The sequence below is a fragment of the Amphibalanus amphitrite genome, unplaced genomic scaffold, assembly GCF_019059575.1.
Source record: "Amphibalanus amphitrite isolate SeventyFive unplaced genomic scaffold, NRLGWU_Aamphi_draft 000700F_arrow, whole genome shotgun sequence".
Taxonomy (NCBI): domain Eukaryota; kingdom Metazoa; phylum Arthropoda; class Thecostraca; order Balanomorpha; family Balanidae; genus Amphibalanus; species Amphibalanus amphitrite.
The window spans coordinates 318,525-379,835 of record NW_024882194.1 but is presented as its reverse complement, the minus strand read 5'-3'; the positions used below and the strand labels follow the sequence as shown (position 1 = coordinate 379,835).

The window sequence follows — 61,311 nt, the reverse complement described above, 5'->3', positions numbered from 1 at the left end:
TTCTCAGAAAATTACCTTCTCTGCAATACGTTTTTGTTAGGAGTCTTACATGGATTTCACGAGAAACATTAAATTACACTATGCAACAGTCATATTGTTCCTGAGTAACGACCGATTTTTTGGACTCATTGGGTCTCATTATAACCGAAACGGGCATTTGCTTTGATCTGAAAATGCTTTTCCGGTTTTCAGAGACGATTTTCGATTTTTGGCCCCGAAATTTGTTTTTTGGCCCACCGTGTCCGGTGTAATTAAGTAATCGACTCGCGGTAACTTTCATCGCCTTTCCTAGGCCACAAGCTTTCGAATGATATCCGGTTTTGCATATTTGCGTGTAAAGATAACGTCATAAATCTATGTTAAAGTTAGAAAATGTTGAAATTTTGTAAAGATTTGACATTTTTTCGATTTCGTTTCAAAATAGAGAAAAAACTAAAGGCCCTATCCAAATTCTGAGCCCAGTTCCCTGAAGAGCATTCAATTTCCGTTCGGAGGGTACTATTTTAGTGCATTTTATCGGTTTACTGTGGCGTCCAGATTGAATCACTTGAAAAACGGGCCCCCAGCCATTTCCATGACAATATGTGTTCAGTGCATGAAGAATCATTCTAACAAATGGAGGTACAGATCAAGATTCTGAGCGACAGGACTACTCAAAAGTAAGTTCCTGCGTGTGACCCGAGGTCAAGAGGGGTCAACAACATGACCTCAGTTCACCCCTCGTTGACCCTATGGCGTTAACATACGTTATCAGGTTAATGCTATGTGATATGACCTAGGGTATGTGTTTAGGTTAATTCAATCTGGACGCCACAGGAATCCGATAAAATGCACTAAAAAAGTACCTTCCGAACGGAAATTGAATGCTCTTTAAGGAACTGGACTCAGAATTTGGATAGGGCCTTTAGTTTTTCCTCTATTTTGAAATGAAATGGGAAAAAAGTGTAAAAAAAATCCAAGTTTTAACATTTTCTAACTTTAACATAGATTTATGACGTCATTTTTAGGCGCAAGTATGCAAAACCAGGTATCATTCGAAAGCACGTGGCATAGGAAAGACGATGAAAGTTACCGTGAATTGATTGCTCAATTACATCGGACACGGTGGGCCAAAAGCCGAATTTCGGGGCCAAAAATCCAAAATCGGCCCTGAAAACCGGAAACACATTTTCAGATCACTGATGTTAGTTGTCGGACTTTCGTCCCCGTCTTGAGTTGAGATGTTAGTTTCACAACGTTTCGGCCAGTTACTTCTCCGGCCGTCGTCAGGTGTTCTTTGGCCCTTGGGTTCTTTGTCTGCCTCGATAGTGGAGTGGTTAGAACCGTGGACTATCACCGGGGAAACCCGAGTTCGATTCCCGCTGACTACAGGAGCTTTCGAACGGTATGACGCGTACGGCGCAACGCCACCAACATCCAGGTCCTTCTAAGGGCCAAAGAACACCTGACGACGGCCGGAGTAACTGGCCGAAACGTTGTGAAACTAACATCTCAACTCAAGACGGGGACGAAAGTCCGACAACTAACATCAGTGATACTAACACCTCGTCTCAAGCATTCAGAAGAACTACATTTTCAGATCAAAACTAATGCCCATTTCGGTTATGATAGGACCCAATGAACGAGAAAAATTTGGTCGCTTTCCAGGAACAGAAAATCTTTCATTTTTTGTTGCATAGTGTTATTTGTTTAAAAACTGTTCATACTCCATCACTACGGGAAAAGCCAGAGTTTTGTGATTTATAGAGCTGAGTACCCACTGTGATTCTGTGATTTTGCTACTGTGATTCAAGTAGCAAATTGTCAAATGGCTGGTGACCAGTGACCCAACTCGTGTTTGCGCCCCCCCCCCCCGCACTCAAACGCCCAACACGGATAAGTATGTTTATCACTGTCTGGTGGGACAATGTGAGGGAGTAACACATTAATCTTAACTCTCGCCCGTATTGGTGTTTTTCCAGCCGCGAACTTATAGGGGGGGGGGGGGGCGTTGGACCTTGCCCCTTGCCGTTTTGCCGCTGATCGAGCTAGAGCTTCGCGGAGAAAGCCACCGTGTTGCCCGTCACGAGAGGAAGCCAATGCCCGATACCTCATTTTAAGGTCTTAAGTCATCGGTTGACCTTCCAGGTACCAGGTCAATGAGCCAAAAGTCGGGAAAATCGCGGTACCTGTTACAGCGTCGAAAAGGGTGGCTGTTGTTTATTTTCGGGGTGCTTATCACGAATATCATGTTAGTTATGATCATAGATACATTTTGAAAGACAAAGTTGAACACAGCGATGAGATACAACACAGCAGTGCTGCAATGAAATCCACCATGGATATTGCTCAATTCTCAGGACTTCTTACAACACGGAATGTGTGCCCCAACTATCAGTTGATACCTATAGCTTTTGAAAGCACGTTACACACAATGCGGAATCAGAAAGCTCTCAGACAGTCACAACATGGTAGGTACCTATGTGACAATGTTCACCCATGTGCATTCTCAAAAGTGCAAACCATCTTGACTAGCTCTGGGCTTGGCACTAACAAACTGGCTACCTTACTTTACACAAACTAACTTGGCACACCCTCTTGAGATTGCTGTCCAATCCCATGCTTATTCACAGTGTTTGTTGACAAGGCGTTCGAGAAGCTCCATCTTCTTCTTTGCTACATCCAGCTTTGCTTCCCGGTAAAACTCCATTATCCAGGCATCCTGCAGGGATGTGTTGTCTGAGTCAGCACGCTTCCTTTTTATTCTATTCTCCTGCGAGATGTTGCCAGCCGATGAATCTTGCAGTTACACCCCCTGCTGCTCGTGCTGCTGCTGCTGGGGCTGGAAGTGGAGACAAGTTGTGGATCTACCTGGGTTACCTGTAGGCTGTAGTGGCTGGACACTGTGCGGCACAGTGGAAAGACGTGCCACATTTGGATCCCTTCCCATCACTTTCTCCATGGCATCAAACCATTCCCAAGAAACAGCTTCTGAGCCACTCCTTGACATTTTGTCTTTTACTTCTTTGTACTTGTTAACTAGCCTGTACCATTTCTTGAGCAAGAACTCCCAATCTGGGACCAAGTATCCCTGTTCTTCAAAGTCCAGCTTGACTTCCTCCCACTGTTTTGCTTTTGCTGTTGAGTCCACTGCACTGTTCACCTTGGCTTCATTGCAGGCATCTACCAGCAAAGCTACTGTACCCGGGTTTACACTTGAGACAGTAGCATTGTGATCCTCAGACACCTCTCCTCCTTGCATACTTATCATTGGTCCACTGTGGTTTGGGCAGTTGGGACTCTCCTCCATAGTTTGAAACAATCCATCACACGCTTCGCAGAGCCACATTGTCCTGGCAGAGAGAAATGTCTGTTAAAACAAATCCTAAATTTTGGTGGATTTTCTGGGGTTGTTTTTATGCTATATTTACTGGGTTTATTGCCTGAACAGGCTGTAAAATATAGATGCTAGGCATGTGTTCACTGTTCACATTTTTTAGCTTGTGTAAGGTGGTATATTTAACACTGACAAGTGTTCTGAAAAAATCTGACAATCACTTAACCCGCGCCCTGCTGGGGGGGGGGTGTTTGAACACCCCCCCTGTGGTTTTTCGCGAATATCTCAAAAACGGCGGCGCGGAGCGCCGCCGTTTTTGGTATACCTTATGATACATCAATTCTACACATGTTGTAAAAATTTCAGACCAAGGTCATTCAAGGTCAGGTCACCAGGTCACTTGAAGTGACCTCACCTCATAAAAAGTTTCAATGTCTGTCATAGCTACACCGAGTGACCGATCGCTTTGAAACTTTCAGCGATTGCTAAGAGCAATAGTATGTACAAAATGTATATCTCAGAATTTTGATATCGATGACCTAAGGTCAGGTCAATTTTGCGACCTCCCCAATAAAGTCAATGGGAGAAAATTGAAATGCGCCTCTTTTGGACGAAAGACATTATAAACACTCCCAAACACTGAATTACAAGTGGTTTAGACACACTGAACATGAAAATGGTGTCCGTGACCCCTGTTTATGCCCTGAGGTCATCTTAGGTCACGAATAGTATCTAACAGTTTTTCGCAAATAACTTTTGATAGAGGCATGCTAGAGCGATGAAAACGCCTTAGATGTGTTCAGCTCGACGATACGGATCGACTGATATGCAACATGACCCTTTCCGGTCAGGTCATGACCTTGACCTGAGGTCAAATTTTCAAGTTGACCTTTCAAGGTCAAGTTATAGTTCATTCGATGCGTCTTGACGAGAGGAACACGATGCCGGTAAAAGTAAGCTCGTACAAGGCTTGAGTCAAAAGTTATTGCAGAAAAACTGTTTCCGAAAAAATCGGCTATTTTTGCAGTTTTTGCCCCCTGCAGGCAAAACCGTTGACGTTAGGTCAAATCTGAGAAAATTACTCAGAAAGGACGTTAATAGGGCTATCGAATGCGCTTTTCCGCGGCGCTGTAGCTCTATTGGTTCCCGAGTTGTGCGTTGGCTTCTTGGAAATTGTCGACATTCGACCTTGAAATCGGCAAAATTTTGCCTTCAATGACCTCTGGTGACCTGACCTTTGACCTGACCAAAAAATTGACCGAAGTGATTTCCTCATTATTTTTGACGCTCTTTCGAACGCCGCCTTCTGCGTGTCGCTACGTGGCCCAGGAGCCGAGTTAGAAGGGGGGGGGTGTTCAAACACCCCCCCCCCCCAGCAGGGCGTGGAAATCCAGGACCCCCAGCCGGGCGCGGGTTAACACAATGTACCTGGCTACCTATATAAGGTGCAAGCGCCGAGCACCATGATGACAAGACATCAACATTGAACCAATAGGTATGTTGGGATATACCTCCCTATCCAAAGCAACATCCAATTAACAGGTGCAGTTTCTTGATTATACTTCTAAGCACTACCAATTTGGACAATTACAAAAAGGCTTTGCTGAAAATGAATATGAGATCACTAGAAAGTGTGAGTGGAAGCCAGTTAACAAGGAATACCAGACAACGCATTGGTTTTAATTTTTCTTACTTCAGTGTAGCCCAAAAATAAAGAAAACTGAATTTGTATTGTATCAATACAGGTAAAACGAATCCTATGGCCTCAAAACCCGTACATATCATGCTTACACATGCATGTTGCCTCCAGTGGACGTCGCCATCTTGTAAATAGCGCTCGGGACAAGCTTTTCCGAATCCCTTATTTCACGTGAAATTTCGCGGGATTTCACGGGAAATTCCGCGTGGAATAGGCAAAGAACGCCTTGATTGCCGATTCCACGTGAAATCTGCTCAACGAACGCACCCTAAATTTCTACTCCAACGACATTACCATACACGCTCTGACTTTGAATCGAACGACAAGTTGATGCATTGCATTACTGTGTTTTAGTTTTTTTTACGTGTCATGCCTAAAAAAGGGAGCTGAAGTGTTCTTGAAAGCATTCATTGAAGCAATAAAACTGGTGCTAGGAAACCGTTCTATACATGTAAAGTTATGTTTTTCATGTGATATGAAAATGTTAGTGATGTTTCAGGTATTACGAATACATCAAGTGATGTTGCACACGGTACTTTGAGACGCGCCCGTGCCATTGATTCGGTAGACCACAAGCTCACCTTTCAAAATGAGGTACAGTGGCAAGCAGATGAATGCATTGTCCCCCACGTTTTGTGCATTCCAGCGTCCAATATCACCACAACAAACAGTCGGCAGAGAACATACAAGAACAACGCTTTTTGAGCAACATGAGCACAATCTGATATAGTGCTGTACTACTACTACTCTTTGCATTTTGCATGAAATAATATCGTCAGTGCTCTCACTGCATCGACATGTTTCTATATGTTAGAGCCCGATAATATTCTGCGACTTCGGTCAGTTCCTCGGTTCGGAGGCACTCGAGCGGGGCAGATAAGAGAAGTCTACGGCGCTGGCTCACTCCCCTCCGCTCGGCAATAAATGCCGCCAGTGTGCGGGGAGGGACAGTCGCGTCGCGGGCGGCTCCGCGTTCCGCCCGGATGAGCTGGGCTGGCTGGGAGGGGAGGGGGCGGCCGTCTGGGGCTGGGATGGGAGGGAGGCGGCCGTCTGGGAGGGGTGGGAGTCGGTGGGCTGGGAGGGGTGGGAGGCGGCCGTCTGGGAGGGCTGGGAGGCGGTGGGCTGGGAGGGCTGGGAGGAGAGCTCAGAGGTAGAGGGCTGGGAGAGGATGGAGGTGGGTAACTGCGAGAGAGGCTGGGATGTCTCTTCTTCTACGAAGATCACATTATCTTTGGCCTCCGCCCACGTCTCCGGTGTCAGAGCTCCGCTGCCGCCCTCAGCTGGTTTCGGGTCCTGGCCGAGAGACTGCAGAGCGCGCCCGGTACCACATAGTCGTAAGCTGAAAAGAACACATTTTGGTTAAAGAAAAGCGATTTGTCCCAGCACCTCCTACGTACGAGTGCTAGGCAGTTTTCCATATATCAACGGCAATTATTTGTACGGTTGGGCCACTACTAGTAAACATTCCGCAATGGGTGACGTTTGACCCGACTATGTGACCAGACATTGAAATGAACGGTATTAAATTACTCACTGCCGTCGTCCAAGCTCAGCGCCACCTCGTCTAAGTCGGTTAGGCCGTTCGTGTCACCTCCAATGCCCGTTGACCGCAACTTGTTGCGTTTGGCTGTGGAAGGAAAAACATGGCAGGGCAATGCTAGAAAAACAAAACACTCCATTCACTGTACTGCTGTACAGTGTAGATTTTCGCATCATCTGCAAACAATTTCCCTGGTGATTGTAGGTCATCCAGAAGGTCGTTAATGTACACCAGGAACAGTACTGGCCCGAGAACGCTGCCTTGGGGGACGCCGCTCCACACTGCTCTCCATCCAGAGCAATGGCCCCGAATGCATACTCTCTGCTTGCGAGTCATCAGGAAGTCATCAATCCACTGCAGGATCTCTCCATCGATGCCAGCACTCCTGAGCTTGACAAGCAGTTGCGGATGTGGGACCGAGTCAAACGCTTTTTGACAATCCAGGTACACAGCGTCAACGCAGTAGCCATCATCGAGGTCATTCTCCAGGTCAAACATATACTCAAGAAGTTGAGTGACACAGGATCTCCTGGACCTGAAGCCATGCTGGTTCTGAGTGATAATATTGTGTTGTTCGAGGTGTTCCACTATTCTTGTCTTCAACAGCCTCTCCAACACCTTGCAGGGGACGGATGTCAAGCTTATTGGACTGTAGTTGAGTGGCTCGGTGCGTCTCCCTTTCTTGTGAATCGGTGTCACGCTGGCCTTTGTCCAGTCACTGGGGAGCTTTCCTGCTGCCAGAGACTTCCCAAAGATGATCAACAGCGGTTCTGCCAAGTTTCTAGCACAGCTTTTTAGGACAACAGGATGGATCCCGTCTGGGCCAGGCGCAGATGGGTTCAGCTGTGTCAGTATGTTGTACACATCATCAACATCAATTTCACACCTCGTAAGTCTGTCATCAGCAGGGAATGGAGGGCCTGGGGGACATACTCCAGCCGTCTTGTTGAATACTTTCTGGAATTGTTCATTCATCTCTTCACATGTTTCTTCTAGTGTCGTTGTCGGTTTCCCATCTTGCTTCTTGACCATCAGTATGTCTTCCGACCCCCACCAAACACGATTTGGCAGCACTGTAAGGACGCCTGCTGGGCGTGAAGTTTTCCCTTCACCATAGGGTTTACACACAAACTGGTCAAAGTTTGAGCCAGGATATACTAGTCTAAAAATGCAAAAAACGAACAAATTTTGGCATCAATAGATTCAGCATTTCATCGTGTGCCTCAAACCGTCCATCATTTGGCCTCAAAGGAGGTAAAAATTGTTCAAAATCGAAGTTGAAAAGATGCTTTCTGAGCACATAATCTGGTAGCAATCACGTGACCTGCTATAAGCAGCTTATCGATAATTTACAAACATAATTATTAATATGCTGCTTTAAACAACATTAATCATACATTTTGAGCTTTCAGTACTTTAAATAAGGTCAAAACATCGCAAAACACAAAAGTTAATACAATAGTCACGTGGGTGTCAGGAAATGTCACAGGTGCGTCAAATTTGTGACTGGGGCTTTACTTTCAAACATCGGATCTACCTGTTTCTTATAGGTATCTTGATGTCTTCCTTGATTGAGGTCTTGCTTCGAGCATATGCATAAAATGCCTTTGGGTTGGATTTTATTTCATTTGCTAATTTGTGTTCGAAGTCGTTCAGGAGACCTAAATAATCTTAAAGGGACCCTCCCACCTTAACATTAGATTTGAGTTGAGATAGCCAAAATGGGGTCCCTGGCTCACAATTACCGGTTTCGGCACTCACAACATCGAGAAATCCCTTAAATCGGAAATATTGAATTTCAAAATTGCAGCATTTTGATTCAGAGGGGCTAATGCTTAGGAATACCCCTCTGAATGTGTGACGTCAGCGCAGATATCTAACGATTTTTAAATGTTTGACTAAAACGTTTTGTAGCACGCGGTGGTATATGCTATTTGCGCGCAACATCTGCCGCAAACGCCGCACTTCTAAAATAAAGTCGCTAGAAACAGCGGAGATCCCAAAAAAGTAAACAAAAGTAAAAGTCTAATATCTTGAAAACCGGTGAATATTTTTCGGTGAAATTTGGTAGATATTCGTTTTCGCTCTTTCTGAACCGAGCGACATCACTTTCATGCCAATTCATAAACTTTTTTGAAGGTGGGAGGGTCCCTTTAATCCTTATGCTACTGGGCGCCCGGAGCATTCGCTAGCATTCCGTTGCCAGCTGCATTACCAACATCACATTTGCATTACTTTGGGTTCTCCATAGTTGACAGTAGATGAGCCGGCCACAGCAAACCCATCCCTCATTATCCTTTCCTTCCAAGCAGCCAACTGCCAAGCTAACCGGCCGCCCGGCCCACCACCGCGATATGGAACAACGCTGGAGTGCGCCATTTGCCTGCGGCAGTGCCCCACCGCGCCGGGGCTGTTTGACAGGTCACCCGCACCTTGACCTCGCCACCCAATAGCAAATAGCAAAAAAGCGCCGGCAAGTCAGTAACCTCTAAATTTCTCTGTCGTGACAAATTGTCATCCTTGCGGGCAGCCAACTGTCAGGCCAGGGCCAGCGATTACTTACCCTTTGGGCCTTCGGCCTCGGACGCTCCGCTCCGCTCGGTGCTCGACCGGCTCTGACGCCTGACGGTCGAAAAGACTATCGATAACTATCTGCCGATTCCGGTCAGCCGCAGCCAGCTGCTCACTGCGACTGCAGAGCGGGCAGCGGCACCGGGACGGCGGCGGCGCGACGTTCAGCACTCTGCACAGAGAGGGCGGTCGAACGATCGTCAGCAGATTTCAGACAGCACTAGCAGATGCCACTAAGTCTCGATCGAAAACTAATACAGAGCGGGTTTAAAAGGGATGATCAGAAGAGCAAAAAATAAGACAGTAATCAGAAGGCAAAAGGCAAAAGTGAAGAGAGTAATCAGAATTGATGTCTTCCATCGAATGGACCATGCAATGGATAATGGATAAGGCCATTTTGAATTGTGTATGCTAACTGGGCACTGGCAGCTAGAATCCATGTCTATTGCCAAGTGTCACCAACAAAACCACTTCCAAATATAAGTATAAAGCACGTGCAGTCACAATATGAGGAATAGCTTATGTAAAAAACATGGTAGTGCATTACACATACCTATCTGATCATGACTTCAAAGTTAAAACTGAACTCTGGCAAAATGACGGCATGAGAGAAGATACTCTCAGAGATATTTCCTAAATCCTAAATAACAAGGCTAGGGTAGTAATGAAACTGAAGCAGGCATCACACTCCTTTTTTCAATCAAGGAGATTTGCTATACCTGGAGATGATTCTTTCTAACCAAACCAAGCCCAAGTCGTCCAGTCCAACCAAACCAAACCGACACCTTACCTGAATTAACTGAACCTACCACCTAAAACCCTAAACCTATATATAACCTATAACCTTTAAAACCCGCGCCCCGTAGGGCTACCGGCGGACCCTACCACCCGTAGGGGGGGGGGGGCGTTTCGGCCCCCCCCCCTAAGATCTCGGAAAGTTACCGGGCGATTTTCAAAATTCAAACGGCGTTCGATAGCCCCACCCGGGAACTACCTTGTGACCAAATTTCATTGACCTAGGTCAAACCGATGACGTCACAGGTCAGGTCAAAGGTCAGATTTTCACCGTTCACAGGCATTTCAAGAAATGTGTTGTGAAATCGAGTTGATTGGTAATTTATTGAAAACCATCGATGGTACATTGTTCGTCAAACACATACTTTGCTATCTGAGGTCACTGATACCAGGTCAGGTCACAGCGAGGTCAGGTCACCGGGGTCACAATATGAAAGTGTGTGATACATGTTTTATGGTCCATTTTACATGACAAATGCGATTATGTGGGTTAGGCAGCCTTTGGGGCCAGCCAAGGTCACGTTTTGGTGAAGGTCAGGTCAAGGTCAGGTCAAATTTCAAAGTTGATATTTTTGCATAAAATGGGTATCTATTCGATGCAGCTCGTCACGGGGAGTCTTATGGTGGTCTTTGTTTTGCTCTACGAGGTCTAGAACTGCCAAAAATTGAGTTTGAAAATTTGACGTCATCAATTTTGAACAGTTTTTTCGCTATAACTTGGCCGAAAAACGAGGTATCGATCTGAAATTCGGTATGTAGATATAAGACGGTAGGTACTATCACATATATTCCGTTTTTTTTTAACTCAAAAAACTTTTTGGATTTTTTGGCTAATATATCCAAAAAAATTTTTTTTTTGATTTTTGGGGTTCAAAACTCAACAATTTCAAAAATCCGAGATAGCAGTTTTGTAGCCCTGTCAATTCTACACCTTTTATGTCTGGTCATTTTTCTGTATCTTCAAAGCTGTAAGCCTGACAGGTCTTCTCGCGAAGGTCTCTATTCGGTCGAAAATGACAGAACATGACGTCATTCTGACGTCATTTGTGGCCAACCTATCATAGCCTCTGGAAAAATTTTTGGTCACAATGTGTAAAATTGATGCCCGGAGGGGTCCTGAAAGTTTGGTGGCGATATCTGAAGCGGTTTAGGAGATATCGACCGAAAAGGACAGGGGGGGGGCGTTTCGCCCCCCCCCCTACGGGGCGCGGGTTAACATATTATAACCTAAAATTTATCACCTAATAACCAGCCCCCGTTCACGAGCTTCAGAATTCCTTTACCGTGACGTCATCACGGCGCATGAATTTTCCTTCACCCATAGAAATGCATGCAAAGCATGGTGTGTTTCAGGCGGGCTAAGGAGAAATCTAAGGCCTACATGTGTTCAAAAGACGTACCACTAAGCCAATGGATTCGTCTCATTACGATAAATAGGGTTGAAATCGAAACATTCGGCCTATATTTATCTAAAATGGGCCAATCAAATGGTCCCTGCAACTCATAATGAAGGATTTCCTCTGCGTTGAAAAATTTGTTCCAAGTGTTTTTTCATCAGCGACAGGGGAAATCCTTCATAATTGCTACCAGATTACTACCATATTCCCCTCGCATTTCTGTTGCGCATTGCCTCACAAATCAGCGTTTTGTGAAGTTAATATTAATTTAATTGTCATATTTTGACTGATTTTGGCGATTTTCAATTATTTCAACGCAGCATGGATCAGATAGCTCTCAGAGTTTGCTGAAGAATGTGGCTTTAACTTGGTTATTTTCAAGTTATCTGTGATTTAGTGCGCCGTGATCGTAGCATTACAGGGTGTCCGGAAAGTCCTGGCGCTTTTCAACATTTTTAAAATAAATGCCTTTGGTCCATAGATACTCAACAATAGAACGAAACAATAACCAGGAACACCAAGCCACATCCTTCTGCCAAGTGCCCATTCATTGTAACCACCGTCTGTGCCGACGACGGACTCGACGCAAGGGCGGAAACGCCTGCGGGATTTGACGGTGCAGGACATTTCCTGTCCTCCCATGCTGTCATGATGCGGGTGTTCAGGGACTCCAGGCTGGGATGAGAGGTGGCCTAGAGCTTATTCTGCAAAACGCGTAGCATGCCTTAGTCGAGCGGGTTAAGGCTGTGATAATAAGGTGGCCTAATCTCATTTCACCTCGGTGATCTGGTCCGCCGAGCTCCTCTGTCAGTTTGGTTTGGACGGCAGCGGCGTTGTTGGAGGGCGCTCCGTGCTGTTGAAGTGCGACATGACCCTTAGGGCAAGTCGCCTTGATTGTCGTGTCCAGGAACCCCTCGTGGACCAGCCTATCAGTCATTTATTTGACCTTGACGAAGATGATGGGACATTTGTGTCCATCAGACCCAAGATTTTCTTCGATTGCCGCTGAAATGCTGCTTCAGTCTCAGCAGCTTTGGCATACAGTGGTTGTAGCTGAGTGAGAATATTTTCTAAGACATTTCCGATCTGGAGTGCACCTTTGCCTGCTCAACCGTTCGCCGGGAAACGCCGCATCGCGTTGCAACTCGCGCCTCGTTCAAGCCGCACCGGGCCCCCGCGCGCGGGCTCTCAGCGACAAGGCGCATCTTCGCCCTTATACCTAGCACTGAAAACGGTTTCAAGGTCATATTTACGCGACCCCTAGCTGAGCGGTGAACGAGGGGTCATATCTGCGGTGATTGGTTGAAAGTCCAATAATCACAGCGCGCGTTAGACGACGTCCAAAAGAGGCGCCAGAACTTTCCGGACACCCTGTATACAAATTATATCAACTTTAAAAATTGAATCAACTTTTGAAGTGAAGTTCACATGAAAAATCAAAAGTTCAAGCATAATAATTGTTTAAACATAATGATGCAACATGTGTCTCCCAGATGGAACTTATATTTCAATTGAAAACTGAAAATGGAAAACAGAAGATGGATCTGCGGAGTTACTGAGATCAGGGGTGGAGAATTAGGGGTTTTGGGGGTGCTCGAGCACCCCCTGAAATTCAAAAGTCACCGTGCAATAGTGCTCCAGGGGTGCTTAACTTACGTCTGAGACACAAACTGCTTTGCGTAAGCCGCGAGGAGAGTGATGCGGCTTGGAAAACGTACCTACACATGCTTTTCTACGCAAGAATTCGAAGCTTCCATTCGCGAGATGCTAGAGAAGCACCCCCTGGGATCAGGGGGGCGACACGGCTATTCACGCAATGTATTCATTTGCGGGCCCCGGTGGGCCTCGCGATGACGCGGCTGGAGGCAACCACTCAGCGCGCTAGGATCCTTCGGGCGGGGCCGGGCACCGTAAGGTGTGCAATGAATGGGCGGGCAGACAGAGATGAGGTAGGTATTGAATTTGAAATGACATCATGAGCAATTGGATGGGGAGAGAGAACGTTTCTAATGGAGCTTGGGATGGGGGAAAACCAAAAATATCACGGTCGGTTCAGTGCTCCGACGGGGCCGGGCGCCGTACGGTGCGTAGTAATTTAGACGGGCAGACAGAGATGAGTTATCGGATTCGGCTCTCTGGTGGGATTTTAAGACGTTATTAGTCAAGCTCAGGGTGGGGCAGCCCGCTGGCGATTGCAAGGGAAGGTATTTGGGACAAATGTTGTCCCCCACAGGCCCACATCCGGGGCAGCGTCCGAAATCGTTTTTCGAGAATAAAACGAAAACTTCACAACTTTTATGAGGAAAAGTTTATTGATCGAACTGCACAGTAGTGCGCAAGGAATCGAAATCCGATGTTTTTTTTTAAATTCACAGAAACCTTTTTTAGGGTATATGCCCCCCGATGTGATCAAGACCGCTTCGATCCGCCAGTTAAGAATATGTCACGGTCGATTATCGAGCTTCGGCGGGACTGGGCGCTGTATGCGTCGTACCTACAATGAAGAGGCGTACGCCGTACAGACACCTCACCCCACATCCTACTGCTCTATCCGTGCCTCTCGGTGAAGCACTGAAGCATCACGGAAGCCCACAGGACCTGCGAGTCGACGAGGTGGCCGCCGGATACTGCAGCTCCCCGGAGTTGCCCGGGACCGAGGGTTTAACAGTAGTAATTTCACTGGTGGTGAATCCTCGTAATGTAGAGATAATATCCTCAAGGACCTCCGTTACGATTTATATTCCTAAACAATATGGCACACCGATTATGCTTGCCTACGTTCAGGCATTATCCCTGACGCTTATCCGCCCACTACAACATGTGTTGTCTGTCAATTATCAACCATCGCTCGACGACGGGATCAATTCTAATCATCGATATTCGGTTGTCAATTCACCCACCCCGTTTCCCTAAAAATAGACGGGTCAGACTCGGCCTGGGTCCTAACGAGTCCTAGAATCGCCAGAGACGGGATCGGGTCGCCGTTATTGCACCGGTCTTGGCGTCTTTTGGTACATATAGAGTAGACAGCTTCGACCACGGACGTCGGACCGTTCTACGAATGTACGCAGTACGCACCATCCAGGCCTAAGATGCGTCGAGCTTTATAAGAATGCAGTCTAGATTCAATCAACATAACAATGGTGGTACGCAAACGCTTTAAAATCTCTCCCCGGCTCCCGCAACGTCCCAACCCTCCTCCGTTATACGCTCGCTCGATGCGTCCGCCGAGCCGGCTTGCCTCCAATGACGTCATCGGCCGGCCGGCGGCGTTCAAGGTCAAACGGCTGGTGTCCTTACCTGGAGTTCTATAGCCTTGCCTGGGATTATGACAATTCTCCGCCCCTGACTGAGATCACAAGGTGCTCTTGATTGTTGGTAATTGAAGATGTTGAGAGAACTTGTGAATCTGCATACCAGTCCTGACTTGCTTGATTGTTTAAAACTATTTTAATTCTCATAATTGTGTAATGTGTAGTGACTGTGCACACTGCGCAGCACATGTGCGCAGAAATGTGCAGGTGGCTGGTAGGTGGGTTAAACTTCGGAGATGCGAATTTGGATGTCAGTTATAAAATTAATGGTTATGCCTTGTAGAGTAAGCTCTGCTGTTTTTTGTAATTGTCTTTTTTTATAATTGTAACCTAAAATGCTGTTAGTTTCATTTTTATTAAAATGCTCGACCAGAATTTGCACTTGTTCATGCATGAATGGCTAACTTTGGGGTGTTTATTCAACCCTGACTGCTCAAGTTTTTCAAAGGCACATGACACAGCACAGCTAGATCAGCTGGTACCTACCTGTTGACTATTTTTGTTTTTGATGGTGATGTGTTTGCTGTTTGTCTTTTGCAAGGTGGTCAATGAAATAAAATAATGCATTATTTTGGAATGTTTCCTTGACAGAAGCCAGGAGCCGGATTGATGTGTGCTGGTGAATGAGATGGTTCAAAAGCATTATCTGATGTTTTTCAATGTGCATAAGCCATAACATCCCTTTCATACGCTGAAGTTTTAATAGCTTCTCAGTCTCTGTCATTTTCCTGAAATATTGGTGTAGATAAGAGATATCAGTACCTTCTCAGAGGTACCTGCCTTCTGCTGCATGAATATTTAATTGGTTGGACGAAATGGACAGGTAGCCTTATGATAATGTAATGTGAAATCTTATTTCTATAAAACTTTGAAAATGAAGTTCTAATTTTTCATATGTGCTTACATTTTTGATGACTAAGAAAGTTTTCCACAAGGGTAGAAAATGTGGGAAAGTCTATCAAATAACACATTTTGAAGGCTCAATGCTGACAGAGTGCTACCTCAAAGAATAACTGACTTGCTGGGTTACGGATATTTCTTTATTTTAATTTTCAAATGTAATGTACAATACATTGCAGTGAAATAACAAAATAGTGCAGTAAAATAGTATTAGCGACGATCAAACAACACGTGCGCCATTGATGTCTGCAAAAATTCCTACCAGATTGCTACCAAATCCGTGACGTAGCTACGGCGCCTTTATTTCCCTAGTGAACCAACCTGAGTAGTAAAGTAATCTTGCTAATAACAACCTAGGATTATCTTAAAGCACCCATCCTTGGTTGCAAGAACGAATGTGAAATCTGCTTTACGAACACCTAAGTTATTGATGCACAATTAGAATTAATGGACATTTTACACAGTAAAAACACTTTTGTTGGCAATTTTCTAAATCACTCTTTTAGCACGCTCTAAAATTGGACAACATAAAAATCAGCGGGCCAAATAAAAACATGAAAAGAAAGAACACATCCTTCTAATCTTAAAAAGTGGGCTCACGTAACACAAAACATTTAAAGCCCACCACTTTGATGTAAACACTTGACACCATTTAGATATAGATGGTTTTTGAGTTTTGTGCATATGCCCAACAAAACATTTATCTATATTCCAATTTCAGGCATGCAATGTGCATCAGCATAGCATCACACCACCCTTAGCATTAGAGTTGACACCAAATATGTTTCAATTTTGATGGCCTAACCACCCTTGCCATTAGGTGCGTAGGTAGGTTAATGCCTAACATTTGAATTGTTGACAAGTACCCTAGGACGAGGAAGGTACCTACTTATCAATACCTACGTACTGAAACAGTGAACAGCTTAACCCTCGCATGTGTGCGGCGTTTGCCAGCTTCTAATGTGTAGGGGGGGGGGGGTCGGTTGGACCCCCCCCTTGCCGTTTGGCCCCTGATCGAGCTAGAGCTTCGCGTAAAAAACGAGCGTGTTGCCCGTGACGAGGGGAAGCCGATGATACCCAATTTTAAGGTCCTAGGTCATTGGTTGACCTTCCAGGTCAGGTCAATGACCCAAAGTCGGGAAAATCGGGACCTATTAGAAAGTCGTAAAGTGTGGCTGCTAAGGGGTTTTTCGGGGTGCTGATCACGAATATCGTGTTAGTTTTATCACAGATGATGTGTTTAAGCATTTAGACCAGGTCGGGTCAGGTCAGGTCAGGTCAACCAGTAGGGGTTGTGACGGGTATTCGTAATACGTGTCAACCGCCTCTGACAGCTTCGTAACATGTTACGAAGGCACCAAAACTGCTTCGTAAATGTTCAAATGGTTGCTAAATTCGAATTCAGCTCCAAAAACTAGCCTAGAAACATGTAAAACTCGAAAAAGTGAACCGAGGTCACCCGAGGTCACCAAAGGTCAATGACCTGACTTGACCTTCAGGTGACCTTGACACCCACCCTAATGCATGGGAGTAACATCAAATCACATGTTTGAACGTTTGAAACCACGAAAAGCTTGCAAACGCGCGGCTAATGCGAGCCGACATACGCGGAATCGCGATTCCGGCCAAACATGGTCTCGGAAAAGAGGTCACAGGTCAAAGGTCATTTGGGTCAGGGTCATTTTCAAATTTTCAGGGTCGGTGTAAAATTGATCAATGCGAGGGTACTGAAAGTTTCGTCGCGATCGGCCGCTTTTTACGCGAGTTATTCGCGAAAAACCATGGGGGTCCATCCGACCCCCCCCCCCCTACACATGCGAGGGTTAACATAACATACAGCTGCCCACCTTTGACAGTGCTCAGCTATCACCACCCACTGCCCTAGAATATGTGACACAGGACACACTTCGTTTCTAACCAAATAATCATAAGCATAACAGTTTTGATTCCGAAATAAGACATCCAATCTCAAATATGCGAGAGCGAGGGTCAGAGCCCCAAGGCCAAACAGAAACCTGTCGCCTGGGATTATCTTACGTCACCGGCTGTTGAGATTTTATGGGGAAAAAGTGCTGACTTCCCAAAAATCGTGGCTTTGGAAAACCGGCCTTGCGTCAGAACGATAGGCGTAAGAACTGTTATTTGGTCATTATTTGGAAGAGAAATGAATGGGCTACAATATATATGAAAATAATTACTCAAAAAGCTTCTTTCAGAGTACGGCAAGTTGTCGAAGTTAGGGGGAGAAAGTTAGGTTAGGGGAAGGGGTAGTTAGGGGGAGCAAATCGCACAAAATGCCGGGGGATGTCATTATATTTGAACATTTAAAACTAGTATTTATTGACCAATTTTTGATTTCTTGTGACTTGCATGGCAGGATTGGACAATTTTTATGCATTTGATATTTCATTTTGTCACTGAAACGTATTTACAATCTGAAATTTGGACTGAAGTGGACGTCGTTTTTGGCGAAAAATGAGGACTTCTTGGGTGAAAAATGCGGAAAGTTTGATTGACATACAAACAAAAATAAACAATATTTTTACCTAAATCACCACTTGGAGAGTACTCCTTTTCTTTTTCTGTCATTTGATCATAATTTCTAATCCCAGTATGACCGATTAGTGGTGTTGTGGTCATTTTAAGTTAGGGGGAGTTAGGGGGAAAATAACGACTTCCTTGCGGATTTTGACTTCCTTATAACGACTTCCTTTTTTCCACCAGTGACGTCTTTGGCAGTGCTAATGATGGTGCAGGGTGGTCGCTTGAGGTCGTATGGTGTTAGTAACGGGTGGTTGTGTTAATTGCAATTGCTTGATTTCTCAAGGTCGTTCTCGTGGCGCTCTTGGCTGAGTGGCTCTGCGGTATGGTATGTGTCGTTTTGGCCTAGTCTTTGGCTGGTCGTTGGGTCTGTGCATACGTCAATCTTAAACTTTGGAGAGCATTTTTAATTAGCTATTAGCTGGCATTAATAAGGGTATCATTTTTTTTCTGTATTTAAAACGTGATGTATGCATAGTTAGGCCTCAGAGTTCCCACTTTGTCAATTGAACCTAAACCAAAACCCTTATCTCACCCTGGCCCATTTCCATCCATTTCAAGAAGTACAAACACAGTTGAGTATCATGATGCATTATTTCAGCATTTATTTTGTATTTGTCACAACTATCCTTGTATTGCATTGCACTTTGCAGCCCACATTTCAAACAGTTGATCACTGATCACATAAGTATATGTAGTAAGCAATTGACGTGAGTTGATAGGACGCCCGCCGCCCGGCGCCATGCTAGTTCTCACACCAGCATACTGATTCCGTATGTCCTTCTCAAGCCAATATCAAATCATTGTGATTTGATGCTGTTGCTTTTGAACTTGCATGCTGACTTCTCATTTCTTCATGCTGACTTCTTCACTGCTGGTCTTGTCTGCTTCATACTGTTGCTGAATACTGCTAGCTGGTGTTGTGCCTGTGGATGTCCTGGTACTTGCGTATAGGGTGGCTACATGCAAGAGAAAAAGACAGAGGTTAATTTAAAGTCAAAACTATGATGACCACCCAGTCCCTACTGCTTGCATGCATTTTGGAAGTTTTGTATACCAAGGGAAACTGGCAAAGTCATAAGTATTGAAAAATGTCTATTACTAGGCATGCTGTCACGACAAAACGTCGTGATGATGTTATTATAAAATTTCTGAGGATGTCATACTTTTCATTGGGGGTGATTTTCCCCGCAATATCACCAATTTGGCCACACTGCAGTCTGTAGATCAATCAACATAACAATGGTGGTATGCAACCACAGCAAAATATATCCCCGGCTCCCACAACGTTCCTACGCCCCTCCGTTATGCATTCGCCCGATGTGTCCGCCAAGCCGGCTTGCCTCCAATGACGTCATCGGCCGGCCGGCGGCGTTAAAGGTCAAACGGCTGGTGTCCTTACCTGGAGTTCTGATCCACTGTTACTTTGCGCGGTACTTTTAAGACAAGACTGTACCAGAAATAACATACTAAACATATAAAACTTAGCATTAAGTTAGTTGGAAAGCGTATAGTTGATACTAAGATGGAAGGAATCAATGGAAGGCTGAAATGGCGCAGCTGTTTCATTCTTGAAATATGTTCACAAGCAGGATTTACGTGACGCTAGCGACATCTATTAATATGATCGGGAACGCTCATTGGCTGATCGAGTCCGTGAGCAGTATCACTAGTTAAACCCAGGGGACGTCGAAGTCTAGTAGGAAAATCTGGCATTCCCCGGCGTGACGTAACGTCGGGGATGACCGATGGCACCTTGCACTGAAAGATACGGCAGAACGGCTATTTTTGAAAAATGATTTAAAATACGTTTGTGCTGTTATGACACATAAAACGCTTATCAGCATGTTCATCAGGGGCGCGGGAACTACTTTCCGACTACTACTTTCCGACTGGGGGGGGGGGGGACACCATAATAGAGATCAACCTAGGCATGGTCTGTCAAAAGTGGAAATAGCCGGTGCGCCGTCTGGCAACCCGGCAGCCCGCCGCCATAGGGAAATTCATGCTTTTTGTCGCTTTTTCGCTCCCTATGAGTCACTTGATCTAATTAAAGCTTAACCCGGCAGTTGCTGGGGTATTTCGCCACCCACCGTTTGCTGCGGGGGGGCGTTAAACGCCCCCAGCCGATAACTCGAGAACCAATGGGCGCAGCGAAACGCACGAGGCGGCAAACGAAAGAGCGCGACGAGACGCTTCAGATGAGTACTTTAAAGTTGAATTTTGAGGTCACAGGTCGGGTCAAGGTCAGGTCAAACACCTGAAATCGGGCTTTCAGTAGCATGGACTTCAGGACTTCGCAATGGGCGCCTCTCGCCATAAACTCTGTGAAAACGGTGCACAATCCATCTTATAAGGCCTACAAGAGTGTCAGCTCCATGTAGGGGTCAGTCAAGCATAAGTCAGGGTCAAGGTCAGGTCAACCGGGTAGGCACATATCCCCGAAAATCAAAACTGATATTCGCAGCCTGTGACACATGTTTTATAGGTAATTTGGGGCGTAGAACACGATGGTGACATTCATTTTATCATATGTGTACGTGTTTGGCTCAAAAAGTTCAATTTAAGAAATTCATGTATCATGGTCGTGAAGTAGTCACGAAAAATTGCCAAGATTCAGTTCAAGATTATGGAAAATGCGGAAAGATAATCAATAATCGAAGATAGCCATTTGATTGATCATGGTATTGGCCGTCTAATGGAGTTTACGGCATGTCTGTATGTCTATTCTGTGATTTCATATGATTTTTTGAACATATGCCGTTTTTGGTCCAAAACTCAGAAATCATGACGTCACTAAAACCTCGATATCTCAAAAAATTTCCGACCGATTTTTTTGAAACTTTGTCACAATAAACTTCAATCAATTCCCTACAGGTACCCGAAATTTGGCGCGCCTGCGGCGCGCCGTTTTTATGCTATGGCCCGGCGAAAAAAGTGGGGGCGTTTAACGCCCCCCCCCCAGCAACTCGCGGGTTAACTAGGAACGAGGCGGGTCACTTGGACGTATTCGGGAGCCGAATACGGTGTTTTGGAGCCAATACCTGGGAAACCCTGCCCGCCCAACGCGAGTTTTTAAGAGTCTGCATGCCCAAATTAACGTTGAGCGCGGCCGTTTTCGGTCGGTTTTCCCCGACCTTGAGGCGAAATCGCCTTATTTATTCAACCAGGGTGGGCTAATCCGCTTAACTAGGAATGAGGCGTTGAAGAGAATTATTCAAGGAATAGAGCTGTGCAAAACTATTTTTTGTATTGTTAAAACTGTATCCGCCCTCGAACGATAAATATTGTTGACCCATCAGAAACACATCACCTGGAATGCGTTTGGACTTGGCTGGATTTAATATCAGCGAGTATCTGCTAATGCAGTTTCTTGGCTTACATAGTACGCACACAAGCATACATACTTCCTGCCCTTGGTTATTCCTCACTTGAATGAAAATTTTGTTATAATAACTATCATTCCAAGCAGTTAACAGGTTTTAGTGCAGTGCCAATTCGGAACCGTTCAGCGCCGCCGCTCTGCGGCAGGGTGTTTGACTTCATATCTCTGTTGCTAGAAAAGTTGTGGACCGATTTACTTGATTCTTGCATGAAAAGATCCGCCATTCAATTCTTAGCAGATAACGAAAATTTGACGTCAATTGCACGATCCGCTGCCCATATTGTGGTACTGCCATCTATTGACAAGGCTGGCGAACTAAAGCCGGGCGGCTATTTCCACTTTTGACACACCATGGGTACCCCCAAATCTAGTTTTCTCACCGGTTTTAGGCCACTTATTATCACCCCTCGGCTTTTTCAACAAAAAAAAGAAAACATTTGCTAAAAAGTGTGGTATTCCGTCTCAAAGCTGTGGGGGCACCGCCCCCACGGCCCCAGAGTTGGGGGGGGGGAGGGGCAAGCTGCCCCCCCCCCAGATCCCGCGCCTATGTTCCTCATCATGTGATAAAGCCATATCCGTGGTCGAAAATAGCTGAGCCCCTCCCAATTTCCAACCACCGACCTCGTAAGCAAAGGATGTAAGCGTAATCCTTAAAGGGACCCTCCCACCTTCAAAGAAGTTAATGAATTGGCATGAAAGTGATGTCCCTTGGTTCAGAAAGAGCGAAAACGAATATCTACCAAATTTCACCGAAAATATTCACTGGTTTTCAAGATATTAGGCTTTTACTTTTGTTTACTTTTTGGGATCTCCCCTTTTACTAGCGACTTTATTTGGAAGCAATAATTTGGCAGCCTTAAAGTGCGGCAGACGTTGCGCGCAAAGCAGCGTATACCACCACGTGTTAACGATGGTTTTAGTCTAAGATTTAAAAATCGTTAGATCTCCGCTGACGTCACAAATTCTAAGGAGGCATTCCAATGCATTAGCCCCTTAGAATCCGAAAACTGCAAGTTTGAAATTCCATATCTTCGAATTAAAGCATTTTTCGATGTTGTGAGTGCCCAAACCGGTATTTGCAGGCACTGGCGGTCGCAGCCGCTAGCAAAAGGGGGGGGCCAAAGTCACACTCGCGGGACATAACATTTATCCGTCACCGGGAGGGGGGGGGGGGTGATCGGCTAATTTTTTACGTCCACGAGGTGCCGCGCAGTTGGCATTACTTATGCTTCATCCATCTGATTCTTGCGTGAAATCTTTAAGCTCAATTTAAGGCAAAATCACCAGTTCCATTTCCCGTCCCACGGGGCTTCCACCGGTCGGCCCACTGCACCATGACGGCGGATCGGTGTAGCATAGGTATACTGGAAGGTCAGGCACGCGGATTCATGACCTTACCACTATAAAACAATGCGGAAAAGTACAGATACCTCTTGCTTTGAACAAGCATGTGAAACCCAGAGAGCATTTTCAGACTATGACATTTACCCCAGGTAACATACCTAGTTGTGTGGCGGCGGGAGAGAGTAGGTACACCGACCTCTGGAGAGCCCCCACAGGTTACGAGCTTTCAAAATTGGCATCTGAGGGCCGCGCGCGACTCCTGCGGGGCTTCGCAACGGCTCTATTGGGGCTCACTCAACCTGCCTAGTCTTACTGCTAAAAAGACTGGCCCTGAGCCCTAGGACTTCATCAGTCTCTGCCAGCCCCAGGACCCACACTGGCTCATGGGGTCCCGACGTCGAAATATGATGGAATCTGCGCGGGACCATCAGGACGTAAAGTAATCTCGATCAGGACCAACGTAAGGCTGTGCCGGAGACTGCGTGAGCCCTCTGATCTTCAGAAACCCACCCATGTATGTTTTCACGTAGAGGCCAGTTTAGGGCCCTCAGAGACCAGTACAGAGCCTGCAAACTGCAAAGGCCAGTAGTTTGAGACAATCAGTGACCGAGTTGGGCTCTCAGAGGCTAATGTGGGTCATTACAGGCCAACATGGGCCCTCAAAGGCCAAGATGGGCCCTCCTCAGAGGCCAATGCAGGCCCTTAGAGGCTGGCATCGGGTCTTCAGCAGCCAGTGCGGGGCCCTCATTGGCACCTAAGGTTCGTCTTGGGACACCACAGACAGAAATAAGGCCACCAGAGACCGGTGTGAGACCCTCAGACGCCGGTTGGGACCCCTGAGGCCGGTTAGGGGCCCTCATAGGCCAGATGTGGGGTCTCAGAGGATGATGTAGGCTCTTAGCGGTCAATGTGGGCGCTTGACCGCCACTGAAGTTCCCTCAGAGGTCAGTGTAGGACGCTCAAAGACCGGTGTGGGAGCTATATTAATAGCTAGGCGTGGGTTTTTTAGCCTCGTGACGATCGAATAATTGCCAGGGCCCTATACACCTATATGGGGGCCCATTGGTTGTTTGAGGGGGGGGACAAATGATATGATGGCCCCCTTTATTGACCTTTGGGGGGGCATGGCCCTGGTGCCCCCCCCCCCCCCCCGCGACCGCCACTGTGTACACATTACACACATGCCTCTGAGATTACATACTAGCTCATGCAAACTCTATGCAGGCCCCGGAGTTCCCACGCTAATCCTTAAGAAACGAAGCCGGCATACGGCGTCACCACCGGGCTTCTGAGGTGCACAGCACCAACCCATGAGGTCTTACTTTAGTGTCTTAGAGCCAATCTCCTTTAGCAGGGCCCACCCACCACTGCCGAAGAGGGTCTCATGCCAGCCATTGCTGGGCCTACGAGAGCCTCAAGTAAACCCACGCTGATATTCCATATAAGATCCGGCCATACTCGTGAACCGGTGCCAGCGACGCTGACCGCCAAATTGACAGAATGCGAAACTGAGCCCACTCATGAGTGAAATTTACGTCCTTTGATGGCGCAAGAAAGAAAATGAAACATACGAAAAGCTTTTCTAAGACTTTTGTTCGATCTGAAAGGTGGGGCCAAAAGATAGTATGGCCCCACCTTTCAGCACCAAAGGGGGGGGCCATGGCCCCCGTGGCCCCCCCCTGGGACCGCCAGTGCAGCCGTAGCCGGGTTCTTGGAGATATTTGCAGCCGCCCCGGCCCACAGCCGTGGGGCTGCAGCCGGCCGATGCAGACCTCTAGAACAGAGACAATGCGGCGAATGACGAATAACAGATGTGATTGAACGGTCGTAAGTGGTCATTTGTGATAACCGATTTCGTGACCCTCACCCGCACCTACGTCACCTCCCAGAAGGCACATGACGACCCTGACACCATTGCTTTCCTGGAGATGATAGACCGTTGTCGCAAAAAAGATACTTAGAAGAAAAAAATCGAACGGTACCCACAGTTTTAACTCCGCAATGTTAACTTCAGCTCAATCATCCAGGTGATATGAGACCGTGAAGTCATATTTAAACCCAGGTTTCTTAATGATAATAAATCGTTTAGCGGACTAACTCTGGGTGTAAAGAAGCTATTTTTCCTTGTACTTCGACCTTTATTGTCTTCCAGACCTGATGTTTGACTAAATGCTTCTTGGGGGAACGACCACCCGAAGTGCGGATGGGGGTGAAGTTTAATTCAGTTCAGCACTTAAAATGATCCTGTATTATATATTTAACCGAGAGTATGTAGAATGTATCTTTTGAACGTCGAGCCGATAGGCGAGACGTTTAACCTGCGCCCTGCTGGGGGTCCTGGATTTCCACGCCCTGCTGGGGGGGGGGGTGTTTGAACACCCCCCCCCCTTGTAACTCGGCTCCTGGACCACGTAGCGATACGCGGAAGGCGGCGTTCGAAAGAGCGTAAAAAAGGACGAAATCACTTCGGTCAATTTTTTGGTCAGGTCAAAGGTCAGGTCACCAGAGGTCATTGAAGGCAAAATTTCGCCGATTTCCAGGTCGAATGTCGAAAATTTCCAAGAAGCAAACGCATAACTCAGGAACCAATAGAGCTACAGCGCCGCGGAAAAGTGCATTCGATAGCCCTGTTAACGCCCTTTCTGAGTAATTCTCTCAGATTTGACCTAACGTCAACGGTTTTGCCTGCAGGGGGCACAAACTGCAAAAATAGCCGATTTTTTCGGAAACAGTTTTTCTGCAATAACTTTTGACCCAAGCCTTGTACGAGCTTACTTTCACCGGCATCGTGTTCCTCTCGTCAAGACGCATCGAATGAACTATAACTTGACCTTGAAAGGTCAACTTGAAAATTTGACCTCAGGTCAAGGTCATGACCTGACCGGAAAGGGTCATGTTGCATATCAGTCGATCCGTATCGTCGAGTTGAACACATATAAGGCATTTTCATCGCTCTAGCATGCCTCTATCAAAAGTTATTTGCGAAAAAACTGTTAGATACCATTCGTGACCTAAGATGACCTCAGGGCATAAACAAGGGTCACGGACACCATTTTCATGTTCAGTGTGTCTAAACCACTTGTAATTCGGTGTTTGGGAGTGTTTATAATGTCTTTCGTCCAAAAGAGACGCATTTCAATTTTCTCCCATTGACTTATAATGAGGAGGTCGCAAAATTGACCTGACCTTAGGTCATCGATATCAAAATTCTGAGATATACATTATGTACATGCTATTGCTCTTAGCAATCGCTGAAAGTTTCAAACCGATCGGTCACTCGGTGTAGCTATGACAGACATTGAAACATTTTATGAGGTGAGGTCACTTCAAGTGACCTGGTGACCTGAGCTTGAACGACCTTGGTCTGAAATATTCACAACATGTGTAGAATTGATGTATGATAAGGTGTACCAAAAACGGCGGCGCTCCGCGCCGCCGTTTTTGAGATATTCGTGAAAAACCACAAGGGGGGGGGGTGTTCAAACACCCCCCCCCCCCCAGCAGGGCGCGGGTTAAAGTATTTTTCTGCCTACGAGCGGCTTAACCCTCGCCCCGTTGGGGGAGGGCAATTTGCCCCCCCCTGTGGTTTTTTCTTGCGAAAAAAGACACCATCAAAATGTGGAATACCATATGAGTCATGCTCAACATACCCCTACAGTGAAACCTAACCTGTTATTCTTCGGGCAGCTTTGCCAGCGTGAAGCCTAGCAGAATAATTAAACATCAAATATTTCCTTAAAAGGACTATCCCACCTTCTAAAATGTTGTTAAAACCAGTTAAATCGTGCCCGACTTTATAGATTGGATGACCAGGAACACGGTTCTGGCATTTATTTTTCCTTAAACATCTTAGGCTCCCCATATTCCAAACACAAACTTTCAAATATGTGACGTCACAGCCCAAAATTACCTCCTTCCCCAGGCCACATTACTGTCATAAAGCTGATTCTTTTTACTCTGTAGGCACCACAACAAAGTTCAGACCAAGTTTTAAGCGATTTTTCAACGAACAAACCCATTTAAATCAGAATGACTAAACGAGGTGACGTCACAATAACGGTCGCTCCATGTTGAAGATAGGGCCTTGTACAAGGCCCATTTTCAAATGAAGGGAACGAATTTCTTCAACACCAAGAGACCGCGGGGGTTGCAACCTAGATAGATTGTGGTTTCTGAACCTCGCCGCAAACTTGGCTATCTCAACTCAAACCCCATGTTAAAGGTGGGATAGTCCCTTTAAGGCCTTTCCTATTAGCATCTATTCCTGCCAGCCCCTAATGCTCAAACCCTGGTGCAAAATATATGGCCTTGGGTGCAAACATATATATGTTAGGATAGGTGGTATATGTCCAAATGAAGTCCGAGTGGTATGCATGTGGTAGGTACCTGGCATGTTGCATATAAAAAGTCTTCCGAGTCAGAAGTAGGGGAGACCTGGGAGGTTCTGAGGTAGGATCTTGCGCAGGGAGCTGCGACTGAAGGTTAAGTCTGGCTCACTTGTCACCTTCATCAGGATCGAATTCAGGGTAACTCGCTCACCCTTTTCATACATGTTGAGTATGGCTCGTTTTATGGCACACGCGTCGAAATCGTCGATTTTCTGAACGACTCCTGTCCGTGGGGCTGACTTCATAGGAGACTTGAACTCGCCAGCTTCCTTTTCTTTCATGATGTTACGAACCGTCCGCTCGGAAACACCAGTCATCAGATTCACTCTCTCGTACAGTTCGTTAAGGTTAAAAGCCATGTTACTTTTCTCAAGTTGAATAAAATACAATAACATTGCAAATCACCTCCTTGGTCTGGCGATCGATTGGTGAACATTTTAGCTTCGAAAAAGACATCTTGTACTTGTTCATCTTGTTCATGCCGAAGAAAAGATACGATGTGAAAAGTGTCAGGATTTGCAGGATTTTCACCTGGCTTGACAGCTCATTAGGAAGATATAAACCTTTATTCTAGGTTACTGCTGTCGACGCTTGACTTTTTTCCATCCAACACGCAGTACACGCAGTATCCGAACGATTTTGATCTTATTTCACTGGTTTTCTGAAAATTTACACAAACCATTATGCACAGGTTGGCAGCCAGACGATATGAACATAAATTCATTTAACAAAACTTACAACATTCATTAAACAAAACAACAACAATCAGACGAAAACAGACAAAAAGAAACTTACGGATTAGTTTGAAATCTTAGAATAACAGCGCCGACAATAATCTTCCGTAATTTAGCTCTTAGTTCAAATCAAAGAACATAAGACAATATTACTAAAAACGCAGAAATTAACATAACTCAAGGCCGTATATAGGCATAACATACAAACCTTTACGAGGATAAAAACATAAATCTTGCGACATTAATGGACTGAGCTTTTACTGTGAAAATTTAAAGAAACAAAAAGACACCGCAGTCGGAATCAAATATAAAATACCAGTATAACGCCCTTTGGGGCGACTAACGGAGCGAGCGAGAGGGTGGGCCTTGCACGTGCGAAATTTCGAGGGGGTACCTCCAACTGACTTGTGCACGGCACCTTACTAACCGGTCTCTAGCGATGTGCCAAATTTGAGCACAATCGGCCCAGCCGTTCTCGAGATCTAGAAGCGGCACCCTGCACGTGCGCACGTGCAAAATGGGTCCCAACTGACTTGTGCACGACACCCTACTAACTGGTCCCTAACCGCGTACCAAATTTGAGCGCCATCGGTCCAGCCGTTCTCGAGATCTGGAAACGACCCCTGCACGTGCGCACGTGCAGCAGCACCCAACTCTGGCACATGGATATGCAGTGCCTAGTGGGTGCCTATTAGAGATGTCAATCGGATACCAACTTTTTGGTATACCGATACCAAACCGATACCAACTTGGTATTTGGTATTTCAATCCTAATGTGTGTGTTTGGTATTTTGTTGGTATCATGAACCCCTCACTAATGTATAAGAGGCTAAGAAATCGGTAAAAAGTTGGTATTTCCCGCATTTTCCCAAGTTAGTTTGGTTTCGGTATTTCCCCACGGTTTTGGTTTGGTACCGTAAAACGGGGTGTTTAGGGACTCACCTTGTCAACTCACCTTGTCGGGTCCCGCCTACTTAGCAGTCTGATAGGATATAGGCAAGTGAAAAGATAGATAAGGAACCCATATAACATAAAGCGCGCCAGTTCGATAAAAATGTAACGGTGAACAGGCAGACAATAGTATTAACTGGAATTAGCGCTTGCAAACAAAATGGCAATAACATTATCACGATAGCAACAAAAACCAGCGAGGTAACATAATGATACGGAGTACATCCTATTCGTGTTACACATAGGCAAACATTCTGTTTGGGATGGCCGTGGCCAAACCACGTTTAAACAGATGAATGTTTGGGGCAGTGACAACTTCGGTTGGGAGGCTATTCCATAGTTTCACACATCTTTGGGAAAAGAATCGCTGTCTGATCTCGGTATGAGCACGGCATACATTGATTTTGTATGGGTGGCCTCTCGTGACAGAGCACTGCGACTGTGCAAACATACAATCCGGAGTGATTATTGAAGCTCCGTGAAAGATTTTCCAATATTGTATTAGATCCCCTCTGACAAGGCGTCCCTGAATGGAAAACAGTTCTAGTTCGCGCAGTCTCTGTTCGTACGGAGGTCACCCAGACCTTCGATGCGTTTGGTCCATCGCCTTTGTACACGCTCAAGTTTCCGCAAGTCCTCCACATACCCGGTGTGCCAGAGACAGGAGCCGTACTCCAAGATGGGTCGGATATGGGTTGTTAGGAGGAAGAGCATAAGTTTAGGAGTGCGGCATACAATGGACTTGAGGAAACTGTGACAAAGCGCCGAGACTCTATGTGCCAGAACGTCTATATGCTCATGGAATTTCAATGCGGTCTCAACCACGACCCCCAGGTCACGATACGACTTAGGGGTCGGTAGTGTCTTACCGTTCAGAGTATACTGGGCGGGAGGGGCTTCTCTGTGTCCCCTCGAGAAACGAAGTACAGCACACTTGTCGACATTTACATGTAGGCCCCAAGACTGGGACGCAAGACTCAGTGTATCAATATCTGATTGCACCACTGCTTCGTAGTCACTTAGAGAAGAATCGCTGCTGCGTCTTTGTGCAGTAGCATACATTTTTAAATCATCCGCAAATATCTTGTAATTGCATCTCAATCCGGACCCCACATGGTTTATGTAAATCAGGAATAATAGTGGACCCAAAAACAGAGCCTTGTGGTACACCACTGCTTACCGGTCGGGGTCTACTTTTTTGGCCTTATACGCAGACCTGCATCGTTCGGTCCGTCAAAAAGCCTTCTACCCACTTCAATACTTCCCCCTGGATCCCTATCCTGTGGAGTTTTTCAATGAGTATCTGGTGGCATACATCAAAAGCTTTAGAGTAGTCAAACATCACCACATCTACCAGTTTATCATTGTCATTCCGATACTTCACTGTAAACCAGCAGTAATTGGTCCACTGTAGAGCGACCAGCTCTGAAACCGAATTGATTGTCAGATAGCAGGTTGTTGCTCTCGAGGAACTCTGTGATGTGGCTGCAAACAGGGGGATGTCGTCCCGGTTCTCCCCATGTATTATTCGCCAATCAGCTTAACACTACCAGTGACGTCACTGGTGGACTGCCAATCGGGGCCGGCCGGCCGGCCGGGCCCGTGGAAGGCCAAACGCAGACGTTTTCAGAAAAGCGTAAGCCGTATAGATACAGTCGTGGATGGAGTTTTGCTGTAATTCGGCTATCCAAGAGTGCGTCAGGGTACCAGGACCCTGATAAAGGTCATAGTGAACCGGCATCTGATAAAACCCGTTCACGGCTTAGCAGCCGACTTCGACCCTTCGCCCTCGTAAAGCACAAAGGCTTGCCGGTCATCAATCCACCTGCATCTCCTCATCTGCTTACTGCCTATATCGACCAGTTACTGCAGCCGTTTTGGAGCGGCTCACACCATTGAGTGCGCGTGGCCGACTGCCGCCCCGATGCCATCCCCGGCACCGACACCGGCGCGGCGAAGCTGACCCATGGGGGGGGGGCTGCTAATTAGTTGAGCCGGAATTGGGATAGAAGCCGGTATGGGATTGGGATAGCAACTCGGCGAGACTAAGGGATTGTGTTGTGCCTTCGGTAGGCCCCCAAAATCACCGGTGTAGTGCCCTCAGGGCCGCCGGTTATGAAGCCTTTGGAGGCACTGGTGTGGGCACTCCAGGTTGAGGTACCGGTGTGAAGCCCTCAGAGGCATTGGTGCGGGGCCCCCGAGGTGCCGCTGTAGGCCCTCTGAGGTGCTAGTGTGTGGCCCTCAGAGGCGCCGGTGAGGGTCCTCACAGTTGCCATTGTGGGCCCTCAGAGACACTGCAGTGTGGGGTTATTACAATCGGGTGTGGGACCCTTAGAGCTGCTTGCTCGAACCCTTTATAAGCCGACAGGGGCTCTCAGAGACCGACAAGGGGCCCTCAAGAGGTCTGCGGTGTCTTCAGTAGCCCTGTGGAGTCCTCAGAGACCAGCAAGGTACTCTCAGACGCCGGTGGGGCCCTCAGAGTCGTCGGTATGGGGCCCTCAAAAGTCACCGGTGAGTGGCCACTGGCCGTCCGATGCGAAGGTCCCGTCTGGGGCCGTCAGAGGCTCCGGCGTTGAGCCCTCAGAGCCGCCGATATATGGCCTTAAGAAGCACTGGTTTGGGCCTTTAGGACTTCATTCAGGGGTGCCGGTTGAACTCAGAGGTGGCAGTGTGGGGCCCTCAGCTGGGCACCGGTTTGGGGCTTTCACAGCCGCCGGTGAGCGCCCTCGCAGGCGCCGTTGTGGGGGCCTTCAACCATTGGTTTATGGGGTCATCACAGGCGTGTGTGGAACCCTTAGAGCTGCTGGTCCCTGATAGGCCGGAAAGGGCCCTCAGAGGTCGCCAATGGGCCCTGAGAGGCCGGCAAGGGGCCCTCAAATGCCGACAAGGGACAATAAAAAGCCGGTGTGTGACTCTTATGGAGAGAAGTGTGGCTATTCGGAGCACATAAGGTGTTCTTTCGAGCCCTGTGGGGCCCTTCTGAGTCGAAAATGCCAGCGTGGACCCTCAGCCGCCAATTGGCGTCGCAGGGCCCCTCGGGCCCGAGAGGGCCCCTGATCCGATGGGGGCACGTGCCCCCTGCTCCCCCCCCTCCGGGTGCAGATAGAGAATGCAATCGGCGGTGCGGGACACAACTGCAATCGTTCCTTCTCCCGTCGCGAGGTCGCCCATCCGACCCATATCCCCAGATTGTCAACCCTGGGGCTCGGGTCGGCAATGTATCGGCAAGGAAATCAGCTTTAGGTGGGTAAAAAAGTTATTAAGAGTCATTAGTTGTCGTTACGTTCAATAATAACAACGATAAAGTGCCAAATGTACCCGACATACGGCTTGGAGCCGGGCGCCGCGCGGTCTCCACCAGTGACGTCACGCTAATGCTTAGCGACCGGTCCATTGGAAATTGCGGGATGATTCTACCTCTCTTATACGGCCTTGGCTGCAAACTAATCGTTCCATGGTTTTACAGCAAACTGAAGTTAGACTAATTGGACGATAATTCAGGGGGTCGTATCTGCTTCCCTTTTTAAAGATGGGCACCACTGTTGACTCCTTCCAGGCATCGGGAACAGAACCTTCAGCCAGGGAGCGAGAAAACACTTTAAATAAAGGATAAGATAGTACATCGGCACAGTTTTTGAGCAGAAGTGGATGCAGTTCATCTGGACCCATGGCTGAGTTTCCATCTATGCGCGATAACAGAGTTTTCACGTCAGCTGTTGTGAAGATCAGGGGAGCCAGCCTTCGGTCACTCTGCTGGTGAGGTTCCTGGTTTGGCGGGATGTCAGAGCTGTATATAGAGGCGAACGCTTCAGCTAGGCACTCAGACATTTCCTGTGAATCAGAGCACATACGTCCATCCACTGTCCGTAAGGGTCCGACATTAACAGGTGCCACTTTTTTTGTTCTTATATATGCATGCAAGAGTTTTGGTGACTCGCTCCAGTTCAACACCAGCCCATCTTCATAGCTGGCCTGGGAACGAGCAGCAAAGTTAAGGCACTGTCTATTGATGGCAAAAAAAATTGGCACATGCCTCGGAAGCCGCAGCAGAAATTCTGCCGGAACGGCGACGGGCAGTTTTGTAATCCAGCCAGGCCTGTTGACGCTGCCCTGTTGGTAGATTTATGTTTCAGAGGAATGTATTCATGCACAAGGTCAGCAACAATGCTTTTAAGCTTGTTAAAAGCGCTATTGCTGTCGAGAAAGGCAAGCTCAAAGTCCCAGTCAATCTGTCTCAGGGTTTCGCTCAACTGTTGATAATTACCCTTGTGCCACAATCTTTTACCACATGCTGGTTCTCCTGTGGAGCTATCATCCTGGAAAACGTAGTCAAACATGATGAGACAGTGGTCAGTTTCCGGCAATGGAGGTTCAACTGAGATGTCACATATGTGATCCGGCTCTGTCGTGAGTAGAAGATCTAGGGTATTACCCGACCTGGGATAGGTGGGCTCCTTTATCCACTGGGTAAGGCCGATGGAGCTGAAAAAAATCAAGAAACTGGTTTTCCATAGGTGAACCCTGCAGAGGCGGAGTGTCAGTATCGGTACGTTCCTTTGCCTTGTACCAGCAAATACCTGGGAGATTAAAATCACCAATAATTATCACCTCCCTGTCCCTCGTGATTTCCTCCAGCACCGCAATGAGCTCACTGTTCTCCGTCTCACTGTAGGAAGGAGGCCTGTAGACCACAACAATAAAAACATCATATTTTGTTAGACGGAAATAAAGCAGATTTTTGACTGGAAATGCAAAATGATCAGCACATATACATATACTCTCATGGACCTACACACAAACTCCGTGCTTTGGAAAGCATCCTGGAACATCATTTCTAAATAGGCTGAATTGGTGGATAGAGACCGCAGAGCTAGAGATTCCTGAAATAAGGTGAGATTCTGTCACTGCCACAATCTTCAGGCCATGCTGTGCGATAAAGCTTGTCAGGGTAGCCAGTTTGGTGCTATTTATACCATTCATGTTCAATAAACACATCTTGCTTACAGCATCATTCAGCTTGGGAGACTGGACTCTCAGTTTCCCTGGGCAACAGCGGGGTCACTGTTAGGAGCAGCCAACTTCGTTGGTTGCGGGTTGGGAAGAGCAGCCTGGTTGTGATTCGAGGCCGGAGTCAGTGCTGCAGGTGCTGCAGCACCAGTGACACTAGGAGGGATTCCAGCATTAGTAGATGTAGGCCCCGCAGCAGGTTTGCTTGTGTCTTGGCCCACTGGCAAGACTGGAGGTTGTGCCACAGTTGGTGCAGCTGCAGCCCCATTGCGGTCTGGATTCTGTTGAGTCTGAGCATGGTAAGTATCCCTCCTGGCCTTGAGTTCAGACCTTTGCTGATAGGTAAGGTCTCTCCTTATGAATACTTGGTCATACTCTGTACCCCTAAGACTGAGTTTTTGCCTGGTCTAGCACAAGTTTTCGGTCATCACTATTGAGGATCTTAGCACGACAGAGATCACTGTGGCCTGAGATTGGGACAACATTTGAGAGGTCTACTCGGGTTCCCATCATCTTAAGTGTCAGGTCTCCAAACTCACTGGCAATACCCCTGGCTGTGGTGGACTTGAGCCCCCGGATAACCACTGAGTCTTTGCGTTTTTCCCGTTCATGGATTTCTCTTAGTTCTTTTCTGACCATCGAACGATACTCAACCGTCTGTAGAATTTGACTAGAGTCAGGGCGACTGTTCCCACCCTCGCGCAGGGTCCCTGCGTAGGATTTGGTAGAATCCCTAACACTGGTCTCAGGTAAGGGTTGAGGTGTCGGTTGATTGTGGGAAGCCAGGGCTTGGACCTGGGCAGTCAGCTCGGCAACAACCGAGCACAGACCTTGGATTTGCTGGAAGATTTGGGACAGGGCCTCAGCAGATATACTTTCATGCCGGCTGGATGGGGACTTTGCTAGCTCTGCAGCACGGGTCACACGACATTTCAAGCAGTAGTAGCCGAGCCCCTGGCCATCATGCTCCAGAATTGCATCAATAACCTTAGTAGGGAGTCCTGCACACATTTCAGTACCATGCGCCCACCCATCACATTTGTCACACCCTATGCATGCATCAGTCACTTCCTTTGTGCATGAGTTACAGTACTGTTTCCCATTTCCATCAGTGGAAGCATCGCCTTGGGCAATACTGGCACTGCCTCCCCTCTGTGGAGCAGAGGCCCTGTCACGCTCCCCAGCCTCCCTCCTTCGAGTCTGATAACGCCGCATGTTAATCAGTAAGGCTCACCACTCCTAAGAATCTATCCACAATAACACACGCAGCAGCACCAACATCCGAGAAGAAGGAAGCATGCAGCTCAGACCAGGGGATGGGTAGGGGTTGGCATGCCAAAGGGAGTCTTCGGAAAAATCAGTTGAGGATGACTGCAATACCCCTTCAAGTTGAGGATGACTGCATACCCCTTCAAGGTGTTAAAGAAGCCAAAAGCGCGCAGAGAAGACCATGCAGGGAAGCTGCTTCAAAACGGTGCGGAACGACCGCAACAATTGCAATAAACGGCAGACGACGAAACACGCGACCGGCGGAAACCACGTGGAAACTGGAAGGACAGTTTTGAGGTGTTTTGTTATACAACTCAAGAAGGATTGGGGATAGAAGCATCAACTTGTTAGCATTTTATGTGGAATTTGGTGCTCTACATGCCTGCTACATTAAAGTTTTAAAAATATATACATGCAAATTATTTTTATTATTTTTCATCACTGTCCCCTAGCACCCCAATGTGGGGTGTTAAGGGACACCTATATTATTCCAAGAAATGGTCATCAAATGCCCACGATTGGGTTGTGAAAGGGCACACAATTTATTTATTGAAATGTTTTGCATATTCTGTCACAAAATAAGTCAGGTTCATTCACCACTCATGGCCTTTTAGCCAATTATACGTAATGCCGTTTACGCTTCTGGAAAATGTGCTAATTATTAAGTAAACAGAACCAAAAAGCACCCTTCTGTCATCAACAAAAACCCACTTTGAAGCTAGTCACTTGTCTTTATGTGGCCCTCTTTGTTTTGGCCTTTTTATGATGACATCACATTTACCTTCATTAGTCTTCATAGACCCATCATTGTAAAAGAGAGTGTTAACCCGGCGGCCGCTGGGCCTCCGCGCCACCCGCCGGCCGCTGGGGGGGGGCATATAGTTGCCCCCCCCTTTACTTCCGCGGCGATATCGTCGCAACGCGAAGAGATAGAGAAGCGAAACTTTGCACACATCTTCCTGAATACCTAGCCGAGATTGTGTCCAAATTTGGTGTCGATCCCATTTGAAATGACGTCACAGTGACGTCATAAGTCAAATTGTAGATTTGCGACTCTCAGTTTCCTCACGATACATCAGGTATATGGGACCGAATATAAAGGGCCGATTATTGGTTAGGAACTAGATGGAAGTGTGCTTAGATGTTTTAGGATGACAGCAGGTGCTGTCTAGTTCATTTACAGTTGAGTTTCATACTCAGCGTCATCAGAAACGGTCCATATCGGAAAACGACAAAACTTTATGACGTCACTGTGACGTCATCTTAGATGCTACAACCACCAAACTTTCTTAAAACATTGCCTAGGTATTCATTTGAAGCTATGCCAAGTTTCACGTTGGTAGCTCATCAGGTTTCGGAGATATTCCACAAAACGTAAAGGGGGGGGGGCAACTTTATGCCCCCCCCCAGCGGCTCGTGGGTTAAAGGAAATGGTTCACTTTCACGAAATTATTTTTTTTGCTATGGATTTGTGATTTTTTATGTTCAAAATGATCAGCAAAGAAAATAAAACCTTTTTACAACAAAAGATTATTTTCTATATTTTTGATATAGGAAGAACTTTTCAGTTTCTGTAAGGCACACGCGATCCAGTATGAAAAGAGCATGGGTCCCGAAAATTCTTCAGAAACCAAGGCCCTAAATACAAGGTTGCACGACTTATTTCTACTAAACCTACCAGAATATAGTTTCACGGTTGATTATTTAAATCATTATTCAATTAAAATTTCTTTATTATTATCTCGTAATCATTTATAAGCAATTTTATAATTCAACTTTCAATTTGCTTGCCTTTTACTAGCAAAATAACTTTTCTAGTATTGGGTCAACATAGTGGTGTAGCAGTAGGAACCACATCTGGCAAAACCCCAATGCCTACATACAGCAGAAAAGCAGCCACCAGGTGTCGCCACAGTCGCCACTTGGTCGCCACACATGTCGCGCGCGTCGCCAATCGCCACACTACCGATTTCCATAAGGACGCATATGTACGGATATGTATAGGAAAGTCGCCCTTAAGGATTACGCTTACATCCTTTGCTTATGAGGTCGGTGGTTGGAAATTGGGAGGGGCTCAGCTATTTTCGACCACGGATATGCCTTTATCACATGATGAGGAACATGCTGATAAGCGTTTTATGCGTCATAACAGCACAAAAGTATTTTTAATCATTTTTCAAAAATAGCCGTTCTGCCGTATCTTTCAGTGCAAGGTGCCGTCGGTCATCCCCGACGTGACGTCACGCAGGGAATTTGCCAGATTTTCCTACTAGACTTCGACACCCCCTGTCAGAAACTAGAAATTATCGCGGCCACCGGCATTTGGGCGATCTGCTCGTGCTTTTGTTACTGGAGCGCCTCACTGGAGCGAATTTCTCTAGAGTTCTCGTAGATAATTTCTCTAGTTTCTGAAGAATTTTCGGGACCTATGCTCGTTTCATACTGGATGCGAATATATGCAAGGCACACATCCTCAACGCAAGACACATTTTTCGGGACGAGAAATAGAATATCTTTGCCTAGGGTGATCGTTGGGCTGTAAAAGCTCCTGATTTATGCTCGTCTCAGCCCAAGCTACGGAACTGCTATTCCAGTTCAAAACCCATGTTAAAAAGTGAACTATTTCCTTTAAGCGAGTTTTGAGGTGTTTTGTTATACAACTTAAGATGTGTTAGAGATGAAAGCATGAACTTGCCAGCATTTTATGTGGAATTTGGTGCTTTCCATGCCTACTGAAAACAAATTTTATGAAATTACGTTTGGATATTATTTTTTATTTTTTCTTCCCTGTCCCTTAGCACCCCACATCCCCTCTAAATATGCATGTGTCCGGAAGAGAGGAAGAGGATGATGAATGAATGGGTGGATTTGTATAAGTTTTTCAGAAAACATGTGCAATACATGTGACAATACACCTATGCATTCATTTTACCTGTACAGTCTGTCTTAAAAGTACCGCGCAAAGTGACGGTGGATCCATCAAGCCTGACGGAGAAAGGGCTGCTTTAATTTGAAAGTCACCGACCAACTGACCTAGGGAATGGACCAGGATGTCCATTGCATCGGTGACCCAAATTTAGCAGGCCCTTCTTCTGTCAGGCTCGATGGATCCGCCGTCACTTTGCGCGGTACTTTTAAGACAGACTGTACACCTACTAGTTTATGTGGTACACACAGAGTTTTGGAGATGTCTCAGTATTGTGAAAATGTAGCATGATTTTCAAAACCATTTTTGAACCAAATCACTTGCATGAAAAACCATGCCATTTTGTCCCATAGTCAAGAACAAAACAGTGTCAACTACCACACTCAAGTTTTATTTAACCTTCTCAAATTAGGAACTTAACATGACTCAAAGTTTTTCCCACGCAACTGTCCCTTATCACCCCACTGTCCCTTAACACCCCATTTTACGGTATCGGTATTCCGATTTTCCGTAATTGACACCACTAGTGCCTATCTACATGCCAACTTTCAGCGCAATCGGCCAAGTAGTTACCGAGATATTGCAACAATTACAAAACTGACACCTCTTACGTGGCACGTGCATAAGGGGTCACCCACATGCATCGGGAATAGTCCAATACTTGGTAGAATGAATGAAGCTACCCTACAAAATTTACCGCATGTAAATCGGTTAAGTGGTTGCTGAGATATAAGCCTCGCAAAAGCGTCCGCACGGCCGGCCGGCCGGTCGGCCGGCCGCTCATACTCAGAAATTTCCGTTAAAGAAACTATCCCACCTTCTAAAATGTTGTTAAAACCAGTTAAATTGTGCCCGACTTTATAGATTGGACGACCAGGAACACGGTTTTGGCGTTTATTTTTCAATCAACATCTTAGGCTTCCCATATTCCAAACACAAACTTTCAAATATGTGACGTCACAGCCCAAAATTACCTCCTTCCCCAGGCCACATTACTGTCTTAAAGATGATTCTTTTTACTCTGTACTCTGTAGGCACCACAACAAAGTTCAGACCAAGTTTTAAGCGATTTTTCAACGAACAAGCCCATTTAAATCAGAATGACTAAACGAGGTGACGTCACACTAACGGTCGCTCCATGTTGAAGATAGGGCCTTGCGCAAGGCCCATTTTCAAATGAAGGGAACGAATTTCTTCAACACCAAGAGGCCGCGGGGGTTGCAACCTAGATAGATAGTGGTTTCTATCTATCTAGGTTTCCGGTTATCAAATTAGACAACGATAAACACAACACTAGTGAAGAGGCACTACAAAAGGATATAGACTTGCTCCACTCTACGGCAGAGTCTTGGGGTCTCAGCATGAACCTCAGGAAGTGTGCCGTCATACGATTTAGGCGACGATTCCATGACTTCGAGCCCGGGGCATACACACTGGCTGGTGACACAATTCCCTGCGTTACGTCATGTAGTGACCTGGGTGTTATCATCGACAACGAGATGGAATTCCATGAACACTGTGCCAGCATAGCAGCGAAGGCTGGAGGAGTTGCTCACAATTTCTTGAAATCGACCAGGTGTCGCTCGCCTGACTTTATGACTCATATACTGAAATCTCACATTCGCCCCATTCTCGAGTACGCGTCACCGATCTGGAACAGTGGCTATGTACAGGATCTCAAAAGATTAGAGTCTGTTCAAAGGCTCTGGACTCGCAATGTGATTGGGCTCCGCAATATGGAATATGGTGATCGCCTAAAGGAACTTGACCTATTCTCTGTGAAGGGACGCCTCCTTCGAGCCGATATTATCAAATGCTGGAAGATTTTTCACGGCCACAGTCAGATATCCCCGGAGATCCTCTTGGATCTGGAGGCCGACAACAGAACGCGCGGGCATAGTAGAAAGATAAAAACGTGTCGGAGTCTCATAGATGCAAGGTCACGGTTTTTCACCCACAGAGTCGTGCGCGATTGGAATGCCCTCCCAGATTGGCTGGTGAACGAGGAGTCCCTGGTGCAGTTTAAAAAGGGACTGAAAGCCGCACTGGGAAGTAGATTGTTCGAACACACAGGATAAGAGAAGGCAAACGATTCACATCTCATCCTTCACCCCCCCCCCCCCCCAGGTAAGCGCCCCACCCTTCCCAAGTTGGGACGCGCCTGGGCTACCTATCATATTCCGCCCTTACCCCCTAGGTAGCTGCTGCCCGCCCTTCTCGAGCTGGACCGGGTGGACTAACCTAGGCTACCTATCCTGACCTTTCCTTCCGAGAACGTATCACATTTCGGTACCCTCTTTTCTCACTTACATAATTGATCATCTTGTCTAGGATTCTGGCACTTAAAACACGCACCAGTTTTCTTTTTTCAGTGTTTTACCAAATGCAGACGCACCATTCCAATTCCTTGCCTGAGGTCCAGCCATCTGCCCACCCAAGGAATTGGCGCGTCTCTGCACGCAATAGGTTTCCACTCCTTCCTTTACGAGCCGAGGTTGTGGAAACCTAACAGGTGAGTTTAACAGGTGAGTTCTGAACCTCGCCGCAAACTTGGCTATCTCAACTCAAACCCCATGTTAAAGGTGGGATAGTCCCTTTAATCTAAGGACTACGCTCGCTTCGCTCGCTCCGTAATGAGTCGACTCGAAGACTGCTGTGGCGCTAACAGTTACCAAAAACTTGACTCAGCTGAGATGAAATATCCCACTTTTTGCAAATGTTTTCGTTTCGTTCTTATCGTTGAAAAGGCCTAGGGGTGAAAAAGTAAGTGGCCTAAAACCAGTGGGAAAACTAGATTTGGGAACTTAAAACAAAAGCCCTAATAACCAAACATAAATCTTGAATATTCATCGCAGTTATAGTTTACACAGGTCATTCACACGCCAATTATCTTGCCTGCGCGAATGGTGGCCATCACAGGCCTTACCTCTGGTTCTTTCTGCCGTCCGATGACGTCATGCAGTACTAATAAGTCATCATCTGTGACAGTTGCCGCGGCGCTTGTTAGCGACGAAGATTGGTGCCCAAACGGTGCCGCTAATTGTTCACAGCCGGACCGGCCGATATAGGGGTGCGGGTGGCGAGTCCCGTCTGGTCAGTGGTGCGCCAAGAGCGGCTTCGCGGGCACGCTGAGCCCAGCTACAGCAGCAGCAGCAGCACCCGAAACACGGGACGTGAGTAGAAGCGCAATAGAAAATAGGACAGGTCTGACTAAAACCGGCTCGCTTGATACGCAAAGCGGACCAGCGGCCAACTACTGTTCACCATAGACGCGCTAATGCCCTCCCGCGAACAGCATTTTTGGTGGGCTCGTATGAACGTCTTAAAGGGACTATCCCACCTTCAAAAAAGTACCGTTTAGGATTCGGAAATGTTACTCATGATATTTTGACGAATTCTGCAAGTTTTTACGCGTTTTCATCGTATACTTTTTGAGATATTGAGGCTTTAATATTTCATCGTGACGTCATTTATATCGAATCTGTGACGTAATGAAGTGATTCTTCATGTCAATGTGAGGGGAAATTTGGCAGCAAATTTGCTCTCAAATATGACGCGGCTCATACAATAACAAGAGTGTCTCTGATTGGCTTATTCGTAAATCAAGTGATACTTCACTTGAATGTGTGACAGGCGTTCAAAAGGCAAATGAGTAATGACGTCATCAAAGGGCCGTTAATAGTTAAGAGATAGGGCCTTAGCTAAGGCCCACTTTTCAAATGAAGGGAACGAATTTCTTCAACACTACGAAACTGAGGATATTGCGACCAGGATATATAGTGGTTTCTGAACCTGGCCGCCAACTTGGCTATCTCAACTGAGAACTAATGCAAAGGTGGGACAGTCCCTTTAACACGAGTTAAATGTCATGTAGTATTTCAAATGATTGATGAGACCCTCTCCCCAAAAGAAACCAAAGCTTTTAGCAACTGAAGTGCCCCTCAGAGCCTGCGGGGTCCTCCCTATGAGGACCCTGCAGTCTCGGGTTAGCAATGTTAACCCTCGCCCGTATTGGTGTTTTTCCAGCCGCGAACGTATAAGGGGGGAGGGGGGTCCGTTGGACCCCCCTTGCCGTTTCGCCCCTGATCGAGCTAGAGCTTCGCGGAAAAAAACGAGCGTGTTGCCCGTCACGAGAGGAAGCCGATGATACCCAATATTAAGGTCCTAGGTCATCGGTTGACCTTCCAGGTCAGGTCAATGACCCAAAAGTCGGGAAAATCGGGACCAGTTAGAAAGTCGCAAAGCGTGGCTGCTATGGGGTTTTTCGGGGTGCTGATCATGAAAATCATGTTAGTTTTGATCACAGATGATGTCTTCATGCTTTTAGGCCAGGTCAGGTCAACCAGAAGGGTATTCGTAGTAGGTGGTAACCGCCTCTGACAGCTTCGTAACATGTTACGAAGGTGCCAAAACTACTTCGTAAATGTTCATATGGTTGCTAAATTCGAATTCAGCTAAAAAAACTGGCCTAGAAATATGTAAAACTCGAAAAAGTGAACCGAGGTCATCAAAGGTCAATGACCTGACCTGACCTTCCGGTGACCTTGACACCCACCCTAATGCATGGGAGCAACATCATATCCCATGTTTGAACGCTTAAAACCACGAAAAGACTGCAAACGCGCGGCTAATGCGAGCCGACATACGCCGAATCGCGATTCCGGCCAAACATGGTCTCGAAAAGTAGGTCACAGGTCAAAGGTCATTAGGGTCAGGTAATGAATATTTCAGGGTAGGTGTAAAATTGGTTAACGCGAGGGTACTGAAAGTTTTGTCGCGATCGGCCGCTTTTTACGGGAGTTATTTGCGAAAAACCGAGGGGGGTCCGTTCGACCCCCCCCCCCCCTATACGGGCGAGGTTTAAATGACCTCTGGTGACCTGACCTTTGACCTGACCAAAAGAGTGACCGAAGTGATTTCGTCATTATTTTTGTCGCTCTTTCAAACACTGCCTTCGCGTATCGCTACGTGGCCCAGGAACCGGGTTAGAATGGGGCGGTGTTCAAACCCCCCCCCCCCCCCCCCAGCAGGGCGTGGAAATCCAGGACCGCCAGTCGGACGCTTAACAGAAAAGAGGAACGGTGACGTATTAAATTTATGGAAATGAATGTTTGACAAAAATAACATCAGGCGCTTACTCGAATTAAAACAGGAAATTATCAATAAATTAAAAAAAAAACATTTTTAATTCTTATACGGTTATCTATCCTGGGCCCAATACGGGTGCCCTCTCATTGCCAATCCCTTTCAAACAGCATTGTGCGCTAATTGGGGGGGGGAGATTAAAGATTTACAGGTACTTACTAGGTTGCGAATATAGTGCGGGTTTCGGGAATCTCTACGTGCTGGCCCCAATTAACTCCAGCCTATTGTATGGTTGGACCGTGCGCAGCTGGCCTTAGGGCGGCGGTGGGCGGCGCACTTACTGGCCCCATTCCACACCCACGCCGCCGGCGTCCGCCAGTGGACCGCTGCCGCTCGGCCCTCGTGTGCCCATGAAAGGCACAGCTGTTCTTCGGCCTGGGCTGTTCAACTGTCGGCCCATCCCGGCCTGTGTACTGAGCGCATGTACCAGGCACTCGGCGAAGTCAAAGACCCAACAGTGACCAAGACCCATTACAGCAGAGCAGTGTGGAATCATCAAGCAGTCCCGGCACGGCGTTATCCTAGCAGCATCAGTCCAGGCAGTAAGATTGTAGGATCCAAGCACCAAGTACAGAAGCTGGCCGTCGCCCCGGTCGCTGCGTGTCGTTATTATTTGTGACCGTTGTTATGGGCAGTACGTTCGACTTTGCCCATCGCCACGGTGCACAGATTTGTGACGACATAAATCCTTCGATGCCGGCAAACAGCGGTCCCACCCCGGGCCCTAATACATAAGGTTGGGCGAAGTTTTCTACCAAAAATGTACTAGAATAGCGCATGAGTCCAAGCTTTTGAATGAATGATAATTCGAAATAAAACAACCGATCGCTATCAGTTCAATGAGCAAATACTCAAATACACATTTTTGAAGTTGAAGTCATATTTTTTAAATGGAAATGGAATTATTTCAGCCAAACTCAAGTTGAATAATAGAATAGAATAGAATAGTGGTTACGGATTTTTAGGACGGCCAACAAAGGACCTGTAGGAAATCTTTAGACCTGGGACCTGTAGAAATTTAATTTAATTTACTAACAAATATGCTAAGTGCTAACCATACTGGGTTGGTTGGCAAATAAATGTTCGTTAGCCACTTGAGCTAGGTATCCGTATGCACCTACAAAATAAAAACAAGTGCATATTTAGGTCTAGCTCCACAGCTTAACCCTCGCCCATAAACGGTATTTTGCCACCTTCGCCCATGCAGGGGGGGGGGTTGGTGCGACCCCCCTGGCGTTTGAAAACGGAGCGTCGTAGAGCTTAGCGGAAAAGACCAACGGATTGCTCTCAACGAGATCTCGCGATTGGTGGTATATTTTTTGGTCCTAGGTCAACATTTGACCTACTTATGACCGGTCAAAGGTCAAATTTTCGGAAAAATCTAACTTTTTCAGATTTCCGCGCCGATTGCGGCAAAACGGTAAGAGATATCGACTTGAAACCTTCACTATCGTGATCCTTGATCAATTCTCTATCGTTTGGTGTGTATTTCGATGTCATAACTCTAAAAATGATGCGTTGGGAGCATCGAAAGTCTGCAAGGTCATTTGTGCATTGGGTTACGTCAGGCGTGTGACGTCACTGACCTGACCCTGACCCAAAATGAACTACAAGAAACAACCGACGATGCCTGAAATGGATAGCAAATTCGAATTCAGGGCATCAAAATAACCCGAAAAGGCATACAAGTGCAAGAAGTCTTAACAGGTCAACCGAGGTCACTGACCTGACCTTGACCTTAAGTAACCTTGAAAAGGTCAACGGACATTGTGCCAATGTCAAATCAGCCAGTTATGATTCTAAAACAATCCATCAGTGTGTCAGGTCAGTCGGCATTTATACCAATGTGAAGCAATCTCCAATTAAGCGTAAATCTGGCCGGAGGTTGTTCCCTTTATGACGTCATAACTCCGTGACCTGACATGACCTTGACAAAAACAAAATACCAAAAGTTGCGCAAAGGATGCCCCATAGGGTACTGGAAATTTGAGCAGGCTATCTGAAACGGTTCGGCGTGTAGCTAAGAAAAACCTCGGGGGGGGGGGGTTGCACCAACCCCCCCCCCTACATGGGCGAGGGTTAATTAATTAACCTTCGCCCCAGTGGGGGGGGGGCATATGTTACCACCCTGTCGCGTTTTTTGCGTGTAAATAAAAAACCGCGGCGTGTAGCGCCGCGCCGCTTGGGGTAGCTTTTGGTACATCAATTTTGGACAATGTGTGAAATTTTTACCCCAGGTCATGTCAGGTCAGGTCACCAGGTCAAGTTAACTGACCAAGCCTAAAAAAGTTTGCATTCATGTTCAGCCTGCAGTGTTTGTCAGAAAGGTTTTAAACTTGGTGGATTGCATGATGTTATGGGCGCCTACAATTTTTATATCTCGGATTTTTTATATCCGTGACCTAAGGTCAGGTCAGTGGCGTGACCTTTCCATTACAAGTCAATGGAGAAAAATGAAAATGCCTCTAGATCCGTGTGTACTCATAGGAACAGTCCAAATATTTCAGAATCACAATGATTTGGACCACCAGTGATGACCAAGGTGTCATTTTTGCTGATATCCTCTAGAAAGGTCATCAGAGGTCATTTGAGGCTACAAACAGCTTTTTGCCAATAACTCGCGATTGGAAAGAGATAGAACGCTGGAGATGGTCTCATTGTGTTTGTATTGTTGAGACACATCGACTGATATGCAATATGACCTTTTCCGGTCAGGTCATGACCTTGACCTGAATTATAGTTCATTCGACGCGTCTCGGCGAGAGGAACACGATTATGGCAATAGAAATGTCGTGCCTTTTTTTAGTAAAAAGTTATTGTCGAAAAACACTTTTCGTAAAAACAGCTATTTTTGGAGTTTTTGCCCTCTGGAGGCTAAACCGTTGGCCTGAGGTCAATTTTGATTATGACCTTATCGCAAGAAGAGTTTAAAAGCTATCGATTGCTTTCCATGCGTTTTTCTAGCTATCATAATTCCTGAAATAAATGCAAGTGTTCTGAAAAATATCATGACATTTGGCAAATTTTGACCTTTGATGACCTCTAGTGACCCCAATATTGCTCTAACATGAAAAATGACCGAAATACTTTCATACGTACGCATTAAGAGCTATCGATTGCTTTTTATTGCGTTTTTCTAGCCCTCTTCGTTTTTGAGTTAGAGGTGGGTGGTAACATATGCCCCCCCCCCACTAGGGCGAAGTTGGCTGAGACCGCCACTGGGGCGCGGGTTAAAATATTGAGGTAGGTGGTCTATGATATTGCTATGAGATGTACTATACAGAAGAGGAGCAACTTCAAATCCAACCGAACAACAACCGGTAACGGTAGCGCTGGCTTACACCTTCTCCGCTGGCGCCAAGGTTGAAACTAATCAAGGTCACGTTTATTGCGGGGGTCCATATGGCAGCATTGATATTCAAGGTAAGTGTATTGGAGGTCTCAAATATGGCAGCACTACTTAATATGGAAGCACGATGAATATAAAATACATTATATGACACGGAAAATGCTTATAAAATGTGAACCTCAAATTGCATTGCTATCAAATAAAATGATTTTTTTTTTGAAAATTTAATGTTACCTTATTTCTTGTCTTATTTTGTAATGTGGGAGTAGGGTTATAACTTTCAATCTTTTCTGAATATTTAAGTAAACGATATGAAAACGTCAAGTTGTCGGATGTATCAAATCGCCGTGTATTGCGACCAAGTTCATGTTAGCTAACACTGCAAACACATTCATGTAGATTCTGCTTTTCCGGGCCATATCAACACATACAAGCATCGGGCAAAGACTAGATCTCCTAACAGCCGATCACTTTAAATGTCGCAAAGCTGTTCGGTTTTCTTTCGCACTCAGGAGTACTTTTGGAAGTCTCGGTCTTCACAGCTCACCGTTAGGCGGCACGGGCGGACATCGATAGCAGCGCCTCTATCGGTCACTAGGGAAAGCTGGGCTGTAGGCGACGAAATACCGGCTGAGTTGTCACACGTTGAATAGGTTTATAGCCATCCGTCTTGCGAAAAAGTTGAACTTTTGCCTTTAATATTTCTACAGGCAATTTTAGAAGTGTCTTCACATGGATTACAAAACCGTTTAGATTATTGTATTCACTTCAAGTCTTCCCTGTTGTTCTTGATGATGCGGGAACTATTTCTAATAAGTGTTTCTAGCTTAGTAAAAGAACATACTGTGCAAACGATAAAAAAGGATAAATGAAAGATTTTAAATGCAATTTTCTCTAACAATTAAAGGGACTATCCCACCTTTAACATGGGATTTGAGTTGAGATAGCCAAGTTTGCGGCGAGGTTCAGAAACCACTATCTATCAAGGTTGCAACCCCCGCGGCCTCTTGGTAGTTGGTGTTGAAGAAATTCGTTCCCTTCATTTGAAAATGGGCCTTGTACAAGGCCCTATCTTCAACATGGAGCGACCGTTAGTGTAACGTCACCTCGTTTCGTCATTCTGATTTAACCCGCGCCCCAGTGGCGGTCTCAGCCAACTTCGCCCTAGTGAGGGGGGGGCATATGTTACCACCCACCTCTAACTCAAAAACTAAGAGGGCTAGAAAGACGCGGTAAAAAGCAGTCGATAGCTCTCAATGCGTACGTTTGAAAGTAATTCGGTCATTTTTCACCTTAGAGCAATATTGGGGTCACCAGAGGTCATCAAAGGTCAAAATTTGCCAATTGTCATAATATTTTTCAGAAAACATGCCGCTATCTCAGGAATTATGGTAGCTAGAAAAACGCATGGAAAAGCAAACGATAGCTTTTGAACTCTTCTTTTGAAAAGGTCATTATCAATATTGACCTCAGGTCAACGGTTTAGCCTCCAGAGGGCAAACACTCCAAAAATAGCTGTTTTTACGAAGTGTTTTTCGACAATAACTTTCGACTATGTTTGAGCAAGCACCTTTGTAAACGCAGCAAAAACGCCCGCCGCCAAACGAGAGGATGAGCCTTGCACGTGCAGACCGGAGTCGGTGTGCTATCTTGAAGCGACCCCTACACGTGCGCACGTGCAGCTGCACCCCAACCGTGGCACATGAAAATACCGTCCGTTAAACGTAAACACTGACGCATTAAGACAAATATGGCGCCTTGCGGCAAGTGTGGTGTATTCATATCTGCCGTTTAGGCAGCCATCCCTCAATCAAAGCGCATCCTAATCGTCCCATGTTCGATAAAGTTACGCACATTCTGTGATTTGCGGCAAAAATGGCGCTTTGAGACAAACGTGGCGCACTGCGACAAACGTGGCGCATTCGTTCCTGTCACTTAACAATTTTATCCACCCACCAAAGTCCAGCCCAATTGGACTTAAACTGACAAAGTTATGTTCATTTGAATATTTCACAATAAAATATCTCCGCAACGGAGGTGCCCAAATCTGCACTTGTGCCACGTGACCGCCGGTGGTGTAAGCAGGACTTGTCCCCTCACTGATTGCACCATTTCAGTGTTCCTGGCTTGTGCTGTTTTCGTGCTATAAGGCCACAAATCGGCAAATACACGATAATCTGGGAGGTAGGCGACTCAAACACGTGGCCACGTGGCACGTGCGGGACCTCTGATAGTTTCACCGTTCACGCCACGTGATGACCCATCGACGTGGCCATCAGCATGTAAAAGATGACCCCGGCCGGTGTCACCGTCTCTGAACAGTGGACGGCTAAACTAAAAAAACGGGAAAATTTAGGGAAATTTCACCTTCCGAATATATAATTTCCCCAGAATTTTAAATTTTTCATTTTACAAAAAATCCGAGATAGCAGTTTTGTAGCCCCCTTCATTCTGTGCCTAAACCCATTTTCAGATCGACCCTATCATAAAAACTGACGGCCTGACGGCTATTTCCCCCACTCCTTGCATTTCACAATGCTAGTATGTTTAAGCACCAAAATTGACCCCGTGCCACGGCACGTGCAATAGCACGTGCGACACGTGACCACTAGTGCGACAAGCTGGAATCATCTGCTCACCGGCTGCACTGATTTGGTGTCGCTAGTTGAAGTCGTTTCCACGCCATAGGACCCCGAGTAGGCCAATGTCGGATTTTTCCCGGAGGTTACCCCATCAAACACGTTTGCACGTGGCACGTGCTTTTCAATCGCCCCATATCTGACCCATACCATGTGGTAGCCGACACCCCGGGGCACAACATATTGGAACATTTTCAAAATCTAACATGGAAATTTTTGACAAAATCGATTTGAAAATAATATTTCGAAATCGCCATAGGCTCAACATGGGGTAACTGTTCGTGACGATTACCCGAAATTTTGTCAATTATATTTTAAATAATTACCACCGTCAGTTGGGGTGCCAGCCCGAGATCCGACCCTAAAAATATCAGCAAATATAATTGACGAAATTTTTCGCAAATCGCATTTTAAATTTTCCCATGTTAACCCTATGGGAAAATGCACGTGCCGATTACCCCAAAACAGGCCCATTATACCCATTATATTTCATAATGAAGCATAACAACATGTTCTATGGTCGTTTCTCAACAGGTCCTGAAAGTTTAAACAAAATCGTATCATATAATTTTGTGCAATGAACGAATGAAAATGTCTCTGCAAAATCGTCCATTGACTTAGCATGGGGAGCAAAAAAAGTTCAACTTTAAACTCGTGCAACTCAAGTTAACGAATTCTGACGGGTATACGGCGCACACGGGCGTGTACCTGAACGTGTCGGTCATAAAATGGTGTGCAGCAAACCATACCTTGATCCGCGATTTTTTCCGCCATTCGCGATCGCGCAAAGTGTTCAAAACCCCGTTGACTTAACATGGGGAAAATGGAATCGCACGTGCCACGCGCAAAAGAATTCTGAGCGAGTAGCGACCGGTGCCATCAGGTAGATCGCCTGCGGGAACCCATACCCTGAACTTTTTACGAAGATTGAGCGATTCGTTTAGGCCTGACCCAAAATGTACTGATTCGCTGCCAACCATGCAAAACATAGCCCGGAGAAGGACCGCTCCGGTTGTTTTTCAATAGAAAAACACAATTCTAACGAATAGTGTTTGTCTTTTCAAACAACCTGCGGTTACCAGCATCTGCGATGCTGGGCTCCGCATCGCGGGACCGCAGGTTGTTTGAGCAAGCACCTTTGAAAACGCAGCAAAAACGCCCGCCGCCAAACGAGGGGATGAGCCTTGCACGTGCACACGGGAGTCGGTGTGCTACAAACACTGCCGCAAAAAAAAACGCACGCCGTCCGTTAAACTAAACACTGACGCATTAAGACAAATATGGCGCCTTGCGGCAAGTGTGGTGAATTCATATCTGCCGTTTAAGCAGCCATCCCTCAATCAAAGCGCATCCTAATCGTCCCATGTTCGATAAAGTTAGGCACATTCTGTGATTTGCGGCAAAAATGGCGCTTTGAGACCAACGTGGCGCACTGCAACAAACGTGGCGCATTCGTTCCTGTCGCTTAACAATTTTATCCACCCACTAAAATCTAGCCCAATTGGACTTAAACTGACAAAGTTATGTTTATTTCAATATTTCACTATAAAATATCTCCGCAACGGAGGTGCACAAATTTGCACGTGTGCCACGTGACCGCCGGTGGTGTAAGCAGGACTTGTCCGCTCACTGATTGCACCATTTCAGTGTTCCTGGCTTGTGCTGTTTTCGTGCTATAAGGCCACAAATCGGCAAACACACGATAATCTGGGAGGTACGGGACTCAAACACGTGGCCACGTGGCACGTGCCGGACCTCTGATAGCTTCACCGTTCACGCCACGTGATGACCCATCGACGTGGCCATCAGCATGTAAAAGATGACCCCGGCCGGTGTCACCGTCTCCGAACAGTGGACGGCTAAACTCGAAAAACGGGAAAATTTAGGGAAATTTCACCTTTCGAATATATAACTTCCCCAGAATTTTAAATTTTTCATTTTACAAAAAATCCGAGATAGCAGTTTTTTAGACGTCTTCATTCTGTGCCTAAACCCGTTTTCAGATCGACCCTATCATAAAAACTGACGGCCTGACGGCTATTTCCCCCACTCCTTGCATTTCACAATGCTAGTATATTTAAGCACCAAAATTGACCCCCTGCCACGGCACGTGCAATAGCACGTGCGACACGTGACCACTAGTGCGACAAGCTGGACTCATCTGCTCACCGGCTGCACTGATTTGGTGTCGCTAGTTGAAGTCGTTTCCACGCCAGAGGACCCCGAGTAGGCCAATGTCGGATTTTCCCGGAGGTTACCCCATCAAACACGTTTGCACGTGGCACGTGCTTTTCAATCGCCCCATATCTGACCCATACCATGTGGTAGCCGACACCCTGGGGCACAACATATTGGAACATTTTCAAAATCTAACGTGGAAATTTTTGACAAAATCGATTTGAAAATAATTTTTCGAAATCGCCATAGGCTCAACATGGGGTAACTGTTTGTGACGATTACCCGAAATTTTGTCAATTATACTTTAAGTAGTTACCACCGTCAGTTGGGGTGCCAGCCCGAGATCCGACCCTAAAAATATCAGCAAATATAATTGACGAAATTTTTCGCAAATCGCATTTTATTTTTTTCCCATGTTAACCCTATGGGAAAATGCACGTGCCGATTACCCCAAAACGGGCCATTATATTTCATAACGAAGCATAACAACATGTTCTATGGTCGTTTCTCAACAGGTCCTGAAAGTTTAAACAAAATCGTATCATATAATTTTGTGCAATGAACGAATGAAAATGTCTCTGCAAAAACGTCCATTGACTTAGCATGGGGAGCAAAAAAAGTTCAACTTCAAACTCGTGCAACTCAAGTTAACGAATTCTGACGGGTATACGGCGCCCACGGGCGTGTACCTGAACGTGTCGGTCATAAAATGGGGTGCAGCAAACCCTACCTTGATCGGCGATTTTTTCCGCTATTCGCGATCGCGCAAAAAGTGTCCAAAACCCCGTTGACTTAACATGGGGAAAATGGAATCGCACGTGCCACGCGCAAAAGAATTCTGAGCGAGTAGCGACCGGTGCCATCAGGTAGATCGCCTGCGGGAGCTCATACCCTGAACTTTTTACGAAGATTGAGCGATTCGTTTAGGCCCCAATCAAGTTGTACTGATTCGCTGCCAACCATGCAAAACATAGCCCGGAGAAGGACCGCTCCGGTTGTTTTTCAATAGAAAAACACAATTCTAACGAATAGTGTTTGTCAATGAAGAAACAACCTGCGGTTACCAGCATCTGCGATGCTGGGCTCCGCATCGCGGGACCGCAGGTTGTTTGAACAAGCACCTTTGTAAACGCAGCAAAAACGCCCGCCGCCAAACGAGAGGATGAGCCTTGCACGTGCAGACCGGAGTCGGTGTGCTACGGACTGACGTGCACGGCACCCTATTCGCCGGTCTATAGCGGTGTGCCAAATTTGAGTGCAATCGGCCCGGCCGTTTTCGAGATCTCGAAGCGGCACTCTGCACGTGCGCACGTGCAACCTGGGTCCCAATTGACTTTTGCACGGCACCCTTTTCGCCGGTCTCTAGCGGTGTACCGAATTTAATCTGAATCGGCCCAGCCGTTTCCAAGATCTGGAAGCGACCCCTACACGTGCGCACGTGCAGCTGCACCCCAACCGCGGCACATGAAAATACATACTTACTGACTTGTGCACGGCACTCTACTAACCAGTCTCTAGTGGTATGCCAAATTTGAGCACAGTCGGTCCAGCCATTCTTGAGATATGGAAGCGTCACCCTGCACGTGCGCACGTGCAAAATGGGTCCCATCTGACTTGTTCACGGCACCCTACTCGCCGATCCCTAACGGTGTGCCATTTTTGATCACAATCGGCCCAGCCGTTATCGAGATCTGGAAGCGTCACCCTGCCCGTGTGCACGTGCAGCGGCACCCCAACCGTGACACATGGAAATGCATTGCGCGGCGGGTGCCTACATCCATGCCAAGTATCAGCGCAATCGGCAAACTAACTACAGAGTTATTAGACTTGTTATCGAACTGACACCTCTTCGTTTTGCACGTGGCACGTGCATTAGGGGTCACCCATACGCATCGAGAACAGCACACTACGTGTAAGAAAGGAAGAAGCTATCCCACACAAAAGACCGCGAGTGAATCGGTCCAGTGTTTGCAGAGATATAAGGTTTGTAAAGGCGCCCCCACAACGGCCGACTGCTAATATTCAGCAATAATCAGTGTCGCGTCCGCACATGGGAGGTGTCCCCTTCACCTATTCGTATATTCTAATGTGGTTGGGTTCAAGTCACAGCCGAGCCCTGCTTTTTTACAACTTTTCTTGAAAACTGCACACCGTGCAGTGACGTTCTATACATCAGTGGAAAGAGCATCAAAAGTTGTATATTATATTAACTTTTCACCTATATATATTACTAACGATAAAAGTTATAGAGGAATAAAGACGCACCCATTGACTTTCCATGTTAAAAATTTTCATTTTGAAACGAACTTTATTAGAAAAAACGATTTCTGCCAGCTTAACGAAGCATACCAGCATGTACTACGCTCTTTCCTTTACAAGCTATAAGAGTTTGGGCAAATTCTATCTCTAAAATTTTGTACAATGAACGAATGAAAATGTCTCTGCAAAGTCTCGGCATCGCCGTCCATTGACTTAACATGGGACATAGCAAAATTCCAACTTTGATCTCGTGCAAAGACACGTTCCGAGATTCTGAGGGGTATACAGCGCACACTGGCGTGTACCCAAACGTGTTTGCCATAAAATGCTGGGAAGAAAACCACCTCTTCCTTGGCTCGTTTTCCCGCCATTGGCGATCGCGCAAAAAGTGTCCAAAACCCCGTTCACTTAACATGGGGAAAATGGAATCGCACGTGCCACGTGCCACGAGATTCTGGCGGGTATACAGCGCACACGGACGTGTACCCAAACGTGTTTGCCATAAAATGCTGGGAAGAAAACCACCTCCTTCTTGGCTCGTTTCCCCGCTATTAGCGATCGCGCAAAAAGTGTCCAAAACCCCGTTCACTTAACATGGGGAAAATGGAATCGCACGTGCCACGCGCAAAAGACTTCTTAGCGAGTAGCGACCGGTGCCATCAGGTAGATCGCCTCCGGGAGCCCATACCCTGAACTTTTTACGAAGATTGAGCGATTCGTCTAGGCCCCGCTCAAGTTGCCCCAATTCGCGGCCAGACTTGCAAAACATAGCCCGGACAACGACCGCTCCGGTTGTTTTTCAATAGAAAAACACAATTCTAACGAATAGTGTTTGTCTTTTCAAACAACCTGCGGTTACCCAGCATCTGCGATGCTGGGCTCCGCATCGCTGGACCGCAGGTTGTTTGAGCAAGCACCTTTGGAAACGCAGCAAAAACGCCCGCCGCCAAACGAGAGGATGAGCCTTGCACGTGCAGACCGGAGTCGGTGTGCTACGGACTGACGTGCACGGCACCCTATTCGCCGGTCTATAGCGGTGTGCCAAATTTGAGTGCAATCGACCCGGCCGTTTTCGAGATCTGGAAGCGTGACCCTGCACGTGCGCACGTGCAGCCTGGGCCCTAATTGACTTGTGCACGGCACTCTATTCGCCGGTTTCTAGCGATGTACCAAATTTAATCTGAATCGGCCCAGCCGTTTCCAAGATCGGGAAACGACCCCTACACGTGCGCACGTGCAGCTGCACCCCAACCGCGGCACATGAAAATACATACTTACTGACTTGTGCACGGCACCCTACTAACTAGTCTCTAGTGGTATGCCAAATTTGAGCACAGTCGGTCCAACCGTTCTTGAGATATGGAAGCGTCAGCCTGCACGTGCGCACGTGCAAACTGGGTCCCATCTGACTTGTGCACGGCACCCTACTCGCCGAGCCCTAACGGTGTGCCAACTTTGATCACAATCGGCCCAGTCGTTCTCGAGATCTGGAAGCGTCACCCTGCCCGTGCGCACGTGCAGCGGCACCCCAACCGTGACACATGGAAATGCATTGCGCGGCGGGTGCCTACAACCATGCCAAGTATCAGCGCAATCGGCAAACTAACTACAGAGTTATTAGACTTGTTACTGAACTGACTTCTTTTCGTTTTGCACGTGGCACGTGCATTAGGGGTCACCCATACGCATCGAGAGTAGCACACTACGTGTAAGAAAGGAAGGAGCTATCCCACACAAAAGACCGCGAGTGAATCGGTCCAGTGGTTGCAGAGATATAAGGTTTGTACAGGCACCCCACAGGCGGCCTACTGCTAATATTTAGCAATAATCAGTGTCGCATCCGCACACGGGAGGTATCGCCGTCACCTATTCGTATACTCTAATGTGGTTGGGTTCAAGTCACAGTCGAGCCCTGCTTTTTTACAACTTTTCTTAAAAACGGCACATCGTGCAGTGACGTTCTATACATTATTGGAAAGAGCATCGAAAGTTGTATGTTTTATTAACTTTTCACTTTGATATATCTGTAACGTAAAAAGTTATTAAGCAACAAAGACGCTCCCATTGACTTTCCATGTTAAAAATTTTCATTTTCAAACGAACTTTATTAGAAAAAACGATTTCTGCCAGCTTAACGAAGCATAACGGCATGTACTATGCTCTTTCCTTTACAAGATATAAGAGTTTGGGCGAAATCTATCTCTAAAATTTTGTACAAAGATCGAATGAAAATGTCTCTGCAAAGTCTCGACATCGCCGTCCATTGACTTAACATGGGACACAGCAAAATTCCAACTTTGACCTCGTGCAAAGACACGTTCCGAGATTCTGAGGGGTATACAGCGCACACTAGCGTGTACCCAAACGTGTTTGCCATAAAATGCTGGGAAGAAAACCACCTCTTCCTTGGCTCGTTTTCCCGCTATTGGCGATCGCGCAAAAAGTGTCCAAAACCCCGTTCACTTAACACGGGGAAAATGGAATCGCACGTGCCACGTGCCACGAGGTTTTAAGCGAGTAGCGACCGATGCCATAAGGTAGATCGCCTCCGGGAGCCTATACACTGAACTTTTTACGAAGATTGTACATTTCGTCTAGGCCCCAATCAAGATGTCTCGATTCGCTGCCAGACTTGCAAAACATAGCCCGGAGAACGACCGCTCCGGTTGTTTTTCAATAGAAAAACACAATTCTAACGAATAGTGTTTGTCTTTTCAAACAACCTGCGGTTAGATCGCGCAAAAAGTGTCCAAAACCCCGTTCACTTAACACGGGGAAAATGGAATCGCACGTGCCACGTGCCACGAGGTTTTAAGCGAGTAGCGACCGATGCCATAAGGTAGATCGCCTCCGGGAGCCTATACACTGAACTTTTTACGAAGATTGTACATTTCGTCTAGGCCCCAATCAAGATGTCTCGATTCGCTGCCAGACTTGCAAAACATAGCCCGGAGAACGACCGCTCCGGTTGTTTTTCAATAGAAAAACACAATTCTAACGAATAGTGTTTGTCTTTTCAAACAACCTGCGGTTACGCAGCAAAAACGCCCGCCGCCAAACGAGAGGATGAGTCTTGCACGTGCAGACCGGAGTGGGTGTGCTACAAACTGACGTGCACGGCACCCTATTCGCCGGTCTATAGCGGTGTGCCAAATTTGAGTGCAATCGACCTGGCCGTTTTCGAGATCTGGAAGCGACACCTTGCACGTGCGCACGTGCAACCTGGGTCCCAATTGACTTGTGCACGGCACTCTGTTCGCCGGTCTCTAGCGGTGTACCAAATTTGAGCTCAATCGGCCCAGCCAATTTCAAGATCTGGAAGCGACACCTTGCACGTGAGTTCGTGCAACCTGGGTCCCAATTGACTTGTGCACGGCACTCTGTTCGCCGGTCTCTAGCGGTGTACCAAATTTGAGCTCAATCGGCCCAGCCAATTTCAAGATCTGGAAGCGAACCCTACACGTGCGCACGTGCAGCTGCACCCCAACCGCGGCACATGAAAATACATACTTACTGACTTGTGCACGGCACCCTACTAACCAATCTCTAGTGGTATGCCAAATTTGAGCACAGTCGGTCCAGCCGTTCTTGAGATATGGAAGCGTCAGCCTGCACGTGCGCACGTGCAAATTGGGTCCCATCTGACTTGTGCACGGCACCCTACTCGCCGAGCCCTAACGGTGTGCCAACTTTGATCACAATCGGCCCAGCCGCTCTCGAGATCTGGAAGCGTCACCCTGCACGTGCGCACGTGCAGCGGCACCCCAACCGTGACACACAGAAATGTATTACCCGACGGGTGCCTACCCCCATGCCATGTATCAGCGCAATCGGCAAAATAACTACAGAGTTATTAGACTTGCTACCGAACTGACACCTCTTCGTTTTGCACGTGGCACGTGCACTAGGGGTCACCCATATGCATCGAGAATAGCACACTACGTGTAAGAAAGGAAGAAGCAATCTCACTCAAAAGACCGCAAGTGAATCGGTCCAGTGGTTGCAGAGATATAAGGTTTGTAAAGGCATCCCACAGGCGGCCTACTGCTAATATTCAGCAATAATCAGTGTCGCGTCCGCACATGGGAGGTGTCCCCTTCACCTGTTCGTATATTCTAATGTGGTTGGCTTCAAGTCACAGTCGAGCCCTGCTTTTTTACAACTTTTCTTGAAAACGGCACACCGTGCAGTGACGTTCTATACATCAGTGGAAAGCGCATCAAAAGTTGTATATTATATTAACTTTTCACCTATATATATTACTAACAATAAAAGTTATAGAGGAATAAAGACGCACCCATTGACTTTCCATGTTAAAAATTTCCATTTTCAAACGAACTTTATTAGAAAAAAACGATTTCTGCCAGCTTAACGAAGCATACCAGCATGTACTATGCTCCTTTCTCTACACTGTATAAGAGTTTGGGCGAAATCTATCTCTAAAATTTTGTACAAAGATCGAATGAAAATGTCTCTGCAAAGTCTCGACATCGCCGTCCATTGACTTAACATGGGACACAGCAAAATTCCAGCTTTGACCTCGTGCAAAGACACGTTCCGAGATTCTGAGGGGTATACAGCGCACACTGGCGTGTACCCAAACGTGTTTGCCATAAAATGCTGGGAAGAAAACCACCTCTTCCTTGGCTCGTTTTCCCGCCATTGGCGATCGCGCAAAAAGTGTCCAAAACCCCGTTCACTTAACATGGGGAAAATGGAATCGCACGTGCCACGTGCCACGAGATTCTGGCGGGTATACAGCGCACACGGGCGTGTACCCAAACGTGTTTGCCATAAAATGCTGGGAAGAAAACCACCTCCTTCTTGGCTCGTTTCCCCGCTATTAGCGATCGCGCAAAAAGTGTCCAAAACCCCGTTCACTTAACATGGGGAAAATGGAATCGCACGTGCCACGCGCAAAAGACTTCTTAGCGAGTAGCGACCGGTGCCATCAGGTAGATCGCCTCCGGGAGCCCATACCCTGAACTTTTTACGAAGATTGAGCGATTCGTCTAGGCCCCGCTCAAGTTGCCCCAATTCGCGGCCAGACTTGCAAAACATAGCCCGGACAACGACCGCTCCGGTTGTTTTTCAATAGAAAAACACAATTCTAACGAATAGTGTTTGTCTTTTCAAACAACCTGCGGTTAGTTCACTTAACATGGGGAAAATGGAATCGCACGTGCCACGCGCAAAAGACTTCTTAGCGAGTAGCGACCGGTGCCATCAGGTAGATCGCCTCCGGGAGCCCATACCCTGAACTTTTTACGAAGATTGAGCGATTCGTCTAGGCCCCGCTCAAGTTGCCCCAATTCGCGGCCAGACTTGCAAAACATAGCCCGGACAACGACCGCTCCGGTTGTTTTTCAATAGAAAAACACAATTCTAACGAATAGTGTTTGTCTTTTCAAACAACCTGCGGTTACAAAAAGCCACGACATTTCTATGGACAGAATCGTGTTCCCCTCGCCGAGACGCGTCGAATGAACTATAATTTGACCTTGAAAGGTCAAATTTGACCTCATGTCAAGGTCATGACCTTACCGGAAAAGGTCATGTTGCATATCAGTCGATGCGTCTCAACAAGACAAACACAATGAGACCATCCCCAGCGTTCTACCTCTTTCCAATCGCGAGTTATTGGCAAAAAACTGTTTGTAGCCTGAAGTGACCTCGGATGACCTGTCTAGAGGCTATCAGCAAAAATGACACCTTGGTCATCACGAGTGGACTAAATCATTGTGATTCTGAAATATTTGGACTGTTCCGATGCGTACACACGGATCTAGAGGCATTTTCATTTTTCTCCATTGACTTGTAATGGAAAGGTCACGCCACTGACCTGACCCTAGGTCACAGATATAAAAAATCCGAGATATACAAATTGTAGGCGCCCATAACAGCATGCAATCCACCAAGTTTAAAACCTTTCTGACAAACACTGCAGGCTGGACATGATTGCAAACTTTTTTTTAGGCTTGGTCAGTTAACTTGACCTGGTGACCTGACCTGACATGACCTGGGGTCAAAAATTTCACACATTGTCCAAAATTGATGCACCAAAAGCTACCCCAAGCGGCGTGGCGCTACGCGCCGCGGTTTTTTATTCACACGCAAAAAACGCAACAGGGTGGTAACATATGCCCCCCCCCCCACTGGGGCGAAGGTTAAATGGGTTTGTTCGTTGAAAAATCGCTTAAAACTTGGTCTGAACTTTGTTGTGGTGCCTACAGAGTAAAAAGAATCAGCTTTATGACAGTAATGTGGCCTGGGGAAGGAGGTAATTTTGGGCTGTGACGTCACATGTTTGAAAGTTTGGGTTTGGAATATGGGAAGCCTAAGATGTTTAATGAAAAATAAACGGCAGAACCGTGTTCCTGGTCATCCAATCTTTAAAGTCGGGCACAATTTAACTGGTTTTAACAACATTTTAGAAGGTGGGATAGTCCCTTTACTGGTAAATTCTCTACATATCAAGGAAAAGGTGCATGCTAACTGATAATTTGAAGTTCTTGGGCCCAGTTGTTTTCTTCTTTTCTTACGTCGCCCCAATGGCCGCGAATACACTTGTGACAACGCCTATCGCACCTGTGGGTAGTGCTCCCGGACCAGACCGACCAGCCGTAGGAACGGGTCGTTGCACTTCGCTGCACCGTGAAGGGACGCCCACCAGAAGGCCGCCAGGTGTCCGGGCAGCAGCGCCGGGGACGTTCCCTTGTTCAGACGCATCAGCTGGAGCTTACACCTCTCCCACTCGCACTCCAGCCTCTGCGTGTTGGCCCCGGTTACCTGATCAACAAACTCGACAGAGTGGTTGACCGACTGGTGCTGGAGACGCATCGGGCCTCCACCGTTCTGAGGCGTGTCCTGGCACTGCGGAATGCCCCGGTACGCCGCCCATTCATCAGACCAAATGGTCGTTCCAGGAGCCACGTTGGCGACGATGAGCGGGAGGAGCGTCGCCGCGTCTCGCTTCTCAACGGCAAACAGACGGAGCTCGCCGGTCGCCTGATGAAGAAGCCCGAATACCCATGGGCCCCATGGGCCCTCGATCCTCTGCCCGTGGTTGTTGGGCATCCGGCCAGGCACGCCATCCGCCCGCAGCATTCGGCCCCTGTTGTACTTCCTTCTCCCACGGAAGAGCGACTCGTCGATCTCGACGATCTGCCCGGGACCGCCCATCCTCGGTGCTTGTCGCAGCTCATCGGCCATCAACTCGCGGATGAAGTTACGCCAGTCGATGATGGCCTTCTGCAGCGCAATCGTGCCGGCTGCCAGACTGATGGTGCTGGATATGCTGAGATTCTTTGCCATAGCGTACATGACCCAGAGCACGGCTCGTTTCCCCATTTTCGTGTTAGGCCGCCCAGCCCTGTCCAGGCTGGCGAACCACGTCATGTCGCCTGCACCCCCGACAGGTGCCAGTCCATGCTGTTGTGAAAGCACTTTTCCGCACTTCTTGCAACTGTACTATGGCTTAGGCCCGTTCTTGTAAGTTTTGTGGATTGTGGTTACATTGCCGGTGCAATTCGGTGCTGCAGGGTTCAGTCCCAAGATTACTTTACTACTCAGGTTGGTTCACTAGGGAAATAAAGGCGCCGTAGCTACGTCACGGATTTGGTAGCAATCTGGTAGCAATTTTTGCAGACATCAATGGCGCACGT

General features: G+C 46.9%; 1 long non-coding RNA gene across 1 annotated transcript; it reads right to left on the bottom strand.

Moving 5' to 3' along the window:
- Positions 1 to 6,043: 6,043 nt before the first annotated feature.
- On the bottom strand, positions 6,044 to 9,336 carry LOC122364819. The gene is made up of 3 exons (XR_006253637.1): positions 9,119 to 9,336; positions 6,550 to 6,642; positions 6,044 to 6,354 (listed from the first exon to the last, which is right to left on the bottom strand). It is a non-coding gene; the product is annotated as an uncharacterized LOC122364819 (long non-coding RNA).
- Between the last annotated feature and the right edge of the window lie 51,975 nt (positions 9,337 to 61,311).